General features: G+C 41.2%; 1 protein-coding gene across 1 annotated transcript; it reads left to right on the forward strand.

Moving 5' to 3' along the window:
* The first annotated feature begins 8520 nt into the window (after window positions 1–8520).
* tshz3b (teashirt zinc finger homeobox 3b) lies at window positions 8521–47833 on the forward strand. Its single transcript, XM_073464913.1, has 2 exons — window positions 8521–8569; window positions 44181–47833. Exons 1-2 carry the CDS (start codon window positions 8530–8532, stop codon window positions 47831–47833), a joined length of 3693 nt encoding a protein of 1230 aa, XP_073321014.1. The 5' UTR covers window positions 8521–8529.
* The last annotated feature ends 24256 nt before the right edge of the window (window positions 47834–72089 follow it).

Raw genomic sequence — 72089 nt, forward strand, 5'->3', positions numbered from 1 at the left:
TGATTTATGTGATTAACCATCCCAACTGTCCTGAGTGATAAACATCCAAAACAATTTGATAATTAGGAAAGTACATATAGTGTAAAAATACACGAGGAGCAACAGTAATACAAAGCCATATATCAAAACACCAAACATGCATTTTATATATAAATGAACATTATATCAATTTCAAATTTGCTATACCTCTGACACATGTTTGTATCTTTTTCCTGTTTGTAATTTTGCTTTTTTTGCTTTTTGTGATTTGATGTGTAAAACTTGTATAGAATGATGAGCCCAGTGTTGCACATGATTTCACAATTTTGCGTTCTCTCTCTTCTATTTCTGTAACATATTTGTGAATACAGGTAATTTTGGATCATGAAAAATGAGATGATGACTTTGATGTCATATACATTTATTATTATCTGTATATTTGATATTTTGATATGTTGCTTTATATTACTGGTGTTTCTTATGTATTTCTTCTGCTGTGCTTTACTGATAATCAAATTATTTTCAGATAAAGATCCAAGTGGGTTTGAAAAGCATGGAGTAAATGTGCAGGTGTGACCTTCTTATCATTAATAAATGACAAATTTACAGTTCATTAAACTTTGGTTAATAGTTGATAGCTGCTTAACAAACAATGAAATGCTTTATAAAACATTTATGAAGCAACTGTTTATTGTAAAGTTGCATCTGATGTTACAATACTTTGTAAATTGTTAATAAATACTGTGTAGTTCATCTTTAAACATTATTTGGATGGTCATTATTAAGTTGCTTAAACTTAAACTCATGTTTATGAACCTTTGCAATTGCTTCATAAATGGCTTATAAAGTATTTCATTGATTATTATCAGTGAAAAAACTATCAACAACATTTAATTAAGCATAACTTTATCATTTATTAATTATAGTTATTATCAAGTTTTACCTTATATTGCAATGTTGTTGTTGTTCTTATCATCATGACTGCAGTTGATGCCACCACTTGTCTTTTCTGTTTGATGGAGTTGTTAATTTATACCAAAGGCTGTTTAGAATCATTTCATTTCTGTTTTTATCACATTTTAACCAGAATATACACAGCATATAATATCATAGTCACTTCATTGCAAATCATATTGGTAATAGTTACATAGAATACATATAACTCTATATCTACAGATTCAGACTATGCTTATAAAGCATCAGTGACCCTGCATTTTAGTTTCCTGCCACTGACCCACCAAGGCATTCAACTGATTTCACTTTTTCCCCTAAAAACAAACATCACAACCAGTAACACACAAAATACAGAGAAAGACAGTAAAAGCAGCACCTCATACCCACCCAGCTGAGCCGCAACTTTGTATTTTGACGGGGCCCGGCCCTCAGTGACCTCTGCCAATTTTTTTTATCTCAATTCACTCTAACTTTGTAGATCAGACTTTAATTTTGAAGTGCGGACCACAGGACAGTGATGAATAGGCTACATCAAGCAGGGCTTAAATTACCCCTCTCCCTGGTGGCAACACTGACCGCAAGCAGAGGTGTGTGTGTGTGTGTGTGTGTGTGTGCGTGCGTGTGTGTGTGTGTGTGTGTGTGTGTGTGTGTGTGTGTGTGTGTGTGTGTGTGTGTGTGTGTGTGTGACCTAGTAACAGCAGACAGAGAAAGAAAGAGGGCTGGTCAGCACTTGCCCTCTCAACCCTGCTAGCTCCGCAGCACACCCAACAAGGCAGGAGGAGGGGGACACAGGGGAGGGACGGAGGGGGGAAAAAGAGAGAGAGAGAGAGAGAGAGAAAGAGAGAGAGAGAGAGAGCATCCACTCCATCTTTTTCAGCTTCTCTTGTCAATGCCTTGTCTTGTTTTTTGGTGCGAGTTTGTAACTTTTGAGGTTATTTGAGGAGAGTCTAACCCTGGCCTCCTTTTCCTTCCTCTCTCCATGCAAATAGGTGCCTGTGCTTCTTTTGCCTTCTTGAGTGAACACCACGGCCAGCGGTCTGTGTTAGGGAAGACGGATTTTGGAGGTCATTCAGATATCGACGAAACCTTAACACTACATAATAAAACAGTCTGTCTCAAATTGAGGTGGGGAAGGCAGGAGGGTTTGGCCAACAGCCACAGGCACGGCCTCAGGCTGAGAGGAAGAAAATCAAAAACAGGGTGACAAAAAGCAGATTTTAGAGAGGGGAAAAAAACAAGTAATAAAAATAAAGGAGGAGTTTAAAGGAGGCTTGTGGACTTTCTTTCAGCCTGGTCACAATAATAGAGAGATCATTTCGTTTTTCTCGATAATACATTTCTTTTGTCACAAGAGCCGTTGCTTTACACTGAAGGAGCGGCACTTGTTTCTAGTAAATGCACTTTTTCTCACATAATTCATACATGGTTTTTAAGAGTTTTTCACGTGTAATGTCAGAGTGAATGATTGGTAAGAAAAACAGGCTATTACTCAAACAAGCTTGCATTAAAACTACATAGAAGTTCATTTGGTCACCTACTTTTGCAGCATTTCATTGTTCCATATTTTGTCCTGAAATGTGCTGTCATCCTGAGAGGGGATGAAGGGATTCCTGGCCTGTGCTACAGTTTAGAGTTCAGGAGACACAGTGCATCACACTCTTTCTTTATTTCGCTTGTATTCTGCTGCGTTTTTTTCCAAGCTGCTCTGCGGACTGTCCCTCCCTCTGGCTCTTTATCCAGTCTACTAGAAACCAGTGTGCCGTGAAGCCGGTGCACCCCGCCGCCTCTCCACACCAACGTGATCATCGTAGAAGAAGAAGAAGAAGAAGAAGAAGAAGAAGAAGAAGAAGAAAGAGAGAGAGAGAAAAAAAGAGTAAATCAAGGATGGTGTAGATTGGTGGAGCTCAGAGATAAATCACAGTAGTTGTGCTTTAAACCTCCTCCTGTTTCTACTGAACGGAACGCATCTATTTGCGTTGTGAGAAGGAGGCAGTGAGGCCAATCTGGAGTGTGACAAAGCCCCTGCAGCTAAAAGAATGATACGGTACTGGAAGTTTAAAACTCGCATCTGCTGGTTATATTTCAGGGGAAAGGTGTGAAGGTGTGAAAAGCTGTTTTTCTTATGATACATTGATCTGATAAATTATAATTTGCAGGTCACCAAAATACCATCGTAAACATCGTTATTCTCGTTTGTGTGTTTGCGCGCGTTATGTCCGTGCGCAGGTGAGGTCTCTGTGTAACTTATATCAATTTAAACTTTAGCTTGGCTCTTCGTTACTAAACACTAAGTGTAATAAAACAACGGGATCGAATTTGGACTGAGCGCCACAACTGTGTCATTCCGTGCGTCCGTGGAGAGGCTGCTGGAGCTCCGACTTGTGCGCAAAGACAGCAGCGGCAGACGGCAGAGGCAAGGTCCTGATTTTTCCCCCACTATACCACCCACTTCAACACACACACACACACACACACACACACACACACACACACACACACACACACACACGCACGCACGCATGCACGCACACACACACCACCCGGGTTACTGAGGAAACGACGACATAAATTACTGACCTTTATGCGTAAAACAGGTTTTACACACAGACGCGCGTGCTCAAACTGATAATCTGTTTCTCTCTTCATTTGTCGGTGGAATCAGTATCATAATAATGATTAACTTCATCACTTGTATATTTGTATTTCCCCCACGTGCATAAATAAAGTCTTTGGCTCAAACACTCAAATATGAGTGTTCATGAGTCATCCACGCGGTTGTCATAATATTGCTGTGCGAGTTTGCTTTTTCTAGAGTCCGCGTCCCATAATTGCACTCTTAATATGTCACCGCACATTAATTTCGCTGTTCGGTGCATATTGTTTGTAGAGGGAAAAGGTAAATCTGTTCAGATCATGAACACGAACAGAACCTGAGCATCACACTTTCAACCAAAAGCAAGAGTTCCACCAACTTAGTTTAAATATGAGTGAGAGCACGGGAACGCACCAGACACCAACACAAATACATACGATGAGATTTGTCTCATAAGCCTACTGCAGAATTATCAACATCTGAATTTGATTTGATTAGTTCATCGATATATGTTTTTTTAGTATGGTAGTGTATTTCCTTGCAGAACACTAATTAAATTGTAATTTCCTCGTATAGTACATTTAAAAACTTCACTATTGTTCTTAAACACTGAAAAAAAACAAAGAAAATACAAAAAAGAGGAAACGCACCTCTGCATCGTGTCCAAAAAACTTTTTGGTAAAAGACATGAAGTTTTGTTCTTTCTTTTGATCTTTCATAATAATCAGAAATTTACAAATAAAAATGCACATGACAGAATTATTCATACTTGCCAGACCAACAATTAACGGTATAATCTGACCCGGAATTACACCGCAAGTCCCCTTACCATTGATGCCAAACTGTTAGATACATCGATGACTTCGGGTAATATTACCAGTTTTTATTAAATGGCGCACAGCTTTACCTGATATGAAACACACTGAATTACGTTTTGTAACACAGGTCAGTGTTTTTCTTCATGTTTTGAGCTCAATGAAACTAGCTTTAAACATCTACATGTTTTGGAAAGTTTTATGTGAACGTTTTAATATCGTGAACCAGCGAAGGATGTGTGTGCCACTCTCTCTCTCTCTCTCTCTCTCTCTCTCTCTCTCTCTCTCTCTCTCTCTCTCACACACACACACACACACACAAACACACACACACACACACACACAAAAACTGACCCAATTTCAAGGAGAACAATTATGAAGGTAAAAACAAAGATACGACTTTGTTTCTGTTACAATAATGAATGAACTTGGTAAAATGATGATAAAATGAGAAAGACAAAGACATGTAAATAAAGCACACAGATTTAACTACATGGCATTGGCAAAAATCCTTTACTGGATTACTTTATATAGTGTATCATTTTCACACTGCGGTTTAGTCTCTCCGATATTTTGGCGTCGTGATTTTTTTTCACACATCGATGGTTGAAAAGACTACAACTCCTAAAACTCCCGAAAAACGCGGCTAACAGTTTTATATTTGTCTTCAAGTGCAAGTCAGAAAAGCATTCCGAATGCATTCTCTCCAAACACATCTGGCACACAACGCACTGTTAAGTTTTCCTGCCTAAACCCAGCTCACCGTCACACCGGTGTAAATCAGCACGACCTAAATCCGCAGTGCACATCAGAGACTGTCGTAACGTTTTGAGTTGTAGGACTGCACTACTTTAAAACGAAGAAAGAATTATTTTGTAATAATAGTCTACATTTTAGTTGTGTATTCATGCGTTTAGGAACTGTATAAATCAAAGCCCCCCGCTCTGTCTCACCCTCTCTCCCATCCAGACGGTCCTACAAGGTAGTCGGAGTGGGTCACGGCTGTATGTCTGCATCCCCATTAGAGAGTACAGTGTGCCCGGTTCAGAACACTTTCAGCCGAGATGACACAGTTGTTTCATTTTCAAAACACGTGAGAAAGATCTTCATGTGTCTCCAGAAGTGTTCCAGAAAATACAAACTGCAACACAAAACAAAACAAAACAAAACAAAACGTTGGCCGGTCGAAATTATATTTTATTGAACTGGTTCAGGAAATTTAGAAAAAAAAAAATATAAAAGAAAACAGTTTGACAGAGTTTAGATTTTAGGTATTCAATGAGCCTCACTTTAATTTTCACTTTATGTGTATAAGTTGGGAAGCGACTTCGTTAATTTCAGCTAATTAATATCATTAAAAAATAAGACCACAAGACAGAATTCGCATTCGCCAGGGCACCTCAGCAGGTAAACATCCCCGTTATAAGAAGACACATCACGTGTCCTGTTTTATAATATACATAATTATATAGCAAGCAAAATGGAGAGTTTTTCATCCAACACTCCGAAAACCGCGCTGAGCCCGGCATGAAATCTGTTGAAATGTTTTATACAGAAGAAGTGAAAGTATTTCCATGTCTCAGAATTCAGCGCCTTGACACAAGTTGTTGATCTGTTCTTGTAGTAATTTGGGGGAAAGAATAAGATGCTGCCGCCGTGAGAATCACAGAACACTCGGACTCCTCTTCTAGGCTACGTGAAAACACCCAACCGACACGCAGCGCGCTCCGTGACGGGCTTTTAAAGAAAGTGGACTGTGTCAATCAGACGGAGAGGAGAGCTCTCCATCGCCCGTGAGCGCGCGCGCGCGATGCGTGTGCTTGCGTGTGTGAATGACTGTTATGTTTGAGTGTACACTGGGGGTGGGAGGGGGTATTGTAGTATCGCAAGGAATGTGCGCTCGGCAGCTGCGTGTGTGTGTGCATGTGTGTGTGTATGACACTGATGGATGCGCCAATGGAAAGACGGACAGATGCTTGGGCGGATCTAACGGCATGCAGTGGTGGAGCGGCGCACACAGTCGCGGCGAGATTAGGGCGAAAACATCCTCGATCGGCGGAGAGTCACCAATCACCAATCCTTCCACCGAGCCCGCTGAACGGAGGAGGAACGGACAGACTCACCGGTGTACCCGAGCAGCGACACGGGAAGAAAGGCTGAGGAGAATCTGATTCCCTCGGCGGATCCAACGAAGAAAGCTGTTTCTCCGGCTATTGACGAGCGTGAGAGACGAGGCGCAGCAGCACCACATCTGGCCCAAAGGAAGACAGGAGGAGAGAAACACAGCCTTTGGCAACTCACCCTTATTGCTCTCCCTTGTTCTTCCATTCAAGAATCCGTTATCCTTTGTTTTCACCACCGTGAAGCCAAGCGGAGGATTGCCTGAAAAATACAGGAGAATATTTTTATCCACTTCACCAACTCAGTTGAATCCAAAAACTTTTATTCCTCACTGCAAGGTGAAGAAAATGGAGCAACGACATCTCCACAAAACATCTGAATAACCTAGATCTCAACTGAGGAGGATTCTGAGCTTACCTGTGAAGAAAAAAGTACTTTATTCCGCTCAGTGCCAATAAAAAGGACATCGCTTGGTGAGGGATTTTGCGCCTCTCCGGTCACTTGAGGCGCAGGAAGGAGAGCGGAGCGCGGTGTTGGGAGACACGTCTGATTCGCTGCGTGGCTGATTTAAATAGCTCCTATCAGGCCACGTAAAGAAAAAAAGGGAGAAAAGTACCATCAGCGGCCAACAAAGTGTTTGGCAGTAGGCGCTAGAGCTCGGCTGATCCGTGCGCTCCAGCCAGCCTGCATGCATGGGAGCAGCCTGAGCCCGTCCCCTCCTCCTCCTCCTGTACATTATTACAACAAGGGAGACCCAATCAAGCACGTATCTCGTCGATCCACGCACGCACACACAGACACACGCACCCCCTAGCACGCGCCCGCACGCGCACCGCACACACGCTCACGCGTACATACTGACGGTGTGACTTGCCCTCAGCGGATTTTTCAAAGCGCTCTCGGACAAAATATCGTAGCCGTGCCAGGCAGGGCAGCGTGTGGGCGACCAGTCCCGGTCGTCACCTCCTCTTCCTCCTCCTCCTCCTCCTCCTCCTCCTCTTTTCGCCTCCGCTGTCGGTCCTGAGAATAACAAACTGAAAAAGCTGCATGTGGCTTTTTTCCGCTCACCGCCAACAGGACTTGCCAGAGGGGAATGGATTTTATGAGATGGTTTCAGGCACGTTTCAGCTGGTCCACCTCTTGGCTTTGAATAGTGCGTGATTACCGGGAGGGAAAAGCGAAAACCTCATGGAGGATCAGCCCGTAAAGTAAGTATGCATTTCCGTCCAGATCACGCTGTCAGCCCGTGCTTGTGAATGCTACTGTATGTGTGTGTGTTTGTCAGGTTACCATGTGTCCGCACGTCTGCTCCTCACTTGAGATCAATCTGCAGCGTGACTGACATTACGCACATTTCTTAGCAAAAGCTCCTGATTACCCCGCTCGTTTGGGAATGAACGGGGCTGGAATGAGGCAGTGAATGACAGAAAGAGAGTGAGAGGGGCAAGAGAGGCAGAGAGAGAGGGGAGATAGAGAGAGAGAGACGGGGAGGGAGAGACAGGGAGCTACGTGACGCCTATCAGCGGCGGAGAGGTTGAACCGTAGAGGAGGCGCAGGGCTTCAGTTGTGTCAGCTCTTGATGTGTTGTCCCCTTGTTTGCGGACTTTTGACTGACGCGATCATTTCATTTTATCCCTTCAAGCTTGCCTGTTGCAGCCTACGACGTCAAGTAAAGAGGATCACACGGCGGAGCACGGCGCTTTTCAAACCTCCTCTGTGTGTTTTTCTACCGCGGAGCCCCCTCTGTTCCTGCTCCCACCGCGTCCATCCAAGTCGGAGCGGGCGAGACAGCGACCGACACAGAGAGCAGCCAGCCGGGGGCTGATTCCCCCTCCCGTTTTTCTTTTACTGTCTTCGCATCTACTGGCTCTTCCTCCACTGATTTATTTTTGTGTTCGAAAACTGCACACCCTCCCTCCTTATACACACACCCACCCCGATCTATGTGGGAGCCCTGAGAGCGCACCCAGGGGGGAAAACTGTGTATCAAAGCTCCGAGGATCCCCCAGGCAACCTCGGATCACCGGGGCCAGAGAAGAACTCCCCTGCCGGCCCCCCGAAGCCGACATGCCGCGGAGGAAGCAGCAAGCGCCTCGGCGCGCCGCAGGTAAGCACTGGCTTCGGTTTGCGTGCAATTGACCTCTCTCTCTCTCTCTCTCTCTCGCTCTCTCCCTCTCTCTCTATTTGTGTCCCCCCTCCTCCCGCCTCCCTCATTCAGTTACTTTTCATTGATATTTTCCTCACCCACATAGTAGCATTTATGTAACTGCAACATCTTTTGTTGTGCACTGGAAACACAGATCTGCACTCTGTACACACTTTCCACAGCTCCAGAGCCTTCAGCACAACTTTTGCCTTCTCATACTTGACCTACACTTTCATTTCTATCATAGTAAATACTATTATAATCAGCTGATTTGCCCTCTGTTACACCACCTTGTCAGGGATTCTTAGAATTTTAAAGACATTTTTTAAAATTATTTTATTCTTTATTGAGCATGCAAAGCTCGCCTTTTTGTACTCTGTGGTAGTGCTGAAACAATCAGTCAGTCAGTTAGTCGATCAATAGAAAAATGAATCAACAATCGAAAATAATTTGAGTCCTTTTCAAGAAAAAAAGTAATTTTCCAGCTACTTGTACAAATGCAAATATTTCTGCTTGTCTCTTGTTTAATTGAATCTCTTCGGGTTTTGAAATAATGGTCTGACAAAACAAGACATTTGAACACATCACCTGAGGCTCTGGAAATCTGTGAGCAGTGTTTCAAGACAAAACGATAAATAAAGAAAATTATGTTTATATTCTTTCTTACCGCAAATAATTGGTCGTCTATAGACTGTTATTTTTCTTCATACACATATTTCATAACAGGGTTTGGGTGTTTACAGGTGTGACCCGGTGGTTAAAACAATCATCCTACTGCCTCTTAAAAAGGTCACAGGTCAGCCTCCGCGTACCAGTGCAGTGAAGAGCTTCAGTGTGAAAAGCCTTTTTCTTTCTCCCTTCCCTTCTTCATTTTTCTCTCCTCGCCTCGGAGATCTTTCATAGGTTGCTCTCTCCCTCTTTTTACTCCTTTGCGACACCTCCCTCCCTCTGCTTGTAGATATTGACTATGGAATTAAGGATCTATACTGGAGAGGTTTGGTGGAGCCCTCGGGTCAGCTGACTGTCACGGAGGCCTTGCTGATTTCTGTTGGGGCAGCCGGATTAGCTCAAAAAGATCCCGATAGATTACAGGAAGTAAACTCTTGTAGCCGCGTCTGTCTTATACGATCAGTCTCATTCTTTATATTTTTCAATTCAAACATTCCTTTACTATCCCCGGTGCAGTGTGTGTTTGACTGCATACTAGTGATACTGTTACACCATCATGTTTGCAGGATGTGTTTTGATGCACAGTATTGGCTTTTAGTGACCTTATTGTATTTTCTAGTGTCTTTTATCCCCCATTATATCAGTGTATTTCCACCATATTCACACAAATCTATTCTCATAGTTTGTTCTTAGTCATCACTGTCTATTCTTTTGAGACTTTAATTTAGTAACCGCTCTGAAAATTTCTTTGAGATTCACCATCCTTGTTTTTCGTCAGGGTTCGGTCTGTTTTCTTTCTTCCCTTCAGTTTCTGGGAAAAGACTTTTCTTCTAGTCTAAAGATTATTTCACAGCCCAGGGAGGGAGTGTATACTGGAAGAGAGCTTTAATGGACAATTGCCATCTTTGATTTGACGCCTGATTGATCACCTGTCATCTGGCCGAGCCTTTGATCTGTTCATTCCCGATAAGTGTCAATAAATCACCCCTCCCTCCCTCCCTCCCTCCCTCCCTCCCTGCTGCCCCCCCCCTCCTCACTCACTCCGGTACCAGAGGAGGCCTGCTGAAGTCACGTCTGGCCTCACAAACTTCCAGCCATTAACACCAGCATTTAATTGCATCTTTGTGTCTCTTTTTCCCCACTTCTGTTTGCTTTTCCCCTCTTTGCCTCAGATTTAATGTGGATAGAGACGTGAACTTTTTTATTTTATGTTCCCATTAGAGTGGAGGGAGAGTTTTGGTGTTCTCATCCGATCATTTACAAGATGAATCATTTCTTTGGAGATTTTAAGTCATTGAAACAAATACGATCCTAACCCTAACCCTTCATTTTTCGTATTTTGTCTTCTAATAAATGTTGCTTTAAAATTCTAATTACATTTGTATTTATTATAATGAATTAGTAATGATTTATGAATGACCTTTAGAAAGCCATTTTACCTTTGCACACTCTTGTCTGTAACTTTGTTTAACTCTCAAGGAAGTGTATTCTCCAAAACTGTACACACACACACATTCTAACACACATAATTACATATGTGCTGTGGTGCATGCACAGCAGACATGCTGCAATGACTTTATAGTACATATAAACCAGCACGCAATACTTTTCGCACACACATGCGCGCACATAGAGTGGTATGAAAAATGTAACTATTAGCCTAATCGCGAGGCGGAAGACTGGTTTGCTCCATCAGAAGGGCCCGTCAGAGAGACTTTGTTTCATATTTGATTTAATTGTCTGCCCTCTGACAGCCACATTCATCAATGGCCCTAATGGTCAATCAGAGGCTGGCACACAGAGAGAGAGAGTCTCATGTATTCTCAGCCCAGGGCCTTACTTGATCAAAATGTTTTAGCCCTAATGGACACAATGGGTGGGGGCAAAGGAATGGGTGAACGGATGGATAGATGGATGGACGGACAGACAGACGGACGGACGGACAGATAGATGGATGGATGCGTAGTGGGATGACTGAAAGCCTTTTTATTCAGCTGGAATGAGCGAGTGAGTATGCCGGCAGTGAGAGCAGAGGGAGAAAATGAGGCATTTATTTCTTTGATGAGCGGACGAGAACAAACACGAGGCAGGCGAAGGAGGAGTTTCATTTTAGGCTATTGGCAGCTTCCTATTTTTTACCCTTCACCCCCCCCCCCACCACACACACACACACACACACACACACACACACATATCTCCTTCTCCCTCCCTCACTTGCTCACAGCTGCAAGTTATAAGGTTGAGGAGAACTGCATGGCACACAAAGAGTGATGACAAATTGATTGCACCGTAAATGGCAAATGATAGGCCTTGATTAGGAACTTGGGGATGGGAGGGGGGGCAGAGTACGCCCAACCTTGAGTTTTTTTCACACAAAATCTATCTCCTCCTTTCTTTCTGTTTTTCCTCTCTTTGATGGCGCTGATTCGGCCTCTCTATTGTGCACCCAGAGGAGGAAGCATTCTTGATGGGTAGCAGGTATTTCATCCTCTGCCTCAGATTTGTTAGGATGACATTAACTTGTAAATCTGGTTAGGGTCAGTGTTTATTGAAAAGCTCAGTATAAATCTGTTGATTTCGAGCGTTTCATGTTTTGCATTGGTTACAGACAATGTGTGCAACGTCTTGAACATGGCGGTACACTCAGCTCTTCTCCAGGGTTTTTTCTAGGTACAAGCATGAGGAAATAACCCATTTTTTTACTTCACACAACTCCACAAATATCTCTGTCCTTTCCGTGATCCCACACACTCTTCCTCTTTCTTTTCCAACAAACCTCTCCTCCTCCACCACCACCATCACACACACACACACACTAACACACACTTCCCACCCCAGCGACAGAGCGCACTCAGCTGTCTAAAAAGAGGAGTTGTTTTGCCAGCTTCATTAGCGTTCTCCTAATTAGCCGAGCATCTGATGGATCTCTGACAGGCCTAATGATTGGAGATGACAAGCTCCGCACACTGTCACGCTCGCCAATTAGGTCTGTGGCATAGTTGGATGTAATCAACTTGATCTTACACTGTCCTCATTTGCACCCCTCCTCCCTCCCCCCACATTCCCTTTTTCAACCCCACCTTAGGTGAGGCTTTGGACAGTGGTGCCATGAGTATCAATCGCGCTTGTTGAATGTTAATCCAGGTCATTCCTGAAATTAGCGGTGAGGATATTTCATGGACCAAACGTGTTTGATTAAGTGGTGAATGGCTCTATGTAAGTCCAGCTGGCTTATTTATGTACACTTGTATACGTGCACACATACACCGTTTTCGGAGTATTTATTTTTTCAAGGAAAGGACAAAGCTCAGGCAAGCGGCGGGCTTTGTCCCGCGGCTTCAAAGTCAAGCTAGACCAAACAGATCATTGTTGTTTGAGAGGAAGCTCGAACATCAAACAACCCCAATATTTTTTTACCTGTATTTTTTTACACTTCCAAATTCTTATATCCAAATCTATTGTTTGTAGGATATTTAAAATTAAGGATGTTTAGCAGTAAGTAGCAGCTGCATGGTGCTAACATGCGTGTGTGTGTGTGTGTGTGTGTGTGTGTGTGTGGTACTTTCCTCTATGAGTCCACTGCAGATTGATGACGTTGACACTGGTCATTATTAGCTACTCAATGACACTTTCCCGGAGTGGGAGGATTTTTCAGCGACGTTGATTTTTCAGAAACACCTATCATCAGCACGGTGTCCAAAGAGGCTAAGCATGATTTATGTAAATATTAACATCAAGACAGATCTGGTACTGTCCAACAGGAGATAGATGGCAGCCGAGGAGGAAAAGCAGCTGATTTCTGTGATTTCTCTGCCTCTGTGTGTGTGTGTGTGTGTGTGTGTGTGTGTGTGTGTGTGTACGTCTGTGAGAGTGTGTGCGTGATTGATTGTAGATGAGAGCGAGAGATTAATCATGCTTGATGTGTGTTAACGTTGCACTCGCGGTGGATCTAAGTCGAGATGCAGTGGCCCACTTAGATATACTCACTCACACACACACACACACACACACACACAGACTCACAGAGGGGAGCGGGTACACTCACACATACAATACTGATACACACACTTTCACATTGCTTGGCTGTGCATAGCATAGCAAACAATTTTAACATGAATCGTGAATTTATTCAAGTACACTACAGGGTATTTGCTATTGAAAATGATCTTATTTGTTAAAAATACAACATGTCTTAACATACTGGCACCTTGTGCCATAGCCTATAGTCCTGGATGGCAATAGGATCTAATGAAGCAAACAAGCTTATAAACCTTTATTAAGCCATTATTTATTGCAAATTTACAACTGATGTTTATAATACTTTGGAAATGGTTAACAAATACTTCATAGGTCATCAATAAACATTATAAAATTGCAGCTGATCTTTATAAACGTTTAAAATGTCTTAATTAATGGTTTATAAAGCATTTTATTCTTTATCAACATTTATCAGTGATGGTTATTATAAGTGGTATGGGTGATTCTGTTTATGAGCGTGTCTTAAAGAGAGGAGAGGAGGAGGATTTTATAAACAGCACCTTTCACACAGCCCTGTTGTAGGATTTGTTAAAATGTATTGTATTGCATGTATTAATGTGTACTTATTGTATCATTAAGTCACATATTCATTGTGTTGTACATTTAGCTCATACATTTCTTTAGCGGTGTTTAACTCACCCCTGTAGCTGGGATAAGTAAAAGTAAAATACATAAATAAATAAATAAATAAGAAATATATAATAATAATAACAATACTAATATTAATAATAATAATTGTAACTTTTGGATATAATACTTATTCAGGACATTCCTTTACAGTTCCAAACATTAACCACTGTTTTATTAATCTATTGCATTCTAGTATACCTTTGCAGCATTTCAAAGCTCGTCGCCTGGAAATAACCTTTTAAGACACGGTAGAAGAGTTACGTGAGTCTGTCACTGATAGACGAAATTCAGAGGTTACTCATCCTTGAAGTGAAAGCCGAAATGAAATAATGAAAGGGATGTATTTGAATGACATCCGCTTAAAAGTTTTCTATCTGCAGGCCATTAATCTGAATTGTGGTTGGTCTTTTCATGCCTGTGCTCCGGCTCAAACTAATACATATGAATTGTTTTTTGAGATGCGCCGATCATTCGGTCGATCATGTAACTAGTACCCGCTGACAGATCAGATTAGGGAAGAATAAAAATGAGTATAGTTTTCTTAGAAATTAAGGGTAATGAAAGTTTATGGTTTCCTAAACCTGAACAGTATTTATTGAGATAATTGACTAAAACTTGTATATTTTTGTTTCTTCAGAAACATGACATATTGTTGTGTACGGGACATTATTAATTAATAATAATAATAATAATAATAATAATAATAATAAAAATAATAATAATGATAATATAATTTTAAAAATTATCAAAGCAGAACTGCTCTGGAGGTAGAAATAAGGACACCGTCACTGTCCAGAATGGTCTGATGCACGGATGGACAGACTTTGACATTGATTTTCAATCTTTGAAAAAGTTAGTTTTTGTGGCCGTCAGGGACATAATCAGTTTCACATTATTGACCATTTGTCGTAAGGTGTAAATTATATTATTCTTTTAAGTATACGTTTATGTTTTCAATTTTTTTTTCTAAAACAGATTTTGTCTTTTGTTTTTGTTTTTTCGAAGGAGATAGTCACACAAGTATCTCAGATGTAGGTGTGTTGGAAACTATTACCTGAGTCTTCAGAAAAGAAGATCCGGCACATTTCATAGCATGATTGATAATATTTCATGCTGAGCACGAGCAGTGTGCGGGATCTTCTTTTCTGTTAAATATTTTTCTCATTTTAACTCGTTTCTTAAATGTGTGCCAGTGGCTCCCGACCTGTGGTCGAGACCGCCACAAGAGATCACAAGATGAATCTGTGAAGTTGTCGGGAAATTCCAAGGACAAGAAATCTGTAACACAGATAGACATCTGTTTTAGGATTTCATCTTTTCAGGAATCAAACACATTCAAGTGAAACAACATGAGATAGGACAGTCACTCTTTTTTGAATGAACTAATAATTTTTAGATATAGATATTTTAGATAATAGATATGCAACCTGGTCACTAGAATAAATGTTGGCAACGTAAGTTTCTGCAAACCATGGTTATGTTAAAACTTTACATGTCTTTATGTTACAACTTCACATTTCTTTAGGTTTAATTTTATTTTGTGACAATGCTGTGATTATGGTCTGTTTAGGTTAAGCACAAGAACGACTTGGTTAGGGTTAGGTTATGTTTTGGCTTGAAATATGTGTTTTGGTCCCCACAAACATGAATGAAGGTGTCCCAAGGTCTCATTTAAAACACTACGTACTTAGTCTATATGACACATACCAGTGTGAACGTATCAGAGGTTTACAGAAACATTAACTGCCAACATTTTATCCTGACAACTGGGCTGAGATATGCAACCTGTAATGAAGGCTCAGAAGTAAACATAGCAAGTGAAAAGGTCGGGAACATTCAGTTTAACCAGCAAGCTTACATAGCCAGTTTAAGTTGTGGTAAGCTAGCTCCACCAACTTGCCAAAAAGATCACTTCTGCCTCCCCAGAAGCTCCAATAAGAGCATAACTAAATCCCAACTCTCCCCTCACCATCCTGTCTCCGACTAACACTGAGCATGTTTCCCAACTTTCGTAGTCCCAGTCATCCTCTGCATCCCAGTCTCAGTTCCTTTTTCCTGCATTACTTTGCACAGTGTGAGTCTTTCCCAGGCAGCTAACTGACATAGTGATTAGTTATGGCCTTCTCCTGCTTTTCTCAGTGCTCCTGCCCCACAACGCTTCGCCACAATGAACCAAGAGAAGAAGAGCGAGAGGAGATATAAAGTGGGAGAACTGTTGCATAGTTAAATATTCTATCATAGGGAGAGACAGAAAGGTAATGAGATTGTAAAAAAGATTATGTGCACAGGCAAGAGAAAGTAGGAGCAAATGAAAAAGCAAGCAAGTAGACAAACGACAATCATAGCGAGAGAGACAGAGGAAGAGGGAGGAGGGAGGGAGGGAGGGAGGGAGGGGAACTAGCGCTCACTCGTCTCTTCCTCCCCCCCTTCCCTTCCTTGAGGATAAGTGGCTGATGGTTTATAAACAGTGTTTCTTTCCCTCCCTCTCCCAGAATCTTCCGTCATGGCTCCCATTAGGTTGACAGCTGTCAATTAGAGCTCCCTTGGTCTGGCGCACTGCACTTTATTGCAGGCAGTTGATGCTGTCATTTTGCTCCCAGTTTCGCCTTGAGCGTTATCACGAGCGCTCAAACAGTCAATAGCTGATGCATCAGCAGTTATTTCTTAAATTGGCTCACAAGGCTGCATCCGTTCCTCATTTTTTTCTCCCCCCAATTCTTCCCCCTCTCTCTTCTCTCCCCCCTGTTCTCCTTTTCCTCCCCAAAGATTATTTTGTGAGGAGAGGGGTGGGTGCACAGAGTGCAAGTGAGGTTGCAGAGCACAGGACACAAACACAGAGAAATATGCTCAAGAATTAGAAGAATTTTTTTTTTGTTGTTGTTTTTTTTTTGGCATGAAGTTTACCAAAACAACATCCACTGCAACAAGACATATGTCTGAGGATGGATGCTCTATGAAAAATTAAGGTGATTATATATATTTTTTAAAAGGTCGGACACAGAAATAGTGCTCATTATAAAACATGTTTGAATTTTTTTTAAATAGCAAGAAGGGAGAGAAGAAAGGAAGAAGATTTACTAAAAAAATCACTTCAAATATGCAAAACAAAAGTACAACATTTAAATGTTTATTTGTCACATGCTCATACAATATGTGCACTGAAATGCAAGGTGGCATACCGTTGAGACTGACAAAAAGGCTAATGTGCAATAACGAATAATAAAGAGTAAAAACAAGCATTGGAAAAAGGATAAAAATGCAAAAATGACAAACTAAATATATGTAATAGAGGGGGAGAAAATGCTAAAGTGTGTTTTGGCCCATCTGCAGAATTTTTCAGTATAAAAAGTTGAATATACATGTACAAGTTTTAAGTCAAACTATACAAAAACATTTTGGACCTGTGTACAGGGCAGTAAAACTCTATACGCTGTAACTGTTTGTGTATAGAATGAGAGTCAAAATGTTGATGCTGATCTAATCATGTTAGTATTTAGTGTCAGATTAAGATTCATGGTCTGTGTTTAAAGTACGTAATAGACAGCCCTTTAATAATAGAGATCAAAGGTTGTTGGTCCTAATCCAACCAGCAGCCACTTGCTGTGAGTTCAGATTCAAAGGGCACACTGGGAAGACGGCTACAACAGGAAATGGAGTGAGTGGAGTGAGATCTCAGCACACACACACACACACTTCCTGTGCTGACACAAAGCAGATATATGTGTATTTACTGCTGTGATCCTATAGTCGGCTACAGACCAGACCTCCTGTATGCTTACAACACCTGTGGTCGAGAGGAAAAAGGCAGGCCACGGACTCCTAACATCACACAGGTCACGCTCATTAACAAATACTGGGTCTATATTATGAACGACAACAAGTGGCTCTCTGGTTTCATCATTTTAAGAAATGTTGAGAAACTTTATTTTTAACAGTCAGCTAATTAGTCAGTGTTTCCAACAAGACAAGCGGCTTCTGTTAATGTTGGCTGTATTTATATAGCATGTACAGCCTGTTATACATTCTGTCATGTTCAGGAGACAGGGGCTGAAGTGTGTGTGTGTGTGTGTGTGTGTGTGTGTGTGTGTGTGTGTGTGTGTGTGTGTGTGTGTGTGTGTGTGTGTATAGAAGAGGCTCATGGAGTTTAAGGAACTGCAGGCTCAGTAGGATGATGAGACAGTGTCAAGACGAGGTGTGTGTGTGTGTGTGTGTGTGTGTGTGTGTGTGTGTGTGTGTGTGTGTGTGTGTGTGTGTGCGTGCATGCATGTGTGTGCATCTTTTGAGTGTCATCTGGGCTCAGCTCCAGGTCTGGGTTTCTTCTTACCCTCAGTGGGGGTTGCCTTTATGTCTGCAAAGTGTGTGTATGTGTGTGTTTGCACAATCAGAGCCCTTCACTTCCCTTTCCCATGGAGGCTTTGGCTGAACCTAGACGAGACTGGCAGCCATCAGTCTTGTGTGTGTGTGTGTGTGTGTGTGTGTGTGTGTGTGTGTGTGCATGCGTGCGTGCGTGCGTGTGTGTGTGTGAGTGTGGGACGGTGGCTGTGATGAAAGGCAGAGGAGCCAGTGAGGACCTGTCTGAGGCCCTGGTAATCAGGGCCAGCCTGAGCTGACATCCTTCTCAAGCTGACAGTGCCTTCCTCTTCTCTCCTCACACACACACACACACATGCACACATGCACACATGGCTGAATGGTCACTACTCAGTCACTGCCACAAGACAGTCCGACATGATTTCCCCCCCTCTTTCATGTTCTGATCCGTTTCAGATGCTGGGAATTATCCTCACCATCTACAATACCGCAAGTGTGTGTGTGTGTGTGTGTGTGTGTGTGTGTGTGTGTGTGTGTGTGTGTGTGTTTGTAATCCGAAGGTTTATGAGTCAACGAGGGAATGCATGGTTTGATATGGTCTGGTATTACAAGGGTGTGGTAGGAAATGCGCGTGTGAAACAGCATACTCACTACACGTCTGTGTGTTTCTGTCTACTTTGTGCGTGCTCTCAAAGAGGGTTAAGAGCAAGGAGGCAGGTGAGAGAGATAGATAAAGATAGAAAGATTGAGAGAGAGACAGTCAACCATGCTGAAAGAGAGAAAAAAGTGAGAGAGATGAGAGGAGTGAGGAGGAAGGCTGTTTTATTTTATACTGCGAGGGCCTGTTGCTAATTAATGTTTCTTGGTCGGTTTCTGTCGGAGCTGAGTAATGTTTTTGATCTTTATGCCTGATAACTGCATACCTAATGAGATTTCAAAGCTGGTGGAGATGGGAGTTGCTGCTCCCTGCAATTATTGACAGATGCCTTTTCTCCGCCACTGGCTGCCGCGCCATAAATCCTTCCTCAGTAATGAGCTTGAGAAGTGCCACCCTGCCAGTGAGCTAATGAAACCGAGCAAGGGGGGCCGCCTGTGTGTGTGTGTGTGTGTGTGTGCATGCGTGCAAAAGAGTGCATCACACTCCTCTGACACATTTTTTTCTTTTTAAATGCACTCTGCAGATGTCAGCCACCTCGCCTGCTAGCGACAGAGAGAAAAGAGGCAGGAGAGAGATAGTCAACGAGGAAAAGGGGGGGGAGAAAAGAAATACAAAGCAGAAGCCTTAGCCTTCTGTTTCTCCACTTTATGAGAAGTTTCAGGGTGGTGCTGGGGGGTGCTCAGGTTACAGCCCCATGTTAAGGCTATTTGTCTAGGTTTGGCTGTTTTATTTGAAATACTAGTATCTCTGTTGCCAAACGGGACTGTGATTGATATCACTGCGCCCCCCTCGCTGCTCGCCTGCCCAGATCCAGCAGTCGCTTTGCTCTCCTTTTCTTCTCTTTTTCCTCGATGAACTCTTTTTCTCTGTAACTCAGCCAGCGAACGCAAAGGGCTTGAAAAAAAGAAAGAAAGTGGCACAGGAAGAAAGAGAGAGCACCAAAATGAGGAGAAACTGAAAAGGAAAAGCGTGGCAACCTTTTCTTCGTCCCGGTCACGTTCACCCAGACAAAATATCTGGTGCAAGTTTGAGCACATTTATACAATCGACTGTGCATTGATGTGGTGTGTTTGCGAAGTAACGCGTGTATGTGAATGGATACTGTATGTTCGGTGCGTGCTTTTGGAGGTTTCCAGAAACCAGAGGAGGAGAGCAGCGAGTAGACGAGCGCCGTCTCACTGCCAAACAGTCGATTTCCCCCTCTCATCGTCCGCTCCATACATCACAGACCCACCCTTCTCTCCTGACACAATGACGTGTGTCATTTATCAAACAGGGCCTTGCCAGGGCCTCACATGTGTGTGTGGGAGCGCGTGGAGGTGTGTGTGTACGCATTTGTGCGTGTATACAAGCACATGCATGTGATTCGGTGTGTAGGGCAGTCCTTCCTTCTGCCTCTGAGGTCCACTCCTCCAGGGAAGGAGGAAGGGAGTGAGGGATGAAGAGTGAGAAGGAGAGAGAGAGACAGAAAGAGGGGGATTATGGGTGTTGAATGAGTGAGTGAGTGTGTGAGAAGTTGGGGGAGTGGAGGCAAAAATCGGCTGGACTAGTTTCACTAATGTTCTGGCACGGCTACTTTCCATATCCCCCATGGGTGATCAGGAGAAAAACAGTGTTTGCGAGTGATATTGATACAGCAACTTTAAACAGCATTTTACACACAATTACTCACATTTCACATCATAAATAAGTATGGATTGTAAATCATACCTCCATTAATCTCCTTGATGCATGTGCAGGCACGCTGTTGTGTTTGTGTGTCAATAACAATCTGCGTATGTCTCTCTCCCATGCTCATGTGTCTTGGGGGTTGCTTGCAGGCGTGTATCAGTCACGATGTCTTATCTAACACACACACACTCACATAAACTCACAACTGTGCGAGAGTCTCTCCCATGGGTTCGAGGCAGTACAGTCTCTCTCTCTCTTCACTTTTCCCTGATTCAAAGGGAGGCCTTAGAGAAGATGGATGCTCCTTAAAAAAAGAGCCCGTTGATGGATATGAATCTGGCCCTGCCATTCATCACTGCTGTATTATTTAGACTGGATCGCTACAGAGCTGTAACCTGAGCTACAGCTACGAGTGTGTTTGAGTGCATGTGTGTGTGTGAGGACACGGGAGTTGAAAGAGGGGGAGGGCGGTGGGACGAAGAGGGGACAGTCGGGGTCTCAACAAAGGGAGGGAAAGGAGAACAACAGTGGAGAGAGGGGAGGAAGTGACTGTAAATGTGCTGCAGATTAAAGGTCAAATGTCTTTAAGGATCCTGAAGAGTCAAAGGTTGGAACTAGATATTAAAGGACACCTTCCTTCTGTCCTCTTCCAATGTACACTGATATGTACAATAATATTCTGATTACTTAAAGGAATGAAATTAAGTAATATTTGGAACAAGTAACTAAGTATAATGTTTACAGGTGTTGTGTAAAGCTTTTGTGGCTCTAGAGGGAACAGTGTGAAGCCTCCAGTGACGTAACTTGAGTCAGTGCAGGTTGGGTCTGATTCTGCCTTTCAGACAGAATGCGATCTGAGCAGTCACAGCGTGTCGAGCGGTGTGCATGGCAGCGTGCTTTGCTTTGCTGGACAAAGCAACAAGCCATTGTGGCGTGGTGCAAGCCACTGGAAATAAGGGGTTTCAGGGAGCAGTGGTGCCATTCGTCTGTAAAGGCCCTGAAGAGGTCTAAAAATGGAAAAAAAAAATCTGGGGGATGATTTGATTTTACCAGACCTTTGTGGCCCACTGCTCATCTCTGATTTAGCTAGCAAGGCTGCTAGAATAGCTGCCAGTCAAATAGCACACCTGCTGCTTTTGTTTTTTTTTGTTCAACTCTCCATTGTGATTCCAACAATCTTATAGAAGTGAAGAGCTAAATTGATGGATCACTTCTTTGAAGAAAACTGGATATCGTGCTCAGGAGGCATGCCATTCATTACAAAGAAAGTTTCTCTTCGGACGCATTTTTCAGGCTTCCACATTTTTTGGGCCCATAAAGCATGAGCATTAGAGTCCTCCCTCGACTGAGCTGCTCCTAGTTTCCCCAATACAATAATAGCACAAATTAGTTTAATGATACCGCTCTTTGAGACTTCTTTTAAAATATTTGTCCGACCTAATGAATCAAATTCTGGTAATACATGCCATTATTTTATGTTTGTGGTCCCCGAAAAATAATCATTATTTTAGAAGAGTGTCTTCTGTAGTGATTGTTTTGGGGCCAGTCGGTGACCACCGTGGCCACTATGTCAAAATCACCTCACAACCTTGTGTTGTTCCTGGAGGCTTTCATGCATTCCTCTAATTGTTAGTCAAAACGTCTAAAGGAAGCAAAGAAGAAACGCATGTTAAAACATAATGATCTTGAATCCTGGCAGGTTTGAGATGACAGGAATGTCCTCTTGACTCCAAAAGTGCAGACTTCAGTAATCACTTCTAATTGCTGTGTATTTGTTTGAAAATACCTTACGATAGACAAAGTGGTTTCTGTTTGTTTCCTTTTACTGTGGCTAATTATGAGAATCAATGAATGTCTATGTTCTAATGGCAATTTATAGCCAAAACACAACAGTAACCTGATTAAGACTGAACATGTCTGTAAATGTACTGTCTGAAACTGAAAAATTTAAGTAGTGGCTCACTGCCCGAGACTATCATTGAGTGGATTATTGGCCATAATCATTTAGCGCTTTACAGCTTTGGCAATGCCATATTCCGCCTTAACAACCACCATGCCTAATAACTATTTTTCTACCACTGCACATGAAGCAGTCATGTAGCAAACATGTGGCAGATAATTATACTGGAGGAAAAACATGAAGGCCTCACTGCACAAACATCATTGTAAATAGCTGATCCCAGACTTTTCCATCCACAACCAGAGTAGGAACCCAGTTGATACAGATACTACTTGTCAATGCTGCATGTACATGTAGTAAATAACTCATAACTCCATAGATAGGAACTAAATAACTGTGTTTTTATTCCACAGTCTGGATTATCTACTGCTGTTGTATGATATGGAATTGTTTTGTCACCAATGCAACCATTTCTTGACAAAATGTGGACTTTTTATGAATATAATTTCATATTAGGGGTGTGTATCTCTCCCTTATTAAGATGATTCGATTCGTATCTAGATACATGGGCTACGATACGATTCAGGGATGATTATTTTTATTATGGAACGATTCGATACGATTCGATTCCAATTTCGACAATTCGATTCGAACACCTGTTGTCTCATCCTGATCTGAGGAACAACTTTCCTGTTGTCTGGGTCTCCATGAGCAGGGTCTCTCTGAGCTGGATCTGTCTGCATTGGACCTCTCTGAACTGGATGTCCCTGACTGTCTGTCTCCTCTGCTTCCTAGTAATGATCAGTGTATAAAATCAGACCTATGATTAACAATCAGACAAATGTTTACTACTGATAACAAACTCAAAAATTTGATTAACTGAACAGTGTGCACTGTGCAGCAACTGTCAGTAGACAGTAAACAGTGTGCAGTATGGTTTAATTCAGTGCATAATTTCAGTAGACAATGACAGTTAACAGTGTGCAGTTCTACCAGCAGTCACAGAATACAGCTAATGATAGTAACATGTTCAAAAGCAGACAGGTCGTAAGTCCTTAGCAATAAAGCAGGCTATAGATGATGTGATTACCTTAGACCTCGGAGAGTTGTGGCTAAGTTGTGGCTGGAAAAAGAGTTTAATCTCCATGTTTTTTGTCTTGCGTGTTCTTGCTAGTGCTAGCTCGACGTCTGTACAGGTTTCACCATGCCGTCTCACCAGGTCAACACTGAGAAACATGTTACCATGCTACTTTAAATGCTGTTCTACAGAGCTTACAACCGGCCTGCTTCTGGTCCAACTTTCTGTCCTTATAAAATCCAAATCTCTCCCAGACTTTTGAGTTTAGATTTGATGGTGCGTTGTAAATCTCATTGCTACGCTAACGCTTCTGTGCCACATCTCGAGAGAGTCTCATGCTGACCTTTGAACTTTTATGAGAGTTTGAAGACGCTGTGAGGAAGTAGCAGCATAGCAGATTCACTCAACTGATTCTTAACTTTAAAACCGGGCCCGGTTGACAGTACACTGAGATCGATCCAGAGGCCCGCCTATTTGTGTAGTGGTATCTTTAACTTTAAAAGCAATTTCCGATTCATATCGGTTCATTTTTACACCCCTATTTCATACATAAATACATTTTGTGTTTTTCAGCTTCTTGGACAATTGAATGCTGTATTGATAATTTGATGTACCCTTTGAGCAGTTGTAGGTGAAATGGATCCATCCTAAAAGAAAATGAGATAGAAAATTAAGAATGAAAGTAGAGGCAGAGGGAGCAACAACAAACTATGTGGCTCATTTTCGAAACTCCTTCCACATGCAAGTTACCATTTGAAATAAGAACAGTTGCATTTGGGATTTTATTGGTATCCTTCCTTCCTTCCTTCCTTCCTTCCTTCTTTCCCTCTCCTCAATCTCTCTCACTCTTCCCAGGTTTCTATAGCGCTCAGGCAGACGTGGTGATTTATTGTAGCCATCCATCTCTTGTACTCATCCATCACCGGCCGGTTGCTAGGCGATCATGGCAGCAGCTGTTTGCTTTTGAGTTCAACAGAGGGGCCGTCAGTCAGCAGCGGCAGGTGAAAAGCATTACGAACGCGCCGTTGTCACGCCGAATAATTAATCAAAGGCGGGAAAGATAATTAAAAAGATATGACCCTTGTTGGTACTTGGTCCTGGGTTTGCCCAGGAAGGGAGGGGAGGAGGGAAAATAGAAAAGGTGAGGGGAATAGGACTCTTTCTTTGTCGCGGCTGCTTCTTTGCAGTATCACGCTCAAATGGTTCTTTATGATTCCAACAAATCTTGTATTTGATGGCTGCCGACTTTGCCGTAGCTTTAGATGCCTCCTCTCCTTCCGTCAAACACTCAGAAGGACATGGAGGAGTGGAATGAGAGAGTGCTGATAAAACAGGCTCTCCTGTTAGTCAATGGCACTGCTCCATTTAATTAGGAGGAGACGGGCTGGAAAAGGGAGAGAAAGGGTTTTAAAAAAGGCCTGGCAGACAGAATGAAAGAGCTCTTCAAAGTGGTGTGGATTCATCCGTCACCTCTAGTTGCACTTGCGCAGCTATATGCAGAAACCAGACCGAGTGATTACCAACTGCTCGGTCAGTGTTTCAAAGATTGGTTATTTCTGGCATTTAAATTTTTTGGACAGTTTTACCATGAGGGAATAGAAAATAGAGGAGAGAATGACGTACAGAGACATGATGTCTGATTTAGCTTTTCAACCTGGAACATGTATAAACACTTCTGCTGTGGTTGGTTCGTTTTGAACACTAGACCCTTAAGAACACATTTTTGTCACCTTTATTTCACTTATCTGTCAATGTTCGATGCTAATCCATTAAACAGTATACTCTCTATGTATCCGGTTTACAATAGGAATCATTCCTTCAAAAGGAGGAAGACAGAGTTGAAGTTCTGATGTCACATCAAACTCACTGAAGTTCTGCTAGCTTCTGTAACCCGACTCAATCTGAGAGTATCTTTAATGTTTTCTTGGAGTTCCTTATCCATTTTCCTCTCCAGCTAAAGGTGTACTAACTACAGCACCTAATATTAGAATTTGAACCTTTCCTGATTTATGAAAAAAAAGCAAAAAACAAAAAAGCAGAACAAGTGTCCAAACATCCGCAGCTCCTGTTAAATTTGACCGGCATAGCAGTGCACATGTCAGACATGCCTGTAACAGTTAGTTTCCCCTTAATGTTCACCCGTGTTCTTTTGCGATGCTGTCCTCTTAACCTTTTAATCTCTGGTGTCTGAGAGCCATCTAATTCATTTGGCCATCCCTATCCCATGTATCTTTGCTGGTATCGAGGGGCAATAACCCCCAACTTGACTGGCTTGAGTTGTCAAGCTGCGACTGTCTTGGGCTGTGGGAAATAATATTTATTTAAGGCATCTACAAATGTAATATTTATGGTCCATCTTGTAAGATGAACCACATGTCATACCCTTGAACAAGGTCATGTTGCAGGGATGGACTTGTAGTAGTTTGCTACTTACGAGATTGTAAATTTGGTTTTGTTATTCCTGGAACAGAAGTTACTGTGTTGCGTTGTTTTTCTATTAATGCTTCCAAAATAAATAAATTAATAAATGAATACAAAAAAGTTCCATAGTATACATCAGTATATATTTTTTTTAATAACTCTCTAGCATGCCCGTGGGGATTTCTGTGTAATGACAGTGTGTGTAAGTGATCAGGTTGGCTGAAACTTTACTGTAAAATAAACTTATCCTGTCATCACTGTGTGACTCTCCATAGGGAGTATCCTTTGCAGATTATGAGAGATTTTTGTTTGTTCTTGTTGTTTATCCTTTAGTAACACTGTGACGTTGTTTATTGGGGAATGGTTAAAAGAGATATTTCATTGTGGGCCCAACCTTTTTCATCGGTTGTCTTTGGTTAAGAACATTTATTATTGTTTGATGTCCTGTCAAGTCTTTGGCTCAAACCTGAGTCTTGGTCTCATATTTAACCTGACAGCCTTGTTTTTTTTTTTCGAAGACATGTATTACAAAAAACAAATTAAATTATGGTGGTTATAGTGAAATTATATAATTGCATTGATATTTTTTCATAAGTTGATTTTTTTCTGTGTTCATCGCCATTCTGTTCACACATGTTTCTGGTGTGTGTTCATGTGTACACTCTGCTTCCACGCTCATCTTAGGCTTCATATGTGCATCAGTGGTGAAGACAGAATCTGTAGCCTTCTCCCTTTGTGTCACTTCTTTGATCTCCCAAGCTGGGTCCTCATGTGTTTTGACGTCCCTCACCACCATTTATTATCTAGTGTTTATACAGAGCGAGCACACCGGTGGAACCAAACGTTCTGTGCACACAGACACACATAGCCAGGGCTTGAGACATAACAAGAGCATGGGAGAGAAAAAAGCAGATTATTTATATTTTCCTGTTTCTTCACAAAAAAATGTATATTATAGAGTATATTATATATTATAGATTATGGGGTTTTTATCTAATAGACATTAGCTCATAATAGGATATACTGTCTTCAATCAGTTACCTTGAGTGCACTTGCCAGAGATCAGTTCCACATCACATAGTTTCTGACATCACTGAAAATACTGTATCTGTAGAATGGCTTATATATGAATGATGTTACTTTATATCTACAGTCTTCAGTGCATCTGCTGGAGTTTGTCAAAAGTGGCCAGTAAGTCCAGTTAAATATAGAACAGTGTTCTGCTGGGCAGTGTAACCTGTTGGGTTAGCATGAAATAAATAAATCCTTAAACGATGAAAAGTAAAGTGTCTCATTTTTACTGTAGAAATGGACCAGGAACAGAACCATCTGTCAAGTGCCAAGAAATGTGCTGTCATAAAATGTCATGTTAAAAGACAGCAAGCACTGAAAGATTGAGAAAGTCTTTCTGTGGTCCAAGAAAGGATCGCTCAAAAGGACTTGACAGGAGAGTATGTGAGTGAAAACCTGAATGAAGGAAAGCACGTTAGCAGAGTTGAAACTGCCATCATTGTCTTTAAGATGGTCAAATAGATTTGGAAAGACCAGCAGGCTATTCTTTTTACATTTACTGTGTCTATAAATAACAATATAAATGTTTCTTGTTATCATTATTTTTTCATCATTGATTTTCTGTATTCAATTAAAGTTGAACATGACATTCACAAGTTGTTTAAAATGATACAGCTGCATAACTGGTTATAGTTAAAGTGTTCACACCTTACTTCATCGATTAACTAGGGTGTCAAAAGTAGGGATAAACCAGTTATCAGCACACAACACTGTCTGATTAGTTACACGTCCCAAGTAATAACCTATCAACACTGAATAATCTGAATCTGTAAGTAAGTAGCAAGTAGTAAAAAATGAGGATAGTCAAGTAAAATACCTTAAAATTGTACTCGAGTACATTACTTGAGGAAATTCTAGTTACAATCCATAACTGGTTATTCTAAGTTTTGACACTAAGATTTTTATCAGCCTCCTTCATTACTAATTATCTATACCAGTATTTGCCTTAGAAAAAAAGATCAGTCGATCACTTGTGAAAATGGGGCTAGTCTCGCTTCCAACTTGTTCAATGTCCAGTAAATGTCATGTCAAGGGATGATCAACAAACTTGCACATCTTAAACGTGATAACCACTTTTGTGATGTTCATTCTTCCAATCATAGAAATAAATGACTAAAGATAAGGTAAACTTAAGGTAATGTGATGAGGCTGGTTTCAAATACTAAATGCTTTTCTACATAAATAGCAGTGCAGAGAAAGACAGGGAGGTAGAAATGAAGACATGGGGACAGATAGGAAGAATCAACAGACTGACAGATGCTTACCCAGGTAGTCAGGAAAGAAAGAGAGGGAGAGAGAAGGTAGACATGCAGCTATAGAAATACAGAGACCGGGGGAAGAGAGACAGAGAGAGCAGCAGAGAGGGAAGCAGCAGACAGAGCATCAGTCAACATTTAACATTTTGCTTTCTACCTTTTCTGCCACTCTTCCAGGAATGATTTAGCCTGGAGCCTTGCCCCAGGTTATATCCAGTCTCACTGCTCTCCCTTTCTCATACTCTGCCCCTCATCCACCCTCTTTATTTCCTTTTTCTCTCTCTCACACACGTGCATTCTATCTTTTAAACATCACACAACCCAGCGATACAGAAATGAAAGTCTCTGTTTTGATTGAACTAAATGAAAGAACACAGGCTATTTACGTTGTCATACTGCATCATGAGCAATCCACAGTTGGGGAAGGAGAGAGAGAAAGGAGGGGTGTTAGTGTGTGTGTGTGTTTATGTGTGTGCCTTTCATTAGCACTTATAACCTAGTCAATAGACACTTGATTGGTTAACATGTAGCTATTGATTTATTGACCATTATAAGCTTGGGTCTTAAACGCCTCCCCATACACAGCTACAGCTGCAACTATACGAGTGGAATTAACTCTGAAACACTATTGTCATAACTGAAGTCCTGTAAATGGAATATAGTTAGAGTGATGATTTCCTCTCAGTCTGACTTTCTCCTTTTTGATCTCTCCGCCAGAATAAATATTAGCATAGGGTTCTGCAAAACCATTGATATGTTGAAGCTTTACAGTTCTTTGGGTTCAATTTTGCATTTTTATCTTGTCACAACACCCTGCTTATGATCTGGTTAGGTTTAGGCACAAAAACCACTTGGTTAGGTTGAGGAAAAGATTATGTTTTGGCCTCCAGTATCACATTTGTTGTCACCACAAACACTGGAAATTGTCCCATTATCCAGTGGTTTCAAACTTTGAAATGTTAAATGCACTATTGAACTGTAAAGTGAACATGCAGACGTTTTGTAGAAGTATCAATATGGAAGCAGCCTATGACACATACAAATTTGAATGTATCAGTGGTGTTCAGAAACGTTAACTGCCAACATTTTATCCTGGCGACTGGACTTGGATTAAATATTATCTGGCTGTACTGTGACCAAGGTCTTGAAACTGCAAAAAGTAGGTGTTACTGTGGAATCTATTAATTGTTGAACATTTCTGATCACTGTTATGAGTCATGATTTAAAGAAACGATCTGAACAATGTTGAGCCAAAGCAACCATTGCATATCTCAGCAAAGAATTTCAGTAATTAAGACTAATGCATTCATGTACCCTGACTTACATCATGGGATACTGAAGCTGCGTCACTCTGGAATGAAAGCAATGAAATGAGATATCTATTATTTGAGAAGGTCAACAAAAATGATTGCTGGACTCAAAGTTTAACTCACTGTGAAATGTTGCTGAAATTATGGAGCATCTTGAGGCTTTAACATACAAGCTGGTGACTTTGATGTAAATATGTGTATATTAAAATTAATTAACACTGACTGAGAGATAGTTTTGTTTGGTAGTGCACAAAGCATAAAATTAAAAATATTTCTGGCACTCTTTGAAAAATATGTCACAGCATGTTTCTTTCTTTCCCCAAATTAAGTTTAGCTTTTGAATGAAACGTCTCATTCATCAACATCTTAACATCACATCCCTTCAATCTGAGCTCATCCACAGAGCCAGGATTGTCTCCTTTTGGTGCATGCACATTTTTAAAAAACTATTTGATCAAATTTTACGAGATCATGAGATAAATGTGACCTATTGTTTTGTTTCCCGTTCTCAGGGTGATGGGGTAAAAATGTAGTTTTGTGTGGTTTGGGATTTTTTTTCTACAACACAGATAATGTGATCAAGTCTGGAAAAAACCTATTCTCTTCCACTTGAGGTAATTTTAGTTAAACAACACATGATTGGGGGTTTTGTTAAAAGAGGAATCTTGCCACAGGATTTGGCGTCTGTCATCAAAAACACTAAAGAGGGTAACTTTCCTAAATAAACCTGGATGTCAACTGATTTTTATAAACATTCTTTAGCAGCTTAGTTGGGATGTGTCAGAGTAACCGTGACTGTGTGGACGTAAAGAAAAGAGGGAGAAAACTTTGTCACTTGTCGATAGAAGAAACACTGAAGGGAAAGTCTTAACAAGACTCTGTTTATGGATTCCACAGGCCTGATACAAATGCAGACCAGCACACACACACACACACACACGATCACACACATCTTACTGACAGTGTCTTCATGTGTGTGTACTGTGTGTCTGTGTGTGTGTGGGAGTTATGTTGTAAATCACACTAATCAATTGTGGCCTGTGTCAAGGCATGCCAGACACGAACAGTCTGTTTTACATTGTGTGTATGTGTGTGTGTGTGTGTGTGTGTGTGCAGCTGTCACATGATGTCCTGCACACAGCTGTCACAAATCACAGTTATGTGTCTCCAACCCCACGGTTACTGTATGTATTTTGCTTGTGTGTGTGTGCAAGTTGTAGGAGGCTCTAACATGGAGAATCTTCATGACATGATCCGGTGCAGCAGTGAGATGGATTCATATAAGGAGCTGACTTGGTCTCAAGTACACACATGCAATCTGGAGAACATGATGGAAATGTTTTCAGCTTTTTACATGTTTTAATATGAGTGTCCAAACACAAAAGATGATACACACATGGTTATCATCTTTAAGGGCTTAATGACTCAGCAGTTCATTAACATAGCAACACGTTCTCATTCCCAACTTATTAAATACGGCAGTTTGGTCACTTCACTCCATGACGTGCTACATATCTAACATCAGTTTTGCCCATAAACAAAGTTAGAACTAAGATGTTATATACGTAACATCCAGTGAGACTTTCAAAATAAAGGTCGGATTAGAATTTCAAAATAAAGCCTGCTCACAAACTTTTATTCTGCATTCTATGACATAGTATGACTTTGGACTGTTATTCATTTTGATTTGCGGTTTGATTAGGTTTAGGCAAATAAACTCTTTGGTTAGGGTAAGGAAAGATCATACCTACCCTTGTCTCATGGTCACAAATGGGATGTGTACCCAGGTCTCCTGAGGGAAGGTCCAAAGAATTATTTTCATATCACAATATACATTGCAGAAAACCTAAATATCACAATGTCAATTTGTTTCCCAATATATTGCAGCCCTAACACACACACAGAGGCACAGGCACACACAGATGCATTCACAGCGTCATCTCTTGCAGGTAGGCAGAAAGCACAATTTTAAAAACAGGGGAAAAGAAAGTCCAGGTTTATATACACACTATTACATTTTTGAGAGGATTTTAGTAAATGTCCAGAAATTAAAAAAGTGGAACATTTTAAATACAAGAAATGCACATTTTCATTCATCCCTTAATTGTTATATCTTGAGCTGTTTCATCTCTTCCTGTGTGTGTGTTTGCACGTGCATGTCTATGTAATCTAGTAGGGCTTGGTTTTCAGCACAGTGAGGTTGTGTAGTTCGCCAGGGCGTTGTTTGTCTTCTTGCTCTACCTTGTGGCCTGGGTGACATGTTTTGCCACACATACATCACTGGTACCATTTTGACATTGTTCACATGACATAAAAGACCTTTCTCCTCTCTTCTTGCTGGTCTTCAGGCCTAATTATATGATTTAAAATGGTGGTCTACTTCCTGGGATAATTCATTGGTGTCTGGGTATTTACTGCCCTGCTGGAAACACACACACACACACACACACACACACACACACACACACACACACACACACACTGTCGTAGACACACAAATCTAGTGCTATGAAACTGAAATCTCATCTTTCCCCCTGACAAACTTGCACACACACACTGCACCCCATGGACAAGAGAAAAGGTGTTGATGGCTTGGCGAGGGCCCAAGATCCATCATGTGACATGTGTGCAGTCAGACTAACATGCTAACAACACGCTTACTACAATTCAAAGGAACAGCCTTGGTTTTAGCTATCAGGTTGCATTTTAATTTTCATTACTACAAGGATGATGAAGTGTGGGAGTCAAATGAACAGAGAAAAATCAGCAAGCCTTTGATGGAGAGCCACATATCAACTTATCAAAAACATATCGTATAGAAAACTTGTATTGAAACTATGGAACAATTAAAAAAAGACAGAAGACTTTTGGTAGCCTATTATTATCCAATCAATACATAGCCCTTATTTTACATGTGATACATTACATCTTTTCCTGGTTTTAAAGGCTGCACTACAGTAAAGTGATGCCATTTTCTAACCAGAATGTTCTACTTAATACTTGTCTTTACCCACTTAGTCATTATATCCTCATTACTGATGATTGCTTATCAAAAACATCATTGTGTTAATATTTTGTGACGGCACCAATAGTCATCCCTATTATATTGCTATATTTGATTTTGGCTCCCATACCTAGCATTTATGAAGTTTTCTGAAAACGATTTTAAAATATTGAGATGTATGACATGTGTATTGCGATATTATTTTCCGGCCAAACTGCCCAGCCCTAATTGTAATGTGTAGTGTTGTGTGCAGTGTAGAAAGAAAAGAGGAGTGAACAGAGAAACTAGTCACTTCAGCTAGATGATCCATCATTGTGCTTCTATAGTATTTGCCTGTTTTGAATCCAGAAGGTCTTTGGTGTACCATCACATGACATGTACTACTGTACATACAGAGAAATAGTCAAGTAGGGGTTAACCTTACCTTAGCCCTAAAAAATGCTTCTTTACGGTAAAGCAGAGGCAAACTACCCTGTCTTTATATGATTATTCTCATCCTCCTCTGCTTTTGAGAACATTTGCTTCTAATAAGTATAACATTACAACTGTAATTCAGACAGTCGCCCTAAAACCCAGCCTCATAAAGTCCACATTTACAAACATGTCAGCAGAAATGACAATGATACCTGAATTCTTTTAAAAAAGTCTGAACTCTAGTGAAAACAGACTATGTAGTGTGTGTTTGTGTGTGTGTGTGTGTGTGTGTGTGTGTGTGTGCGCGCGCGCAGCCATATTAAAACATGTGTGACTGTGACTCCGAGCCTCATTAAATGAGCCTCATACATGGCTTGGCGCTGTAAACATGCTAATATTTCTTAATGGCACTCTCCTACATTGATATGCATGTGAACTCTAGGCCGTTAACCCCCTCCACCCCACCCCACGCCGCTGCTCATCAACAAAGACCCACACACACTCACACACACCATGCACACACACTTGCCGCCATTACGGGGCCCCCTGGCTCTCTTTTCCATTAATATCAAGTGATTGAGCGTAACATTAGCAGATAAAGCGGAGACTAAGATGACATATATGCCGTGGATGGAGGAATTAAAGCCTAATATAATCACTCGGCCTTGCATAGAGAAAAACCATCGCTCGTCACTCCGCCTGACATTTTGATTTCCGACGTTTCTGGCACAACAAGAGAGCAGCAGGGACAGATGGGGACTGATTTCTCTTTTAAGTAAAGAGATACTTAAGTGATTGTTCAAAGGGCTCCCACACACACTTTAACCTCATACTCGAAAACACACACTTCAAAATAAACACACAGGCACACACAGAGTATTGATCTTTTACCTCTTAGGATGGCAGTGTGTGTAGGTGTGTAGGTGTGTTTGTGGGTGAGTGTGATTTTAAGCTCTTGGTCCGGCTGGTTATTTTCAGTGGAGAGCACATCAGTTTTTATTAGCTTAATAAATCACCTTTGTTGTCAATCAAGCAGCAGAGAATAATTGGATATGGTTGAAGCCTTGCGTGATGGATTATAAATCATTCAAGATTAAATTAAAAGATAATGCACAAACTTAATGGTTTGTGTTTTGTAGTCTAAATTGCCTCGGAGCAGTGCTGTTTTCCAGCTTTATTGCCAGCCGTTTTTCTTTCCTCTAAAACCTCTCACAATTTACACCTTTTATTGCTCAGACAGAGCTTTGCCACTGCTCTTTTACATCTGTGTTTTATTTGTTTTACAAATTCATTTTTGGGAATTCTCTATATTTCTTTGTGGAGGATGAATTACATTTTTAGATGCAGGATGTTTCTGTGTGTTCATATGTATCTACACGTAAGCGTAAATGTGTGTGTGGATGACGATTTGGCGCGCATGCACCCTCTTGCCTTATACAGATTTAAAGGCCTGAATCTCCCTTTGAGTGGCGATTGCTTTCAATCAGTTCTCAGCAGATGCACCTCAGGCCTGTAGCAGTGATAGCCAAGAAAAAAAGGCATTAGTGCACAAGAGATTGAGAAAAAGGGAAATAAAAGAAAGAGGACACACAGATGCTGGCAGGAAGAGACAGAAAAAGAGCTATATCATGTATATTATGCTCCGGCGGCCAGTGAATTTAGGTGTGCCCGTTTGTGTTGAAACAGAGCGGGCGTTATCATAATCGCCTCCTGCCTACTTGACAGGACCTTAAAGTGATCCTGTCATTTTATTTACACCCAGACCACTGTGTGATTTACTCCCAAACACACATGCACACACACACACGTGCACAAACGTTCCCCCTTGCTAACTTCCCCAGCGAGCCCAGTTGAGTAGGTCGGATGACATCTTTTGATCAGAGCTGTCCAAAGAGATCAGAGCAGACTGGCAGGTAATAGATACCCAGCAACTAACCAGACTGCACTGCAAAGAGTGTGTGAATGTGTGTGTTTCTGACGGTGTGAATGCGTGCTTGTGTGTGGGAGAAAAGGGAACATAGACATTTCTACTTTCTATTTTAGCAAATCTTGCTCAAAGTGCAAACGCATCGGCATTACTGCATAATTGAGGCTGGCACACAGCTGCGTCTTCCTTTGCGATGTCTGTGTGTATCTTAACAGTGATGTTTGAGTCCCTGCATTATAGTATTTCTTTGTGTTTGCGTGTGAGCACCCTTGCAGACCTGTAACAAATATAAAAGGGAAACTAAAAACAAAGGAACTAATTAGCAAAAGTGAAAAGAGCAAGCCCATGTGTGTGAGTCGGACTGGAGATGATGGACACAGGAGAAGAAGGAGAGAGAGAGGAAGATGACAGCAAGAGAGAGGAAGGACAGGACGAGTTGGAGGTAAGGACAGAGGGAGTTCAGATAGGAGAAACAAATGGGAGATGGATTTTGCTCAGCTCTGCTGGCTAACTGCACATCACACGTTTTTTTTCTTTCTGAGCACGCACACACACACACACACACACACACACACACACACACACACACACACACACACATACATACACTGAGACACACACACACACAGTCCCTTGGGATGAGTGATCATGACCCTTGGGTGCCCTGTGGGCTTTGAGAGTGTGACTACTAAAAAGTGCAAGTTATCTAAATAACGAAGGACCGACAAAGGATAATTTACTGACAAATAGTTGATACATATTGTCGTGTGATATTATGATATCAGCGCCTGTGTGTCTGTTCACAAACAGGCGCTGATATCAGTGTTATAATAGTTAATAATAGTCTACAGGTAATAAATATTGTGTCATAATATGTTAAATGTTTGTCAGCAAGCATTATTTTTGAAAGTCTAAGCAGATGTTGCATAGTATATATTGTTGCTAGTTTGAAGTTGTATTAGCCCTTTTAGTCAGCAGGCCCTGACTAACATTGGAGTATTACTTAAAATTGATTCCCTGTGTGGCCTGGTGGTTGTAACAGAGCGTCAGAAAGCTGTTGAAGTGTGTTTTGGTCTATAATGCACACCTTTAATTCTCATACTGTTCATTTCATTCAGTATTTTTTTTGCTGGACTTACAACATACTTTGAGGTTTCTAGCAGCTATAAAGCATGGATGCTGGCCTAGTTATTATTTCACCTTTCATAGCATGCTTGACATTTTGTAATAATGCAGAGGAGCGGCATGTTAATTTTGCCAACATTGTTATAACTCAGTCACACCAGCATGTATTTATTCTTTTAGTGTTTTCATCTGTCACATATGTAGTTGTTTTTCCTGTCATACCTTCTGATTGATTTCTCATACATCGCTCTGTTTAATTAGGTATCTATCTTTGATATTTTCCAGCATTTCACTAACTTTACAGCTCCTCCATAATTTACTCATGGCTTTACATTCAGAGTGAGGTCACATAGAGGCTCAGCGCCACTGATGACAAGTATCTGTGTTTGTGCATGTGTGTGTGAGGGTGTAAAATATTCTCTTTTCTCATGTGTGTTTAGGACGCCAAGAGTCAGACATAGCTGGAAATACTGACTTGATAATTAGTTGGCACACAGTTTTTACACTTTTGTTTCCAATTTTTATAAATAACCAAATATGGCTGCTTTTGGAGCAGACACACACATACACACACACACACACACACACACACAAACACACACACACACACACACAAACACACACACACACACACACACAGAGTTTAAGTTGACTTTGTCAAGCAGAGAAACTAATTTTAAAGTGGTGCTGCAATATATTTGTACAAAACCTGTATCTGTTTTGTTAAATAAATACTGCACACGTATAAATACAGCTCACACACACACACACACAAACACATCAGCGAGTGTGTCAGCAGCTCTCCAGCCCCGCATACACTCTTGTATTGGCAGTGTAACAGCAGCATGTAAATACACTGTCAGCAGCTCCCCAGCTGAGTGGCATGGGGAGATGATTAGCCAGGCTAACACCGTTCACACACACACACACACACACACGCACGTGCACGCACAAACATTTACGGACATACACAAGCATGCTACAACAGCGTCTGTGTTTCTGAATAATCGCAGTATTTCAGTGTGTTGCGACGCTGCAGCCACAGACAGACACACTAACTCTTGCCAGTCCAAATCTAATCTCCCCTCTCTCATCCTGCCTCTCTGTCTCACTAACACCACTGCCAGTATGTGCTGTATATGCTAATATTATCTCAGCTTTTTTGAAAGGCATTTTGCATATTTCGGACTATCGTGCTGTTCATTACCACTTATCAGCATGGAGATAGTCACACATAAAAAATAATTCATATACAATATAAACAGATATAGGCCTGAGAAAAAAAAATATAAAATACATTTTATAGGAATGCAACTACCAAAAAACAGAAGTGTCTAACAGACATTATTGAAATGTGACAATAGGTAATAAAAATCAAACTGAATCAGGCTTTTGAGAAGTTCTTTTTTTTTTTTTTTTTAATCATTCCCACATGTTATTACGATACAGCTAAAACATTTTTTCGTTCTGTCACTGCATATACAGTACACAGCCAAAAGACAACAATAGTAAATATATTTAGACATATATGTATTATTATATTATTGTAATAATGTTGAAGCCACTTTTTTTTTCTTTTTCTCCAAAGCATTCTCCGAGAAACATTTAGATTAAAGGTTTTGTACCTGAACTGCAAATCTATGTTTGTGCATCATTCATTGTTTTTTCAAAGGTATAAAGTTACTATTGCATAGAACACTATTGTAGCTTGCAGGAAAACTGATCCTAAAGAACATTTTTGTGCGGTCACCATCATATGACAAAATTTAGTATTGCTACCTTACCCTATTTGACAAATTTCTAGCTGGGGATGGGCGATATACTGACGTATACCATGAAATAATATAAAATGATACACCGGCATACAGTGGTAATTATTTTTCTAAAATCTTTGCATGTGTTATCAAACAATATTTAAAGGATAATTTGGACTTTTGTATGATTTTTACATTGGTATAAAATACTTTGATTTGGTATTTAATTTGCTGGACTCGAACAGACATTGCCCTCTGGAATTGTAACTATAAAATGGTTATGTAGAGATACAAAAAAAGTGTCATCACCATTATATATATATTGATATGTAACATAAAATCACATATTCTGTGTCATAATCTACCAGGGAAATGAAACTTGTGGTGTTGACAGTTTCAATAACTACAATTTACACAACATAGTGGTTTGTCTCAAAAAAATAAAAATAAAAATGTCCCAAGCTACAGGATATTTAAGTTTAAGGATGTATTCTGTGTTTAAAATTAGTACACTACTCTTACTACTGAAGTGACTGCCAAAAAAAAAAGTAGAAATTTCCATCTGATTCTAGGAACGCTATTAAGTACATTTCAAATGATTCAAGTAGTATTATAAGAATGTTAAGATAACATCAAAGCTATATTGTAGAGTAACAGACCCATTCTAGTTTTGATAGTGATTTGTGCATGCTCAGTGTGCTGTGATATTTCGAGTAAGTTGGTGTGATAGAAGTAATTAGTGCTTCATATTCCAATGATACTGTAAGTATGTTACAAATCTGATAAGTCATGTAGCTGGCTGAAGAAAGAGCTCCATTCTTCAGGCCTCTGGGTCGATCGAACACCTCCTGGGATCAATAGCACGCCTCGCCAATCCCAAGGCACTTGCTGCAGACAGCCATGCCCCTTTAACCACCCTTGCTGCACACACACAAAGAAGCCACCCCACCAATTTGTCTGTGTATGTCAAATCACAATAATTAAGCATTATCGATCTCAGATTCAATTAACCTCATTAACGTGGGTTGCACTGCTGATTGGGGAGGGATGGAAAAGAAGGAGGGAGGGAGGTGAGGGTGGAGATTATAGGACCTCATCAAGTGGGAAATGGTAGGGGGGTAGGTGCATGGAACACACAAATACTGTATGTACAAACACCCATAGGGTACATGAGAGAAAACTCAGACACTTGCCATCATCTCAGGCCAACGAACATCTCCAGCTTTTTCTCAACAAAAATGTTGCCTTACATGAGACTGATGTGGACAGTCTCTCTCTCTCGCTCTTTCTCTCTCTCTCTCTCTCTCTCTCTGACACACACACACACACATTGAAACTGCACAGTCCAAGCAGAAGTGTAAACAGACAGCTCTGACGTGCCTGTGTGTCCGATAGGGCTGTTAAGTGGTTATGTAAGCATGATAAACTGTTTCCTAACATCATAACATCTGCAGAGTGCATAAGCATTTCCTCACTTTACACACACAGAGACATAGTTCACATCACAGCTTCGTAATCGTCCTAAATATTTCTATTTGACTGTAAATAAAAAAAAAATAATACTGTTTGTTATTAGAATAATTTACCATAATTGCAGGGATTAGTAGTTTTGTTCAGATGTCAAGTATCATTTCCAATGTCTAACAGAATCAACTGTGGTGTTTGCCTGCTTGCCTCAGTTTCAAAATCAGCAATCTCACCCAGCCCAAAAATTAGATGAATTCCACCTCTTCCACCCTGCTGACAATTCATCTGGAACTCCCTCTTTCTCCCTCCCTCTCTCTCTACTAATTAAAAGAGCACCTGTATACCTGGTGTGTTTGGCCCGGGCTTCTTCAACTCCAGCGGTTTTGTGTGTGCGTGGATGGCTTTCTCCATATTTATCTCAGTATCTGGGGTTACACTGTTGTGAACCTCACAGTCTGGACCCAAGCCAGTGGCCTTGGGGATCATCTCTGCATGTTCATGTTTATGAGTGTGTGTGTGTGTGTGTGCTTACGTGTGTGTGTGTGTGTGTGTGGCCCCAGTCTTGACTTCCTTCCAAGCCCTGCCTCCCTCCACCTTCTACCCTCAGTCTCTTCTCGTACCACATGTATTGTCCTTTCTCCTTCTTCTCTTTGGTTTGCACTATAAATTCTGCAGCAGCTTTATTTGACTGCTCTAGCTACAACAATGAATGCAATAATGGATAAGGTAAAGTGTGACCTTCTCCCCATCATGCACTGAAACCATGATGTGCCAGGTTTTGTCTAAAGAATGGGGAATGGGACAATGAACACCAACTCTCTTGAACCTTATACAAATACTACAGTGACTTTCTATTAGGGCTAAACTAATAAGACTGTGTACATTAGTGATTCTTACCCAGTGGGTAGTGCTGCAGTTACCAGGGGATATATGGAAAGAGTGGTGTAACCTAACAAATTTAAGAAAAATAGAAATTCTGATTAGTTAGAGAAAATCTACATAAATGTGTTGAGGAAGATAAAAAATACAGGATTACACATTGGTGTGATGGGGGTTTTAACTTTGTTTATCATCACAATTACTAATACTTTTCAAGCTGAGGGATCAAATGAAGTGCTAGAAGTAAGTAACTCTAAGCAGTAGAAGTATGAATGTAAACTTGACTCGACCTATGAAAAAAACAAGACGAAGCCTACACATCAACAATTCCAGTATCAGTGGGTCTTGTATAAAAAAAAGTGTATAATAATATCCATGATACATAATAAACTAGGGCGTTAATATTTTGATGTGAAATTTATAAAAATAATCGATTAAGTGAGCTTTCATTTTTGATCATTGTAATCAAAAGAAGGACCCCCTGCTGTAATGAAAATGGCATAAAACCAACAATCTCTTGATCTGTACACATCAAGACAGTCCAACAATCACCTTCAGTGCTAAATAAAAAATGTTTGTATCAAAAATGTAATCGAATTACAAAATCGAAAGACGTATCGAATCATGAATTTGGAAAATCACAACACTACTGATAATTAATAGTGCTTAAATAAAACATAATAATGTGGTGGTGATGACACTGGGGTCCTTAAATTCATTTAACAGGGCTGTTCGGGAAAAAAAGGGGGTAGGAACCAGTGGTGTACATTATAAAACACATATTTGCCCTTTGCAATTGTCAGCAAGGTTTCAGTATGTGGTGACCTAAGCACTTACCCTAACCCAAGTTCAAAATAAACTTAAACAAGCCACATTTTCACAAAAAAAAGGGAAGGATATTGTATATGGTCATTAAAATCAATTACAATTACAATCAAAGGGGATATTTACTACTTTATGATGCCACAAGATAATGCTGTAGTTGAACCTAAAGTGTCATGGCAGTGTATTTACTGCCAGCCATTGTTTCAATTTATTGTAACAATGTACCTATGTCAAAATGTCAAAATGTTTCCATATTTCAACATCCTCTGCCTCAAACAAGTCCAGAAATCAGTTGTGTGCTTCATGCTCCATGTAGGTGGATGTAGCCTACACACCGAGGTTTCATTCAGCACACACCGGTCTTGCTGGCAAACACTATTTTCTCCCTGATCCTCTGCATGTGTCTCTATACATATCACACACTCGCAGGTACACAGATGGGCACCCACACACACAAATACACACCATGCTCTTATCACACAAAGGCAGCTAATTTGAAGTGGAGTGTGTACGTCGTGTTTTAAAGGGGATTTCACATTGATGTTTGGCCTTGATGAGAGCTGCTGTGTTCGGCTGTTTCCTCAGCAGGAGCATTGTTCTCTTAAACAGCTGTCGTTTTGGCTGATTCAGAACAGATGGCATGTACATGTGGGTTTGCTCGGCTGCATGTATGTGCGGGCGGGTGGATGTGTCTAGGAGAAAGGGTGGGGGGGAGAGATAGATAGAGAAGGGGAAGCTCTGAGGTAGGGGGAGTGTAGGTATGTGTTTGTCTGTGTGCATGTTTTATATCCATAAATGCTAAAACATGCAGCTAAAATGGATCATCAAGGTTTTAAAATAGTTGTATTTAATAAATAAAATAAAAGACAAACAACAGTAACTCATGTATTGTAGACAGAGGTCATGTGCAGTTTTTACACATAACAGCATCTAATATAAGATAACATGTTTGAAGTGTTTCAAATGGATCCTTTCTGTTTGACTGAACGCTGGAGCAGACTGAATGTTCAACAGAGAAGCTCCTGAAATTGCCTGAAGGCAAAGAGTTGTTAGACTACAGCAGTTACAGTACAACTGGTGTGTGTGTGTGTGTGTGTGTGTGTGTGTGTGTGTGTGTGTTTGTGTTTGTGTTTGTGTGTGGAGAGTGTGTGTCTACTGTTTAGTGTGTGAGATGTGTGATGGGCTCTGGGATATCTGTGTCTCTGTGCATATGTTTGTCCCACGGCAGTGTTGTATCATCGCCGATGGCAACCAGTGGCCTGACAATGACAGAGACTCCTTTCTGTGTTACTGCTGATGCAGTACTAGTACACACACACACACACACACACACACACACACACGCACACACACAAAACTTGTAGTGCTCAGTTAGAGATGGATGTCTGTAACAGCTGAGTTGTGCTGTATGACTGGCAGGTTATGTAGGTAGTCCTTATGGAAGTCCATATTTCCCATTTTCATGCCTTCAAGGTTTAAGGTTCAATGTTAATTTAACTGTCATTCCACCACACAGGGCTGTAAAACAAAATCAAAGTTGTAGTGCCTTACTGCCACACAAGAAAAGAAGACAACTATTTTTTTTACAGTGGAGTATTGATGAGTTCAGGAGTCTCTCAGCCTGGGGAAGGAGGCTATTCTGTAGTCTGGCGGTACAGCAACGGATACTTCTGTATCTTTAGCCAGGTGGCAGAGAAGTGAACAGACTGTGGCTGGGGCGGGTGTTATCTTTTAGCATCCTTAGGACTCGCTGCCGAGGCTTCCTGTCCTGTGCCGTACATGAACCACGCCAGTTTCTAATGTTATAAGTCAGAATGCGTTTTATTTTTTCTAACTAGTTACCTTGCATGTATTTTTTTCTTTCTGTTGTTAATATGAAAATTAATCTTCATTTACATCATAGATGTTTCACAGTTTTACATTTTTTCTCACTTATCCAACTTTTGTGTGTCTTTGAAGTGGTAGATTGCGATTGAATATGTCCTTCCGTGCCACATCCATCACCCTGACTGACTAACTCTATGTTTACATACCATCTTAGATGAGTGATGGCCTGTAAGAGAAAGGAATGCTAGGCACAAGGCCACTGACGTTCACACACACGCTCATCTTCTTTGCCAGTTTAGTTGCTAAAACAAGAGGTTTGTGTATGCATGTGCATATGTGCACTTCAGTTGCTATTCAAAAATCCAGCCTTAATCACAAAGTGTGAGCATGCATCATATCTCATCTGATGTTGTTCTATCCTTTTGATAGACTTATTAACAAAAGAAAACATTCATAGATGTACAAAGAGGCGAGACTGTGATTTGTCTTGATACACATTTTCTCTGTATGATTTCCATTGTATTACACTTAAACTAGAGGGATCTGAATATAAATTGAAAGCCTCAAGCCCACTCCCCGAAGCTAAACTGTAAATAATAACTCTAAACTTTTTCTAATCTTTGGTAATTGAAGCAAATGGGTTTTGCGGAGGGAGATTTGTTGCAGGCAAACGTACATACATTCATTTTTATTTACGAGGAGGCGAGGGCTGAGCAGTGTAATGAGTGAAAATGCATGCTTAATTTAAATGGCGAGTGTGTCTGTTAGGGAATGCATTAGAGTCTGCAGAAGAAGCGTAAGACATATTAATTGACAGACAGGAACCGCTGTCTCCGAGGTTGATACAAGTAATTTATTACTTCAGAAACGAATGCCACCGCCAGAATGTGCTTCATTAATTTCAAATTTAGTTTTAATTTCAAGCTGCTGCCCCTTGAGAAGAATAAGGTGGCAACTTCTGTTTGAAGAGACATTTTTCCTCTCGCCCTCCTTCCATCCTCCATCTCTCTCTCTCTCTGGCTGACTCTGATTTTCTGCAGTACAGAACAAAGACCCGGGGGTGGAAGGAGAATGGGAGGGGGTTGGCAACTTGATTCCAATTTGAAAACAATGTCAATGTAAAAGGGTGAAGTTAGAACAGAATTACTGCAAAAGCTTATGATAGGAAATACTTTGCCTGTGAATGTCATTGGATGATTGCTCTGTTTCCTGTGGAGAATGGCAGTATATTGTGATCCTATTAGTTCCCTGCTTGGTGAAGAAACATAATATCATTAGATATGATGTTAGTGTGGTTCTAACAAATCTCTCTTTGTTTTTTCTTGTCTCCTGCTCAGCATACGTCCCTGAAGATGAGAGGGAAGCAGCCCTGTTGGATGAGGACCTAGATGGAGAGGACTCAGCTCAAGAAGGGGAGGAGCCTGCTGCCAAGTTCCTCTGTCAGGACAAGGACTTCCTTCTCAAGGACAGGCCAGGATCCACTGGTTTCCATGACTCTCCTAATGCTGCAGACTTTTCTGGTCAGGAACTGGACAGCGAGTCTCACCTGAGTGAATCTAGTGACAGAATGTCTGACTTTGAGAGCTCCTCACTTAAAAATGAGGATGAAGTACTCCTCTCTAAGGACCCCACAAATGGCCTGTCCCTGTCTTCAACCTCTAGCATGATGGCGGCTGCCAATCCCGCTGCCCCAGTAAGTGGAGATGAGGCCATGTTAGCCACAACAGGGTCTGTCGCTGACAGCCTGGAGAAGATGAAGGCCATTTACACCTCTTTTCTGACCAACTCCTATTGGTCCACACTAAATCTGAACCTGAGCCAGCCGCCTGCAGAAAAACCACCTCGCAGTCACAGTAGCAGCAGTAGTAGTAGCAGTAGCAGTAGCTGTGGAAGTGGAGGCTATGACTGGCACCAGACAGCTATTGCTAAAACCCTGCAGCAGGCCTCACAGAACCATCAAAACCGACTTGGCCTGGTTCACCATCCCACAGTGGCTATATCCACAGCATCTACCGAACCCAACCTTTTTAGTACTGTCCAGCTGTACCGGCAGAGCTCCAAGCTTTATGGTTCTATATTCACTGGTGCCAGCAAGTTCCGCTGTAAGGACTGCAGTGCGGCCTACGACACACTGGTGGAGCTCACAGTGCACATGAATGAGACAGGCCATTACCGCGATGATAACCACGAGACAGACAGTGAGGGTGCTAAACGGTGGTCAAAACCCAGAAAGCGTTCCTTGTTAGAGATGGAGGGGAAGGAGGATGCGCAGAAAGTTCTGAAGTGCATGTACTGTGGGCACTCCTTTGAATCCCTTCAGGATCTAAGCGTTCATATGATCAAGACGAAACACTACCAGAAAGTGCCTCTGAAAGAGCCTGTTACACCAGTGGCAGCTAAGATTATCTCCTCGGCTCGAAAGAGAGCACCTATTGACCTAGACATCCCTAGCTCACCTGACTCTAATGGAGGCACCACACCTAAGCCCACCTCCCTCAACGACTCCAATGACATACTCCAGAAGGTCACCAACCCTTACATCACACCTAACAACCGCTATGGACACCAGAACGGTGCCAGCTATGCCTGGCAGTTTGAATCCAGAAAGTCACAAATCCTCAAATGCATGGAGTGTGGCAGCTCCCATGACACACTGCAAGAGCTAACCGCTCACATGATGGTGACAGGACACTTTATTAAAGTCACCAACTCTGCTATTAAGAAAGGCAAACCCATTATAGAGTCACCCACCCCAGTCCCCACATCCAATTCAACAGCTGAAGAAAAGGTCCAGTCCGTTCCGTTAGCTGCAACAACCTTCTCCCCTCCACCAGCCCCAGTGCCTCCTCCAACCAGCATCTCCCCCACTGCCATGGTTGTGGAGATAAAAAAGGAGGAGAAGGAGGAGGAATGCACTAAAGAGTCCATCATCAACAATGGTAACAATCCCAACAAGGAGAAGAAGGCAGGAAGTGAGGAGGAGGCAGAGGAAAAGTTTGATATTTCTTCAAAATACACTTATCTGACAGAGGAGGATCTGGATGACAGTCCAAAAGGGGGTCTTGACATCCTGAAGTCTTTGGAGAACACAGTGACCTCAGCCATTAACAAGGCCCAGAATGGAGCCCCAAGCTGGGGTGGATATCCCAGCATCCATGCTGCCTACCAGCTACCAAACATAATGAAGCTCTCCCTAGGCAACTCCGGGAAGAGCTCTCCCCTTAAATACATGTTCCCAGGAGGAGACATTCTCTCTCCCAATGCTAAGAACCAGCCTTTGATCTCCCAATCGGGCTGCCAGACCTCCCCACTGCCCAAAAACAACTTCCATGCTATGGAGGAACTGGTCAAGAAGGTAACAGAGAAAGTAGCCAAGGTAGAGGAGAAGATGAGAGAGCCCACTAATGTTGTGAGGGGATCTCCTCTGAGACGTACCACACCTTCACCCTGCAACAGTGAGGCAGGGGACTCAGCACGAGGGGAGTCCCCCAAAGAAAACAGAACAGGAGGCTGTAAAACTCCTGAGAATACCAATGGAGTGGAAAAAGTATTAAGTGATGGAAGTGGAGCCAATCACAGAGATTCAAATGGAGATGTTTCCATAAAGGAGTCTGTGGAGAATGGAATGGAGACCAATGCTGTGACTTCCCCCCTGCCTGCATCACTGTGTGGCAGTACAGCTATCATCACAGACCATCCACCCCCAGAACAACCATTTGTCAACCCTCTCAGCGCACTGCAGTCAGTAATGAACGTCCACTTGGGGAAGGCCGCTAAGCCTGCCCTGCCCTCCCTTGACCCCATGAGCATGCTGTTCAAGATGAGCAACAGCCTGGCAGAGAAAGCAGCAGTGGCTGCTTCCACCCCACCAGCACAGACCAAAAAGCCCAGTAATGACCACATAGACCGCTACTTCTACCAGCAACATCTAAACAATGACCAACCCATAGATCTCACCAAAGGAAAAAATGACAAAAACAGCAGTAGTGGTTCTTTGGGTTCAACAGCTCTCTCATCTACCATCTCCACCCCAACATCAATTTCTCCTTCCTCTACTGTCACTATGACCAAAGCCTCAGCTGCAGTAGCTTCCTTTATGGCCTCCTCCCCTTTGAGAGAAAATGCACTGTCGGACATCTCTGACATGTTAAGAAACCTGACAGAAAGTCAGGCTGTTTCCAAGTCCTCCACACCTACCAGCCTGTCTGAGCGCTCCGACATTGAGGGTGTCACACAGGAGGAAACAGAAGATGTTTCACCAGCCCAGAAACGTAAAGGCCGCCAGTCCAACTGGAACCCTCAACACCTCCTCATCCTGCAAGCCCAGTTTGCTTCTAGTCTGAGACAAACAAGTGATGGAAAGTACATGATGTCGGACCTGAGCCCACAGGAAAGAATGCACATCTCCCGTTTCACTGGCCTCTCAATGACTACAATATCCCACTGGTTGGCTAACGTCAAGTACCAGCTGAGAAGAACCGGTGGCACCAAGTTCTTGAAAAACTTGGATTCAGGCCACCCGGTGTTCTTCTGCAGCGACTGCGCCTCTCAGATCCGCTCACCATCTACCTATGTCAGCCACTTAGAATCCCACTTGGGCTTCCGTCTGCGAGATCTGGCCAAGCTTTCTGGGGAGCAGCTGCTCAACCAGATATCGCAGCAACATCATCAACGCCACACCAAAGGACTCTCTGAAAAACTGCTGTCTAATCTTCACCCATCCAGCCACCCTTTACCCTCCTCTCTACCTACATCCCTACCATCTTCCTTACCCATCTCCCTGCCCTCATCATTAACCACCTCTCTGCCCTCAACTGAGTCCCCATCACCCACCCCCGAAAATGACGACGACAGTGGGACCATGTATCAGTGCAAGCTCTGCAACCGGACTTTTGCGAGCAAGCACGCGGTCAAGCTTCACCTGAGCAAGACTCATGGGAAGTCCCCCGAGGACCATCTCATGTATGTGTGTGAGCTGGAAAAACAGTAGCACTGACTGTGGACAATGCTGCATTCTTTTTGTAATGGCTCACTCTCTCTTGCCCTGTCTCTCTTTCAGCATTTCACAGACATTTCTTTCAAAAAAAAGGAAGGATTATTAATGTGATGGAACTGCACAAAGATGAATTTACAACTACTGCTTTGAGTTTTGGCACATGGTTTTAAATTTTGTGTTGTAGCAGTTGTTTATTCTTTTGTTTCTGTGTGAGGTATACACACTCTGGCCCAAGACAGGACAGGAAAAGTGACTTTTTTCAAAATGTGCGGATTGGGCTGTTGCCATGGAGAAGATATAGTATATGAAGGTTTAAAAAAAAGAGATTTAAAATGAACTGGTGTGTATTTTGAAACTTGTGTAAATGGAATTAAGGTCCTTTATATTTTGGCATCACTGGGGTGTGATAAGCTGCATGCATAAATGAAACAGTTTAGTTAAACATTTAATAACTAAATCTGGTGCACTTTCCATGATTTCTATTCTTTTTTTTCATTCTCCCGCTCGCTCTATCTTTCTTTTCTCTTTTTGTGCTGGAGTCGGCTTTTAAAATTTAACCCTCTGAGTACGTCAAAGCACTTCTACACCTAAGATCCAAACATTATTGACTTAAGATTTGAGTTATGGAATTACTGAGGCTATTGTGAGAATTAGATGGACAATGTGTGCATTGTGTCTGCAATGCCTGTTTCCCAGGCATACAAAATGCTGAGTCTAATCCTAGACATGAAAGCATTTTTAGAAGGAGATTCTGTAATAACTGTAAGTTTTACATGTTGAGCTTAATATTTGTCTGAGAGATGCTTGCAGGACTTGGCACAGGCATTGTAGCTATGTGGTAAGAAAGAAAAGAAGAAATCTGAAGTCTTTTACTTTGGTCGATCAGGGACCTATACTAATTCAGGTCTGTGTAAAATATGTATATAACAACATATTAACTAATTCCTGTCTAAATTATGCATCATTTCTATATTTTTAATTTAAAAGGATTGTGACTATCTGCTGGTGCACAGTATATGAAGAAAATTGTTTTGCACAATAGTTTTATAAATGTGTTATTTAATCAAAGGATTCGATAAAAGATAAGTAGCAAAATGACAACAGGTGAATCTTTTTATTCCCAACTCGTGCTCAAAGGGTTAAAGACTCTTTTTTACCAGACACTACTCTACATGTGCCGCTGTATGAACACTAAAAAGATATTAAAGGTTGTACAAAAAAGATGTTACTTTATGAAGATATTTCACATGTAAACTGTTATTTATAAGCACTCTTGGTTGTTTCATATTGTTGAATGCCTTTTCGATTGGTCCTGTTTTTTTTTTTTTTGTTTTGTCTAATTACTCTGCCATAATTCCACACTGCAGCTTTATCTTTTTGGGGATATGAAAGGTAACCATGGTTACACTAACCTCTTGAGTGACAAGTCCTGCTACATTTTTGGCAGTTAATTTGCTGAAGTAACTGACAGCTGCCAGTGTAGAGAAATAAAAAAAAATCCTTATGTGTAAAATATTGGCATGTAAACAGCACAGATACTGTAATGCATTCTGTGCCGTTAGTCTTTTTCATTTCGTTCTCTCGTTTTCTGTTGTTGTTGTTCTTGACAATGAACCCCCATTATATGACTTCATATAACCTTGTTTTCTACTGCAGCATTAAAAAAAGGAAACAGTTTTTTGCAATAATGTGTGTGTGTGCATCTTGTGTCATGGCTATCAATTATGTGTGTGCTGTGCTGTCCCTAATGAGCACATTAGACTGGGAGTGTGTCAGCGTCTGTCTGTGACGAGCTGCAGACTAGTTTACAGTGAGTGGCAGTAGCGGGGCCGTGTGGGAGACAAACACAGACACACATAGATATACACACATACACACACACACACACACACACACACACACGCAAACAGACACCTCATTGTTGGGCTTTCCCAGTAGCCTCTTCTGCTGTCCTAGTGGCTAAGACTAAGGCATATACTGGATATACAAGACTGAGTCTGCAACAAAAGGAGCAGCCTCAGAAACAGTCAAAAATTAAATGACAAATAGTTGTTTTATCATCGTAAGGGGGCAGTGGAGCAATCAAACAACTAGAGAGCACCTGAGTTCCATACTCACCCTCTTTCTCTTTTCACAACGTATAAAGACACACACGCATACACACGTTTCCCTTCCATATCTCCAGCTCTATAATTACCTCCAACGCCCATTCTGTGACTACTCTCAGCAAGGTAAGAAACCTGGCAGGCATATTTGTTTAGGCTTCATGGGAGATGACAACAATGCTGACAAGATGAGCAGGTCCTTTCAAGTGTTTATTTATTCATAATTTTTCCTGTCTAGAGCTGTGATTAAATAGGAATTGTATCACTATCAATTTGATGATATGTGCTGCACAACAGTATGGTATAGATAAAGCAGATGGAGTATGAGGTACAGCTTACAGGAGGAAGAGATCTATATCTGTGCGAAGATCTGCATGAGAATGGTAGTGTGGTAGTGGGGGTGGCCACTAGACCGGTTTCATCAGCATCACATTTTGCCACAACATGAATTTTGCAATATCGTCATTACCGTCTTATGTGTTTTTAGCGTTTTAAAAAAATAGTCTGCTAATAAGTTTTCCTCACCAACAATCAGTAATACAAAGCACTCCAGTTTCTGTTGTTGTCTGCAAGATCCAACACATTGTCACACTACGTCCTCATCTACTCCAAATGTCTAATCAAGCCCCTTGTATAACTCTGAGAGAGAATCACAGTACATTTACTAATTAGCCTAAGTGACTAAGGCAGGCAACTCCACCCAAAACACATAGGCATATACCTCATTTAAATTCCCATTTGAAGCTGATAAACACATACGTTTTCAATCTCTTTTTCTTGCTTAAGATATATTCCCATGAGGTAGACTCATGTTTGAATGGAGTTTCCCTTTTATTTTTGTGATACCAGGATATAATGCCATCACTGCAAAAAAATAACTAAAAAAAAATAAAATAAAATAAAATAAAATAATTGTAGGTAATATTGCCCACCCCTAAGTGGTAGGTATTAGCAGGGGAAAGAAATGGTGATGAACGTGCACATACATCATCAACACACATGCAAATCTGCTCATACAAAAACACAAGTGCATTTCAAAAACAAACATAAATAAACATATACAGCACACACAATAAAGCAACGCAAGACAGTGCTGTTTGTGAAATACATACATTTTTCTGCTGAAATAAAGTCAAACACAGAATGTATTCATGGTACACACACCTGCACATAACACAAACACACAGCAACGCTAAATCGTGCAGACCACTGTACCCAATGATCTTCTTTTCTTCACACATAGACGCAGAAAAGGCCAATACACACACATACACACACAAAGACACACACACGCACACACACACACACACACACACACACACACACACACACACACACACCACCTCTCAACAGCCAGGTATAAGGACTTCATCCGCAGTGACAAGGTGCCACTTTGTGTGAAAATGTCAGCTTTCAACAGTGCAGCCTGAAGTCTGGCACCGTATTTAAGGCTCTCATTAGCCTCAAAGAAAATATGCGTGAAATTGAAGTGTAAGAAAGCCATTTTCTCTCTCCCTGCCTTCACATCCGGCAAGCACAGGCAAGGGCTTATTAAAGTTCAAAACTAGAATTCATGAGACAATGGATACCACCACTGGGATGTGTACACACAGACACACACACACACAAACAAAGGGGAACAATTTCACATTCATGGATTTACTGTGTATCTCAATGTAATCATACCATGCATTAGTTATAGTCAGTGAAGTAAAATGATGAGTAAATGCTTACATCCAGACACTGATCATCCTGAGGCAAACACCAACATTTATTTCCCTTTATTTTTCTTTAAAGCACCCTTTACAACATCACTTCATCTCAGTTTAACACCAGACACCACTATGCGCACAAGTTGGTCATGATAATTTAGACTCAAATTCAAGAGGGGGAAAGATTAAAGATAATATAATGCATCCTGGTTGATTTGAACACCTGTGTGTACTGGTGATGCAAGTGCACTATAAATGCATGTCCTGGAGTTGCATTTGAAATGACAGATACTGACCACTGGGGGCAGATAACATACCTTGATACTAAGGTCAAAAACTGTGTGCCTGTGTACAGCACAAACAAACAGGGGGCAAGGAGGTTCCATTGCACCCCACTATTTTAATAAATCATTAATGTTGTTTAACTCCAGCTATGCAAGAAAAGGGGACTCCAGCACTAACAATGAAACCTACTTTATACAGAGACAATTGCATGATGTGAATACATTACAATCGCCTGCTGACAGGAATGTTGTCCATAAATAATGATCAAAATGGGGTTTGATGTAATGGAAATCGGAATTATTATATAATTTGATAGTAGATGAGTCCACATCATCTACAGAACATCTACAAAAATCAGTCAATTAATTAATTAACAACAATTTTGTTTATCAGTTAATTAGCAAAGTAATTTATCGTGCAACAAGGTAAACAGCACACAGCCTTGCTGGCTGGTTCAAGCTTTTCAAATGCAGTGATTTGCATTTGTATCTTGTTTTTGGACCATTGTGAACAGATGTCACATTATGCTTTTAGTACTTTTTTGCTCTGCTAGCAGTGGGCTCTAGGGATGGCAATGTCAGTCTGTCATTTGTTCCATCACATTTGTCCAGACTGAAATATCTGAAAACTTTTGGATAGATTCCCATGAATGTTTGTACAAATATCCATGGTACCCGGAGAATGAATCCTTTGATGACCGGCTGGCTTTTCCTGAAGAACCACCATGAGGTTGAAATTTGTGATCAACCTTCTGAATGGTGGATGACCGCTGAATTAAAAAACAAAAACAATCACGAGCTTGGGGAAAATAAAGATAATCATTAACTGCAGGTCTACTTCTGTCCGAAGGTATACTATGTGTATATGTGGCCCTATTAACTGCCTGAAAAATGCATAGAAATTATACAAGATTTCCCCATTCTGTGAACTATGTAAAATCTTCAATGGGAAGAAGACTTTCTGTCTGAAGCCAGCTATGCCAGTGAACATTAACATCTTAATAGTGGTTTTGGAGCTGGTGCTGTGTGCCAACATACCACACCCTCATTGTAACGCACACAATGCAACCGTCAGATTCCTCTAGGAATGTAGAGAGAGCCTCCAAAACAGTAAGCTGCTCGTATGCATTTGAGGAAGGTGTGCTGCAGATCCAGATAGCTTTATCTAAAGCAGGGGGCTGTTGAGAAGGTGGGAATACAAGCTCAGTGGATCTACTCCACACAATGGAATCACACGGCATAACACAAATAAAGCCAGAGTACAAGCAAGCACCCTCCTTACACAAAGACACGCCAAGAGCACCCTGTCCATCTCGCTTTCTTTTTCTGTTGCAATTTCTTCTCTCTCCTGTTCTTTCTTTCACTCGCATACACAGACAGACATTGCTACCTATAGGCAGAGTAGGCCTCACATTTCCCATTATTTATTTTCCTTAAACCTAATACAGTTCTGACTGGTATTATTTTATGCCATTAATCTTAAAAGCCAACCATTGCAACATTTTCAAAGCAGGTCAGGCCGAGCTAGTTGATGCCAGGAAAAAATTGTCAGAGCAGATTTATGCCACACACTCATCTTTGTTGATGATAATAACTCACTCCTAAAAAAGTAAATACAAATATTATTACATTTAATCAGTAGATATGTTGATGGAACATCATTGGCAGAAACCGTATACAACTTAGGCTTAATCTAATTTCCGATTTTTACCACTACCCCTCGTTTTTGAGTGCCACCTTGCCCCTCAAAACAGAATTACAAGGGGTAGTGGTTGAAATCTCTCCCTATGAAATGGGGCAACCCATCAAGACCCTCATATAACATCAATTGTCATCAATGCTGTTTTATGAAACAGATGCGACAGGACAATTTACAATATGCTGTCTTCAGCTGTGGTGATTTCTCTTGTGTTACTGTGGCAATCCTGTTATTATCACAATGCCATTTGCTATGTATCTGATGGAGACAGAAATGCATGGATGCTCACAATCATTCACAACTATCAATCAAATTAGCAAATAAAAAAGAACACTGCTTCATTACCTGGCCACTAGTGGTGCTTTATAGGCTAACATTAGCAAGCTGTGCTCCTAGTCAACTAGTTACCAAATGGGGTTACCCATTTGTTCAATACATGTATTTAGGTCAGATTGCTATGCCCGAATAATGAGTTAGGGTTACCCTAACCATTACCGAACCACTTGCATTATAGGGCTACATTTTTGCACGTGCATAGAATAAATAGGGTTCCTGGTACAGATTGGGCACTTACTATTCTAACTATGCCAACTCCGCAACTGCAAAAGTACATCCTCATAGAGCCACTAGCATGGTTGTTAAGGCCTCTGAAAAGTTTAGTATTTTAGAAAAATTGTTTGCAGCGTAAAATATTTATGACTACATATTCAACAATAAAAAGTTCGAAATTAAACATCCATAGTTGTTTTTCAAACGCTCTGTTAATGTAATCTGTTTCCTCAGGATTGTGTGGGTGTCTTTCCCATTTCAAAAGAGTGAGAAGAGCGGAGACAAATGCAACATAAAATCTCTATTGTGAAAGAAAATTCATTGCAACTTCGTAATTCAGCGTCATGTTCTGACTGATGGAATCCTGTGAACAAAATGTCAAAGGTTTTCAGCCCTTATGACCCCATGTGTTGTTTTTGTTTGTACAGTTTTCACAGCACTACTCTCTAGCCATGTATTGTGTGAAAATACATGTGTTGGCTGTTAGAAATAATATCAATATTCTATGTGCATATTACATATATTACAGATGGTTACATACACACACAGGCACTGTGGGCAGGACTTTAACAAGTTATAGCTACCCTGGCTCTGGGCCAACAACATATTGGTCAAGTAAAACATTGTTCTGAGAAGAAGACACTTCATAAAAGAACATCAGAATCAGAATCAGTATTCCTTTATTGTCCCACAATGGGAAAATTTGTTTGCCACAGCAGCCAAAGGACAGAATATTACAAAAAAAACAATAACAATAGCCAAAAATTAACAATATAGTTAAAAAGGTAAGAAATAGAATAGACGTGTATATACATATAAACATGATATTGTACAAAATTAACAGCACTGAATTTTTATTTACAATACAAATAATAAATAATAAATATGGGTATTAAGAAAATTGACCAGATAGTGTAGTCATATTGCACAGTGCAGAGTGCAGAGTGAGGTCTATTGGGAGCAGTGCTGGTTGTACAGTCTAACAGCAGCAGGAAGGAAGGACCTGCAATACCTCTCCTTCACACACTTAGGGTGTATCAGTCTGTTGCTGTAGGAGCTGCCCAGTGCTGTGAAAGTGACCTGCAGGGGGTGGGACTCCTTCACCAGCAGCAATGACAGCTTGTCCATCATCCTGCTCTCTCCCACCACCTGCACTGGGTCAAGAGGGCATCCCAGGATGGAGCTGACCTTCTTGATAAGTTTATCAAGTCTCCTGCTGCCTGCTGCCGAGATGCTGCTGCTCCAGCAGACTACTCCATAGAAAATGGCTGATGCCACCACAGAGTCATAGAAAGTTGTCAGGAGTGCCCCCTGCACTCCAAAGGACCTGAGCTTCCTCAGCAGATGGAGTCTGCTCTGACCTTTCTTGTATGTTGCTGCAGTGTGATCAGTGTGAACATCCACAGTTTGTGGGAACACTTTTGGATTTTGTAAGAAGACGGAGAGTTGCTTCGTTGAATGCGATCAGGGAGATGAAGTGATGGCAAGAAGGAATCACAGCTAACCTCACGAGTCATTGCTGCAGTCAACAACCTAATGCTTTACCACAATACTTGTGCAGTGAAAATGTACTTTTTTGACAGCTCCACTTACTTTATTGAGTCTTCATTCTGTACAACAGTAAAGCAAATGCAAAGCTTCAACTACCCTGTTTACTCAGTTGATATTGATTGACTGGAGTTTCAACTCAAAGAGGGCTTCCTAACAAATATCTGCCAAGATGTGCCAAGAGGCTGTAAAAGGGTCTGCCCTGCTTCAGCATTGTCAGGTTTAACCAGCCTACTCTCTGTCCTGAAAAGATTCAGATTGATTTTCAATTTTTACTGCATGTCTTTGCCTTGTTACTTAAAGGCAACATTCCCTAAAAATTCACATGCAGTACTGTGGATCCAGCCATTAACAACCTCATGCTACACACAAGAGACAAGAATATGAAACAAATTTTCCGACTGCATCACTAAGACTTTTCTCAGGAAACACTGACAGCAGACACTACTCATATGAGGTTATGGGCAATGATGCATATCTGAAACTCCATACATACAAGCTGTCAATTTGGGAAAGAGTTAAATGTTGATAATAACTAGTACAACATATGGAAATATTTTGTGGTCACTGATTTCTCCCACTTGGAATCTTGAAGTTTGTCAATACTGCAATCATTGCAGCCATTCCACTATTGCTGGAAGTTCAAACATTTTTAATTTTGGTCGAAGTTTGTATGTATACGTCAAACTTTCCCATTACCTTCCGAAAACTTTTTTCCACATAGGTTTCTGCCTGGTGACATTGCTACATATAAACATATAAAGGTACCTCTCGTCCATTACTGAGAACTACAGGACCATGGCCGTCTGAACATGGCCAGGGGTGATGCTAAACTACACTCGAAGTCACAACAGACCACACAGTGAACAGGATGAAGTGTATGCCTCGGCTGGATTCACATGGCAATGAGGCACCTTATCACAAGATTGTTTTTGTGCTTTAGAACGTAACTGCTGCAAAACAATCAAAAAATAATGTTATATTTTCCAATTCACTCCTTTGTCTGCGATACTGCTCCTCGTTCTCTTCATTCACTCTGTAGCTTGCTCAACATCTGTTGTTCTGTCTCTCTGTCTCCCTCATTGAAGTGGGGAGTCTGTGCTAACTTCTATTAGTGTTTTAATAAACAATTACCAAAAAATCCTGCTTGGTACGCACTGTAAGTCTTTTTGCTCGGTTAAGCTAAGCAGCTGCTTGCTTTGGTCTTATCCACCGGTTTCCTGGGGAACCTGGTTACCTAATGATTGGATTGACACATTGGTGATTTCATCGCATAATACATTAACACCGTTACACCCCCTAGTTGTGAGACAGCATTTGGTACAATTACGCCTCTTGATTAAAATGTGTTAACTAGTGAACATATGCAGTTGGCCCAGCAAATAATCAAATAGTCACCACGCTACTAGCATCAGATATTTTGTGAGTACTGGACTTAAAGGGGCTTTGAAAAGATAGGATTTGATGGAGGGCTGCTGTTTTCAATTCAATTTGATGTATCAATCTGTACTGAATGTACAGTATATTAACAATACATTAACTGAATAAAATGTGAACCAGTTTTCCTGTTCTGCTTGAGAGATTCCAACGTAAGCGCAATGCTTTTTGTCTTTGTGGCTCGAGATGCTAAAAATTGCCCATTTTCTTGTGATCCACATTCATTAAAAGCACAATATGTAAGAATTTTAGTTAAAAAAATCAACTGAAATTATAAACAGAATGAGAATAAATGGCTGTTTTGACATTATGATGTCTATGTATTGTGTTGCGGAGCAAACATGCTAACCAGCTAGCCCTCGCCCTTCCCATTCCAAAGCTCCTGTGCTAGCACTGTAAACACTAACACTCTCTCTCCTCCACACTCCTTAAGTTGTTATTGCAGCTACAGTTAACAGAAGGTAGTGGTTACTCTGGTGACATGCTGCCCCCTATTTGTTTTGACTATGAATTTGAGAGGTGGCCAAGTCTTACATATTGCATATTTAAATTTCCACAATGTTTTAGACCATAAAACTTTTTGGAAACTTTGCCTCCATCTTTCAGTCTTTATTTGGGTGATGTTCTTAAACTACACTTCCCTGAGATCTCTTTGGGTGTGTTTATTTCTTTATTCTTCCATGACAGCTATCACTTCACATAATAATTATCATGTTTCAAAGTATGCTGTCATCTGAGTTTTACATACCTCACTGCTCTAATGAAGATTCAGTCGGTAATTGAGTGTGTTGCTACCTGCGACACCATAGATCTTCTCTGAAGGCACACGTTTCTGAAGTATCTTAAAATAACACGTGATGAATGTGCAATTTCCCTAATTTACGGCTGGCTGCTGTATTCAGGGTTGTGGGCTGGATGGAAATCTTAAATGGGGCTTGAACAGCACTCCTCACAACAAGAAATCAATATGCCATGCAGCCTAGAGAGGCGACCCGCTATCTACTGTGGCCGAGGAAACGCTCGCAGGGTAATTTCCTCTAAACGCTACAAACACAGCTCAGCCACTTCGCCGACACAAATAGAATCCCAGTCACACGCTCTGACACACATACACTCAAGAAGATGTATGCTGAATGTGTACAACGGTGTGTGTGATCCTGTGTGTGTGTGTGCATGGTTGGAATACAATGACTCTGTGTGTGTGTGTGTGTGTGTGTGTGTGTGTGTCTGTTGTGTGCAAGGGTGTAGGTTTGGTCTCAGCTTTGGTAGTGACTTTTAACACCTCACCTGTCCACCTGTGTGTCTTGCTTCATCTGCCACTGCCAGAGCCTCCTCCTGGTTGGCAGTACACTTGTTTGTGTCCTATGTAGTCAAACAATATGTTCATGAAAAACATTCATGAACCCATTTTTTAATAAACAAGAGGACTAGGATATAGCCGAGCTTACATGTTGCCATGGTGTATTTAGGGCTGATGAAACGAAAACGAAACCTGCTATAAGGCCAAACCGGGCAAGAAGAATTCTTCTAGACAAAAAACATATTCTTAACCTGCACATGGCTTGCATCTGTCTTCTCTGTTATCTAAAGCTCACGCACAGAGCTTTCATTAGGTGTCCGTTTCCGTTATTAACGGATTATTTAACGGAGGGTATAAAAGAGCCTTTACACGAGGGTGGGAAACGGGGAAGACACACTTAGCTAAACATCGCACTCTGAATGCTATTCGTTTTTTTACGTGATTCTGTGCACACTATACTTACAGCCGCGGTAGTGAAAGACGTTCGAATGTCCCTGTTCTTTTTTGGAGGTGGCATTGTCTCTGGAGCTTAGCCTACTGCATTGAAGTAGGAGTCCCCAGTCCCGATTGACAGATGCGGGGCGTTTTAATTTCAGCACATGGACGTTTGTTGTTCTTCTGAGTCGCATGTGGGGCCGCGGGGTTACCTGACTGACACCAGATCAGCAGTGGCCCACTAACCATCACTCTGTCGCAGCCAATAAAAACAGCGGATATGGGTCGTCATAGCACGGAATCAATGTCGGAACGTGGCAAAAAAACAAAACGTGAACAAATGTAAAATAGTTTTTATTAATGCTACCATATGTGTACTATATTGAAAATTTGAAATAGTATTTCAACATTGTCAATGAATGTAGATTTTTCCTATATAAAATTAAAATGACAATATTGGTAGTGACTATTTTGCAATCCTCGAACATTGGTTGTGACATGTCACGACCATCTATATAGAAACCTACGCCCATGGTTGTGTGTTTTCAGGCATTGGGAGTGTTGTATAGATATATAGCAGCAGGCTAGGAGGGAAGTCCAGACGTCCCTCTCCCATGCTATCTCCACCATGTTCTGGGTCTGCCCCAGAGTTTTCTACCAAACCTCCACAGAAAGGCAAGCCGGAGGCCAAAGCACTTAACAGATGTCTTTTGACGTATTCCCTAAAACTACAAAAATGTTCACAGATGAATGAATTATGACATTTTAGTCAACAGGTTTACAGATAACACAATTTAAAAATATGACTAAAATTTGAACATTTTTTCAACTTAAATCTCTGAACAAACACAATATTAGGAAATGTATTTTACAACAGTTAGATGCTGGTAACTGTAAAATATTACTCAACTAACAGTTAAGGTGATTCAGAGTTCTGTGGCATTTTAACTGCTGTTATGATGTCACCAGGAATAGAGCTGTCCTGAATGTGGGAGGTAAGTGAGTTCAGACCACATCCATTCTCAATATATAATCTGTTCTCCTCTGTGGAGATTCTTTCTGTCACATGAACCTTGCCACACCATCAATACTTTTTTTTTTAGTTCTTTGGCAAAGTAGATTACTCAACCAGAGCAGAGTGACTTGGAAGGAGGCAGACTTGAGTATTGTTGCCCTTGTCACTGACAACTAAACTTGACCAAAGTTGGAAAAACTCAACTTATATAAAAGCAACTTAATTTATCACCACTTAAACATTGCTACACTGACATCAAGTTCATCAAGAGCAGCTGCGTATGTCAGTCATTTAATCTACAGCGGACTCTGTGTAGGCAGAACATGTTTATCTCTGGGGCATCTCAGACTCTCTGCTAAAATAGGCAAGTGATTTAAAGTTACTTCTTTTAATAGACATTCACAGCACAAGGATGTAAACTCTATGGCCATCCAGATCAAATCACAATCAATCTAATACATTTAATTATAGCCCACCATGACAAAAGCAAAACAGCAGGAAATGTTTTGGTGAGGAAGAACAATGAAAGCTAATGAATGGCTCAATAAATGTCATGAGTGAATGATTGAAATTACAGGAGAACTCATACATGTCCGAGAAACACAAACAACCCAGGATAATAAATGTTTGCAATGCTACCGATAAAAGATGGACTATTGCCCAAAGCAAACAATTATCAAGCATGGTTTAAAAAATAAATAAATAAATAAAAAATCAAGTGTTTACATGAACAAGAACATGTCCAGACCAGAATTAAATACAGTCTCAGAGACTGATGGAGGCCACTCGGAATACAGTACAGAGGTGATTTACAAAAATTCTGACCAAAACTTTGACTCCGAGGAGTGAGGTTGGGCATCATAGACAGGCATCTGTGTTGTCCACCTCCGGAAGCCTGAGCTGTACTACCGGACTACTGCTCTTGAGGTACAGAGTGGTATTACAAGACAGGGTGGGCTGGGACTAGCTGGTTAGCATGCTAACTTTGAAAGATATATCCACAGCACGATCAAGAGACTTCTTTGATGTAACGTCAAAACTGATATTTTCTTTTGCTTTGTCCTTTTGTTATTTCTGCCATCATAATGGTGTTATTTGTCATGCAAATCACTAGTGAAAATGTAAAATCCTTTATGTTAGCTCCCCTACTAGCATGGAAATATAGGCACTTAGGTTATGTTCTTCTCTGGACTATAGGCAAGATTATTTTAAATAGTAGTAACGATAGTAGTGTGGTATTGGGTGTGTACTTTATCTGACTGTGCTATCATATTGTTCCACCTACTGAGGTTGACATTGTCTCTGCTACCTGGACAGGAGATGTTTGGATCTCAAACTCGATTCAGCATTCTGAAGAAGCCATTCCACCTCTCTCATTGAGTCAAAGGTAAAACAAGCTGACTGTGGCGATAAGAGAAAGTGCTTAGTGTCATTATAACTGACCCTTGATAAGATCACAACAGTGGTCAAATCTTCCCCCAGTGTTATATGTATGTGCTCATGTGTGAACGTGTGTGTAAATGCATATGTGATTGTGTGTGTTTATAGCTGTCCTTAAGGATCTCGACCTCCCCCTTTGGCACTGATAGTGCAGCTGCATTATGAGGTCAAAAGTGTGACCCCATTTAAAAAGATGAGCTCCTTTAATAGACACAACAGAGCCCTGCTTCATGCAAGTGGTCTTCTGTGATATCAGAAGATTAGTGCAAATTAGATTTGCTCTAATCTTAAAATTTAATTTATCAATTTCAAAGTTTGTCATTAAAGGAAATTCATTCGCTGAGATTGAAACAAATGCATGTCCTCAATGCTGTTATGGCAGTTCATCTGAAGGTCGGAAGAGAGGATTTGAGTGGCTATTGATTGGTTTGGTGATCACTCTATTAGTGGGTTGCCATGAGGTGAAACAACATAAAAACAGCCTGCTTTGGTCTTGGTTGGTGTGATCAGCAAATTATCTGTGGTTTAGTCATTAGACTGCATTAATGCAGCTTTCCTGTTGGAGGAGGTATGGTAGGAAAAATGGACTGTTTGATACATGCAGCTCTGGGAAAATTATTTTCAAATAGGTGCGCTACATAACTCATTTTCTTTGTAAAGCCATGCCAGTTTACACATCTCCCCTCTCTCACACTCTCTGCACAACCCCACCTTAATCACAGGTTCTCCTGTAACATGGTGTAATCAGTCTGTTTATTAGTCTACAGTGTGACATAGGCTTGTATGTTGCACGTGCTATCCAAAATCTGCCATAAAAATATTGCAGTAGCTCACATGCAGAAGCCTTCGTGTGAGACAGAGCCACTTGTTTGTGTCTGGTGAGGGTTTGTGTGCTTGTTTGTATGTGAGGTGAATCATAGTGCGTCACTATTCTACTTGGTAGTTGTCTACTGTAACAGTCAGGAAGTGCCTGGATGTGCAGTACAGGTGTTTTTATGCCTCCTCACCAGTGATAGTGGACGGAGGCATTATGTTTTTCGGTTTGTCTGTTCATCCCATTCTTGCAAAAGCAATATCTCAAGATCACCTAAAGGGAATTTGTTCAAATTTGGCACTTAAGTCGACTTCAGCTCAACAATGACATGATTAGAATGTGGTGGTCAAAGGTCAAAGGTCACTGTGACCTGACATTTTTGTCCATTACCCAACAATTCATATGATAATTCTGACAACATCTTACACAAATGTCTAATAGTAAAAATGTTCTTGCCATTATTCAACAGCACAGTGCAGGAACAGCGACTTGACTGGTGCAGTTATTGTTTAAATTTGGTTAAAAATTTAGGAAGAAGAATACTTTTACTCTGGGTACTTTTATTCTTTTATAAAAATAACTATTTAATGTTTTGCATGTGGGGAGGCAAGCCCTGCCATTAAATTGCCCAAATAAGAGCTGCTAGCTTGTTTACCGTAACAGTCCAGGTAAGAGTTAGAGTAACTTGCCATTTATAGCATGTAGGTTGCCAGCTCGGAGAAGGTTGTTGTTTCCCATAGAGACGCAGACACAGAAAGAAGGAGAATGCTGATTGAAATGGTCAGCCGCTGGCAGGCTTATAACAGTCTACATTGGTGAGTCAGACCAAGAATTGCGTTTTTGGCTTGATTGAAAAAAAAACAGAAAACTTTCATGTCAATGTAATGCATTTTTTCCACAATGATTATTATTATGCAGAAATGAGTCATAAGGTGGCCTCTAAAAACAAACAAAAAAAAAATAAGATCAAAACTGAGAATAAGCAGAAGTCAGAAACAGCTATTTCAGCTGGTCACAAAATGTCTAATCCTTGAGAGGCCAAGGTTGCGGTGCAGATAGACAGAGCTAACGGCTAACTGTGCTATTTGCTCACGGCAGCCAGTCACTGCAGCCAAAGGTAGGTACAACAAAGAGTACACCAAGCAGGTAAAGGAGCAGAGAGTAGAACTACAAGTTGAGGTGGTTTGGACATCTGAACAGGACCCCCCTGGAGACAGTCCCTTAGAGGTACCCTAAACATGTTCAACTGGTAGGAGACCTGGGCAGGCCCAGAAACACATGGAGTGAATAAACATCCCATTCCATTCCATCCCATTAGATAAATGTATTTTCTGCATTAACCACGGCAGAAACACTGTAAACTTTTGATGCCTTAGCGTTATGACATTCAGAACAAGTAATATTCAAAACTGATTGTGTCGGTTTGAAGGTTTGTAGATGGACCCTAAAGCGGACAATCAGACAATTGAGGGTTATAAGGTGATCTACTCAACAATCAGAGGGATAATAGTGCAGTTCAGGGGTAGCTCGTCGAAGCAGGTAAAGAGTGCTCCATGAGGAGAGGGGTTACTTGAGGTCATGAAGTTCCAGAGTGTGCAGTGAAGCGTAGTGGTTGGCTGGGTTAAGATGCAGGGTTACCAGAGAGTAGACGGGGTCCTGAGAGCGTCTTGGCTCAGGGAGTCTTGGGTAGAGTGTGGCTGGTGGCAGAGGTGCGCAGGCAGGAGGCTGGTTGGTGGAGAGGCTGGAGATCGTGGAGAAGCCAACACTGGGGAGGACGAGGCGAAGAACTGGGTTAACTTGGGTAGAGAGACAAAGTAGCACCAGGACATTTGGCTAAGTACCACGGTGTGGTGTCAGAAACAATCTTGCAAAGAATGCAAAGTTGACCAAGGTATCTAACCAAGGGGTGATGAGGAGATTCACTGCAGGTATGTGTGTCCAGCTCCAGCCCTCTGGGGAAACCACACCTCAGCCCAAGACGCACCTCTGAAACTCAAAAGCAGAATTCCACACCAAACACGAAAAAGTCCATACCAAATACCAAAATCATGAAACTGATAGGCCTACTGCCAGTTTATATTTGCTGTCACTTTCCAAACTCACCTCTTGTGCTCTTCAAGTCAGGAGAAGGAGGGTTAGGGCACTCACTATTCTGTTTGCCTGATATCCCGGAGATCACACCCCTCTCACTGCTCCACTTCAAGCTCATTATTGCGGTTAAATTATTTCCTCCCACAAGAACGTTAATTAACACACACGTCCAGACCACGTCTGGCACAAATTGATTACAACATCAGAGCCAGTGAGTGTGTGTGGTTGGCCTGTGTAGGAACAAAAGGCGATTGGCCCTCAGTGGGGCCTGCAGGCCTCTAATGGCAGCAGAAACATATTACATATGCCACACAATGTATAGGATACTACCCCCTGTGTGTGTGAGTGTGTGTGTGCATATAAAAAAGAATGCATATCCTCTCTGCATATGCTAATAAGAGAAGGGAGGTAACACATGTGTGTAGCTTTAACAAAGGGATAGTGGTAATCAAGAGGTATCAGACACAAACACAAAAAGACAGCGCCTGTGTGGCAGCACAAACACACACACATACAGACACACACTTCAAACTAAGGACGTGAATGTCATTACGACAGAGCAGGATGGGTAATTTCAGGCTTGGCCTCAATCACCAGTGTTAAGCATAATTTCAGTCCTGAAGGGGTTAATTAGGGGCTGTGAGGAGAGGACTGAATTAATTGGCTTGTGTCTGAAAAGACAGAGAAAATAATAGGGGGGGAGAGAGCAGGGTTGTGACGTTTTCATACATCAGAATCTGTTGACAGTGTTGACTTGCCATGGCTATAACTATTTGTGTAGTAATTATCAGACGTGTTTGATGGAAGGTAAATTACTTACAGATGTTAAAGAATGAGGCAGTATGCTATATTATTTCTAACTGTCAACAAATCTCATGGAAAGACCAAAACCAACACTGAACTGATTGTACTTACAATTATTGTTCTCTGTGTATCCAAACTCTGATAGATCTTATTCCTCTGTGCCACAGAGCTCCACTGTTGTCCAAAACAGTCAGTGAGTCACACTGTTGCATGTACTTTTTGACTCATCACACATCCGTCCCACCATCCTGCCTTAGGTAAACGCTAGCACTAGTAGCGCTTGCCTAGCTCAAGAGGTATCACACAACAGACCTCTGAATTGACCCCCACTTTACCATTTCTTTTAGGTCTGGTTGGAGAAACAATTGATCCAATTAAAGGTTTGTAGGCTGAAAGAATTGGGACATCACCTTACAGCGCAATTATATAGACATCACACAAATGCAAGGGCATTGGAAAGCAACATAGATGTAAAGATAAACAGGTGCTCACTAATCAGCGTGCAGGTGTTAATCTTTTTCTAACAATATCTTCTCATAAGCCAGAAATAATGGCCACTGACAAAAAAAACAAACATACAACCAATCAGAAGACGACAGACATGAACATAAAGATTATTGGACTTAACTAGCATACCTGTATAGCTGTAAGCATTGAATGTGGTAACAGACAATTTTTCCCACTCAGGTCTTAGTGTAGCTACGTACTCGCTGCTGAGATCGTTCAGCTCTACAATCCAGTTGTGGAATATAAGTATAATTACTCAGGTACTGTATTTAAGTACAAATTTAAGGTACTTGTACGTTACTTGAGTATTTCCATTTTATGTAAATTTGAACTCCTACTGCACCACATCTCAGAGGCAAATATTGCACTTTTTACTCCATTTCATTTGTCTGAGAGCTTAAGTTAATTTTCAGAAACCTTGGATTAGTTGGAAAACACATCTTCACAAAGCTGAAAGCAGGCTGTTTTTCTGAGCTCATGAAAAGCTGACCTTTTACGCTGCAAACATATGATGATCTTTTAGACTATCAGGCGTTATGGTAAATTATATTACCCAACCATATATAAAGAAGCTAAAATGAGCTCAACCATAAACATCTACAGCAGTAAAATGCAATATGTACATTTATACAGCAGTAATATTAATCCAATAACATCAAAGATAATAGTAAAACACTGACAGGGGCAATTTTACTGCACAATGAGCACTTTTACTTTTGATACTTTTTACTAATTTTGCTGATACTACTTACACACTTATTATCACAGTTTGGTAATGAGACTTTTGCTTAACTAAAGGATCTGCATACTTCTTCCACCACTGCTACCAACATGCCCAACTTGACCTGACTTGACTCGGCTGAATGAATACCAGCTCACAGAGATACTGTACCAGCGAGACACATTGCTGCAGAGTGGTTGATATTTTTATGCCTGTTCGTGCTCCATTTTGATTTAAATGCCATAATCATCTTGGTCATTTCTTATTTCTGCTAGTCATAATAAAACATACACACTAGTTGGTAGAATGTTATTTACTGTAAAATACATGTACTAGTGATGCAGTAAGTTCAGTAAAAACACTTCTTGATTTCATAAGTTGTCATCTTTGTGTTGGAGGATATATAAAAGTGAAGCGGAAGTAAAGCGATATGCTTTACGTCTAGTCAATACCTGCATATCACATTTGTGTGCCCTGTGTTATTGTGGCCTGAAAGATGGGCAACACAAACTCAAAACAATCAATACATTTACAGGTCCAGACCTGAGTATACTGAGGCAACATAACACTTGAACCACCTGGCGCTATTGACAACTACAGTGGGTTGGTTTTGCTTATTTTCTTTATAATCAGTCGGAACATATAATGCTTGAGTTTGTCTCCGGAAACATACCTGTAAATCAACACAATGACAGAAAAACAATGCAGGATGAAACAAGAGGCTCAGAAGCAGTGACGTGGACTGGACAGGTGAGCACATCTGAGACGAACACATAAGCTCTTTGAATCTACAGTTTTTTTTTTTATCTCTTCTTTTATTTAAGTGTGGGTGTGTTGATGGGCGCCACGCCTGAGTGCCCATGAAACAGAGCTGGCAAAAAGCTGATGGGAAAAAAAAGTCCTCCATCCCCTCACTCTGTCTCTCTCTCCCTTCGTCTCTGCAGCACTGAAAGGCTCATCAGGACTTGTCATCGCTCTAATGAATATCATTTAAATTGCTTTGTGTATGGGAGTGAGTTTGGATGTCGATTTAATTTGCGCATGTGTTTGAGCTCTTGTGCTTGGCGGGGCGGACGGACGGAGAGCGGCAGCCCTAATGAAACGCCGGCCTTGGTGACAGGCTGACGAGGCCCGACCCGATCAGACGGCTTTGAAAAGAAATTCTGACAAGGCGGTGGAGGTAGGGAACGTAACACACACACAAGCATGATGACAGAATGTTAGATACAAGGATGCAGAAATACACAGACGCATTTACACACATTTACACACGCATGTGAAGATTAAGACACAAGATACACACTTGTGCCAGAATATTAATGTGTGCCTATTTGCATGCAAACTCAACTAAACACATGTACAGAGATAAACATCAGCACACATCAAATCTGCATTTCACGAAATAAACTGACTTCAAGCCAGGTTTTGTGTTATCACAGCATCCCAGTGTGTTGTGCTAGCTGAGCACCTGTCCTAATTTGCCGATCCTATCCCCTTTTAGTGCAGCCTTGCTAATGATGGCACCTCAGTGTCCCTGAGCTGGGGGAATATGTAAAATAACACCCACTTCACTCAGCTCAAGATGAGCCTTACCAGGCCATAAGCATGGCCTTATCAAAATGAAATTACAATATATGCTGATACCGTATTTCAGCAACCCAACCCCCCTCACTCCAAATCCTTGCATGTGCACTCCCACTTCCGCACACCCGGTGAAATATTACAACCTTTCCCAAAGCAAAAGATATAAATCCGCATTGAGGAATTGCAAAAACAGCACAAAGCATTCCCAGGCCAGCCTCTATCTAGTGAGGCGCTTATGATTTAGCATTGCAGGTGTATCAAGAGCTCACTTTCCCCCTCTCTCACTCTCTCTCTGCCTGTGGCACACCAGCTAGCGTGGTCGCGATGCCACCCGCTCAGCCGCAGCGCCCTGTTTCATTACTATCACCCAGAGGTTTTTTAATTGAGTCAGATCCAATTATGAGGCAGCAATTAGCTATTAATGTAATCAATTACTCCTCCACGCTTGTCACATCAGAATGTGATGCAGATGTGGAATGTGTGTATGGTGCATTCAGCGTATTACCAGGTTTATCACAGTCATGGTGGGGAAAGGGAAAAGGGTCCAGGTTAAAAAAAAAAGAAAGAAAGAAAGAAAAATATAATAATCACAAGAAATGAGAAGACAGCAAGGCTGCTGAAAGGAGTGTAATCTCTTTGAAGAAGAGCCCTGCATACGATCACATCCCAACTGCTTCACATCTTTCTGTCCATCAGTTAAGAGGCAAGTCAGGTTGCTTTTATATTGATACAAAAAGTAGAGCTGGAGCAGAACATATTGGTATCTGCATACATTTCCATACACAAAATGAGAAATTAGGTTTCACGCATTGCAGTACTGTGAAATTTACATATACATGCATTAGGTCATTAATCAGATCACTCCCTTACTGATCACCTTAATTTGGAGCATTGGCTAAATTATTTAAGATTTTCCTTATAACACAATCGTATCTGAATATTAGCTGTGAATATTAGCTGAATACAAGAATTCTTTATTAATTTGCTATATGTAATGAGCTTTCCATTCATCCTTCCCAACTGCTGAATTCTTATTTATTCACATGCACTCATGTAAACAATCTGGTGGGAAACAAAACTGTACATATACTGTACAGACATGGCCATAACAAACATATTCTCACTTCCAACTCATCAATATGGCAGCTTTAGTCAGTGGCCCTAACCCCCAGTTTCCATTGGGCCCGTCATTGCTGCAACATGGTCTGCGGAGCTGATCGCGACTGTTCTAGAAGATGCTAATGTTTCCCATGGCACGTTTCAGCAGTGTCCCGTGGCGAGTCTATTTTTGTTGGAAGCGGACCGCTTCAGATCAAGCCACACAGGAAGTCAGTCGGTGGAACACTGTAGTGCATTCGGTCAGTTTTCAAAATAAAACACCCGATGCTGACTCAGTCTCTACAGCAAAATGAAGTCGGAAATATAACAATAAACACACAAACAGACAAATAACCAAACAATTTAACTACGTAGCCTACTCAACTACAGTAGATGCAAACAAATCAAGGAGAAATGATGACACAAACACAATCTGACAAAGTCAACAACATCATTCAGGCATGACACTCTGCTTCTGAAATTCTCGGGATATGAAGTCGCATGGAGGACAGAATAAAACAGTGGAATCACGGGTCAAGCTTCATATTATGATGCTGTAAGTAACTATATAGCATTAGTTTTGCATGTGTAGGGTTCCCTAGTCAAGTTAACATATGTGTATACATATATATATATATATGTATATAAACATAAAAAAAGTTAATTACTGATGAGAATTACTGATGAGAATCACATAATATCAACTTTGACTTGATGGCGCTGCTGTCGAAGAGACAGTGATAGCAACATGGCCACTGTTAATGGTGGTAGAATCCCAGTTGGACCTAGAAACCCTGATCTCAGTGCTATGAAAAGGTAGAGTAAAACATCCGGTTATATTAATAAATAGCAGATTTTGTTACTTACTGATCTATTAGAAAGAATGCCCATTTTGAACCGTCTCAAGGGGAAACACACGTCAGCAGGGGAACAAGCTTTGACACAACACCAGAGCTTTTCTTTGAGTGAATGCCAGTCCATTCACTTCTGTTTTACCTTGGTTTCTGTCACTCTTCACCCTCATTGCCTCCTCCATCAGTGTTTTTTCTTTTGCAGTATAGAGACCAATCTTTATGCGGATGGTGTCATTTTTCTGCAGCCATTACACTGTGCAATCAGTATTTTCTACTTTACTTTTGTTTTGTGTAATATTTTCCATCTTTCAATTGAAATGTTTTTGTGTTGAGCTGGTTTACATTATATTGCACTTTTGTGTGTCACATCCACAGCTCCTTCCTCAACCTTTCTAAATGACACAAATCTTCCTCTGGAGGCACAACGTGTTGAATAAAAAAGCATATTTGAGCTCATAAGCCCTGGAAAATATTGAAAAATCCCCGAGAGCGAGATACAAAGAAAGAAAGAGAGAGAGAGAGGTCTCTGACAGTCCAGGCAACCAGGCAAGTTAAACAGACACACATAATAGGATATTAAACTTTAACTACCCCATATTCATTCCAATCATCCAGGAGAGAAATGGGCAAAACTTCAGGCTCCAAATTTCATTTGTGTCTCATTGGAAAGGTTGAATTTATGAGGCCTTTTTGTTAACAGAGAGGTATGTGCTGGATTAAAAAGTTCTCCAGGCCTTTTTTCTCCAGTCTCTCTCTCTCTTAGTGACATATGTCTTCATTTGTGAAGGCTCAGCTCTTGCCAGGGTGGAACTTTCATTGGCAAGAGCCTGTTTCCCCCAGGAGAACTGTTAAGCAGTGCACAGGAAATAAAAAGGAATGCCAAGTTACTTCCTAATGTCGTGAGTGATTTCATTACCTCAGACACCGGACTAATTTAGGGCAAGCGAAGGAATGGGATTTCAACATGCAAAACAGCCGACACTTACCCACCAGCAAACTGCATCACTCTGAATTCACACAAAACTGCATTCATAAATGAAAACAAATGGGGATATGAAACTGCATGGAGGTACAATAGAAAATACACTTAACTGCCTCACATCCTGAAGGCAACTTCTCTTACAGCCAACTAAAAAGGGTGATGAGTTAAAAACCATGCGATTAAGAGGGACTATAAGGCAGGAGAGGAAGACGAGGCGGAGAAATGAGATCTCACTGCGGGGCCGACGTGAAGCTTAGAAGATCCTGTGATGAGCAGAGCGCTTGTCAGGATGGCAAGGTTGTCGCCAGCCAAGATCTCTCTCCTCTTAACTAACCTGCATCTTGACAAGGCAATCAAGTCCCTCCCCAAGTGTAATTAAATGATAAGTTCATATTTGAGGGACAATTGTGAGGCGGCCGGTCGGAGAGCGCTGTCACGGCGAGCTGCTGCCGTGACGAATACCCTTATTAGCAGCCACACTGCACCCTGTCAAGAAGAGGGCTGACCGGGAGAGTGTGTGTGTGTGTGTGAGTGTGTGTGTGCGTGTGTGTGTGTGTGTGTGAGTGTGTGTGGTAGAGGTAGTGAACGAGGTAGGGTCGTACACTCACACACACGGCCTCTATCCCACAAGAGCATGTGTGTGCACAAATACACATTGTTGCACCGTGGCAGAATAGACGCACGCAACGTGATCGTTTAAGATATGCCTACAAAGGGCAGATGGAGGTAAAGGGGACATGCACTCCAGCATGTCAGCACAACATGCATCTCCCTGTAAATCAATGAGAGATGATGTGAGCTCTGTGTCCCAGCTGTTTGATATGCAAAGGGCTTTTCTATGCAAATCTGTCTCGACAGCTTTAGACACAGAGCAGGAGAGTGGCATCACGGCTCAGGTGTACTGAGGGAAAGAGGATAAAAAAGAAGAAAAATCCCCACCAATGACAAACAGCCGATTTGGACAAGAGGTTTGTTTAAGCACCTGTGATGTTTGCTCCCCCACTTGTCCCTTTTTGCTCACCCTAATGCTGGGATCATCTCTCAAAACACCAAAAAAGGTGCTTGCCAGACACAATGTACCTACAGCTTTTATGAAAGGGTTAGCAAACATCACACTATTCACAAAATGTCTTCATCAAAAGAAGCTCCCCAGATAGCATTTTGTGTTCTATTTTCTCTGTTGGTGTCTGTGTGTAAGATATATCCCCTCCCTTTCCTTTCATGGGGTGGATCTTGAAGTGTGTGCTCGCTTTAATCCTGTGTGTGCGCCT

The sequence above is a fragment of the Pagrus major genome, chromosome 4, assembly GCF_040436345.1.
Source record: "Pagrus major chromosome 4, Pma_NU_1.0".
In the NCBI taxonomy this organism is placed as follows: domain Eukaryota; kingdom Metazoa; phylum Chordata; class Actinopteri; order Spariformes; family Sparidae; genus Pagrus; species Pagrus major.

Coding starts and splice junctions, on each gene's coding strand:
- tshz3b (XM_073464913.1), top strand. CDS start 8,530: ATGCCGCGGAGGAAGCAGCAAGCGCCTCGGCGCGCCGCAG. Junction 8,570..44,180: donor AGCGCCTCGGCGCGCCGCAG/GTAAGCACTGGC, acceptor TCTCCTGCTCAG/CATACGTCCCTGAAGATGAG.